Here is a 56,893-nt window from a genome sequence, read left to right on the forward strand (position 1 = left end):
TTTCAGTCCACATTTCAAGGTCAAATATCTCACTTTTTACTCCACTACTGATTTGACTATTTCATTTTATAGTAAATTCATTTTGGCTAGTTTATGTTTATGAACAGAGACCTACAGATGCAATACAGTAAAGGAAAACTCATTTGTGAATCTGTGTTTAAAGTTTTTATTAAATTTAAAGTAATTTTTATTTAAATTAAGTTGCAAATAAATCTTAAACCACAAATTTGCTTGTTTGCAAAAAAGTTATTTCATAACCACGTGGTTTTACCTAATGGAAACTGTTTGCCTTCAGTGTTTGTGTTGATGATAATTTTAATTAATAATACTATAATAATACTAATTAATGACATTCTATTAAAAGACTGGTTTACCAAGAGTGACACTGGAGTATTTTCACCTAAAATGAGTCAATGAAGCAGGACATTAGAGCCATAATTAATCGTTTAGTACTTTTACTTTGATACTTAAGTACATTTGAAGGCAAATACTTTAGTACTTTTACTCAAGTGGAGGTCTAAAGGGAGACTTCTACTTTTACTGGAGTAATATTTTACCTTGGTTATCTCTACTTTAACTCAAGTACATGGTTTGTGTACTTCGTCCACCACTGCCCTTAACGCGGTCCGTTTAAAAGGACCATTTTCAACTCTTCGTATTGGAACAACGCCACTAAACGTCCACTATATCTGTCCTTCCGTCAAAGTGCCCCACATAGGTCGCATGAGCGTCGTTTAGAACATAGCTAGAGCGAGTCGATTGATGGAAGTCAAAATCGACCAATCAGAAGAGAGAACCTGAAGCCAACTACCCAATCAAGGCGCTCCAACCGGCGGGAGAAAGTTAACAGAATGACCCGGATGTGTACACAACGAACAAAACTTTAGCGCGAAAACCGGAGCCGGGACAAATGACACGATATATAGAGACACTGTGGATTACTTTTATATAAACACACATTTTGAACCGCCGCAGAAGGACAACCACCGCCAAAATGGACGAATATGATGAAATGTACGGAATCGAGGACGATTTTGAGCAGCAGTTCGCGGACGAGCTGGAGGTGATGGCTGAAATGGACTGTAAGTCCGCTCGGTAGTCCTCCCTGTAGTCCGCTCTGTAGTCCGCCTTGTAGTCCGCCCGCTAGTCCGATGGGGCTGGAGTCGGCTTCTTGTTCGAATTTGCCCGTTCCACCTTAAATGGAGCAGCGATTACATTCTGGCGCCTGAGGCGAATAAAAAGCTGACTTTAGCTTCTTTGTAGTTTCCTGACGGCCGAGAAAGCCACGGCAGTGCAATATAAACACATCAAAACATTTTATTCTGTATGTTAAACGAGTCTCAGTGACCTCAGTATGTGAGGGACAGCGAGCTGTTCTGTTGAGCTCTGTGGGAGTAGAGGTTATGTTAAAGGGAAACTCCACCAAATTTTTAAAATTTCTTTAGAATCCAGTGGTTGAGACGTAAACATAGTCATTCGGAGGGGTTTGATGTGAAGTGCGCTGTTCTAGAGAAACCTAGCTAACTACCTGCTCAGATACAGTACAAAGCTCCTATCCCATCCCATCATTGAGGAGCAGGTGACTCTCTGGAGTGATGGAGCTCCATCCATTACCTTTGGGATGAGTTGGATTGATCCAGAACTGACCATCCAACATCAGTACCTGACCTCACTAATGCAAGCTGTGCTGTATTCTTCTCTGTTTCCTGTAAGCAGTTGAGCCGCCTTACCATGGAAAGGTGTCAGAGTTCCGCAACAAGAAGTCTGCGCCACAGACGTTTGAAGACGCTCTTACATCCGGGGACTTGCCGTTAAGGAACCCAGCTGCAGACACATCGGCCTTAGACACAGCAGCAGCACCGCCATGTGATGGAGAGGAGTCACTGAGTGAGTTGACTGAGATGTATACTGAGTTTCCAGCGTATTATGTATTCACTTGATAACGTAGAGGTGGCCAGTATGACAGTATTGAATGACCAAAATTGTCCTGATTAGTTGGATTTATTGTAGCGCAGAATGTAAAATGCTGAACGTAAAATCTTTGCATTCATAGTGTTTGGTAGTAATTAATTTGGTGAACCATGATGTTCAACACACACAGTAACGTTATTGTGGACACTTTGAATTATCATCCACTCAGTTTAGTTGAACAAGTTGCAGTTTTACCAGAGATGCAGTTCAGCTCTGCTTTCAGAAGCTCTCACTGTGCTGTCAACAGCCACAGCACAGCAGAAGGAGGAGCAGACAGAGGACCTTTTCCACCGTTGTTGGCCTGATGCAGCATGTAATGGAAACTAGAAGGAATTAGCATTATTGTCATGGATGTTTTTGATCAACAGAAGCTACTGATAAAGTAAAAGTTTCCACATTTATTACTGATGGATGACGTGGCGTGTATGTGATGATTTTATGATACAGTGCGGTATATACCAGTTTTATGTTGGAGCAGTATGGGTACTAGTAGTTCCTTCCTTGCTGTATTTTATGTTGGAGCTGCTTGGTAAAGATCTTGGTAAAGACCTCAGCGCTGTATGGCAGGGTTCCCAATTCCAGCCCTAACTGCAAATAGCCCTGAATGATAGTTATACACACTGTCCTTATGTGGGCAGTTAGTCTTTTTTTTTTTTCCCCCAATTCTCTCCCCAATTTAGTTGTATCTAGTTCCACCCACTAGTTAGGACTCCCCCAATCACACAATACCACCAGAGTTAGGAGGGCGAAGGCCAACACAAGCTTCCTCCAAGACGTCAGAAATTCAGAACATGTGACGCTAAAAAAAATGTAATTTTTAAGAAATGCAATATTTTGATAAAAGGTTAGGTAATTACTGTGATTTATTTTTTAACAATAATTCTAAAACCTCAGGAAAAAAGTAATGTACACATGCATATCATGTCTCTTAAAAATGTATTCATGTATTATTGCCCACTCCTACCTACATTCGTTGGCCATTTTCTCAGCTGTCAGTTGTACTCTGTAGGTCTACAATGCCAGATTCTAGAGGTCTAGAGATCCTTTAGCCTTCAGAGCTCTAGATGTTCTACACCAAGACTGGCTGGCACGCTGCTTATATTGACAGAAAGATATGGGTGTAAGTATGTCTAAAACATTTGTCTCTCTTCAGCCCCGAAAGCAAAGAGGCGCAAGCAGGACGTTGCTAAAAAGCTCCAGTTTGATGCCACGCAGGATGATGGCATCACTCCTCCTTCCTCCCCTGAGGTGTATGAGAAGTCAGACAGGAGCAGGTAAAAATCTGTTCATGTACAGCCTCACAGTGCATAGTGTATAGAAATGTCAACACTGTTCACTGTTAATCACTGATGTGTGTATTAGTGATTAATGAAACACAGTGATGGGATCAGATGTAATATGAGTGTATTTTGTTACAGTGCGGTGTTTCTGTATCCTTGGCTGCTTTGCTTGATCAATTCTAAATACTTTAACAGAAACAAGTCTACTGTTTATCTACTAACTATTCTACCTGTTTACATCAGTAACATCATGCAGTCATACTGTTAAACAGGTTACTACTTAATCCAAGTCACTTTATTCCACAATTGCAATGTCTGTGTAACTATTTGATGTTATAACTTTCTGTGAGGGATCTTCTGGAGGCACTAAACTCTTTAGATGTCTGGTTCCTGTCACCACCACTGTGAACAGTTCTAGAGTTTCTCCAGAGCGGAGAATTTTACATCAAACCACTCTGAATGACTTTGTTTATAACTTAACCATTTAATTAGCAAAATTTTTGAAAAATGAGTGGAATTCCTCTTTAATATAGTTTTTCCAATAACTACAGCGCTCCATTCCTCTCTGTAAGAAAATATTACAGCTCTGTTTGAGCGATATGTATTTTTCAGAGCCACCAAATGATGCTTTGGGAATGTTTTGAGAGTTTATAGGCCTAATTGTGGTTGGCGTAGTGTAGTGGGTAACACCTTCTACGCTGTAGACTGGGGTTCAGTCCTCCGCCTGGGTAAGCGCCCTACACTATACCAATAAGAGTCCTTGGGCGTCTGCCCAATGCCATAAATGTACATGTAAATTTGGCAGCTGCACTAAAAACCTGCATTTTATAGTTTGGCCACACGGTGGTGTTGAACAGTTTCCTTACAGTAAAGCATACTTGAAACCTTACAAAACAATCTCAGTTTCAGTTAATCTCATCATTGCTTCGTCACTGTTTTTGTTCAGTCTCTCACATTAGTGCTTGGTGCAATAATAATAAAATAAAAGTAAATAAAATAAAAATAATATTAATCACCTTCCCAGCATATCATCCAGACAAACCACAAAGCTAGCCCAGAGACCCTCCCTGCTACCGCATTTCATTCAGAATTAAGTCACGATGCAGACTTTTTTATGGATTCTTCCATTGATGTGAACATCATTTCATAGCAAAATGAAGCATTTTAAAATCTGTTATTCTGCCTTTGTTGTGAAAAATTCCCTCTGAAGTTGTGGTATAGAAGGAAAACGCACTGACCTTTTAAAGACATTGGTTTCCTGTCTGATCTCTTCGCAGGCCTGCGTTTGCGCTGTCTCTCTCTCCTGATAGGCCACAGGTTGCAATGACGGCCAGCATGTTGGACATCAGTGGCCTGGCAGCGCTACAGGAATCGCCTAAGAGGGTGACCACGACAGCTCGTCATGCACAGAAACGTCCCCCGGCAATGGGGGATTACATCACTGTCACAGACTCGATGGGCAACAGAGTTTATCTTAGCAAGAAAGAGGAGGAGGATGACAAGGTGCTTATTTCCACTGGAATAAATTAACATTGATATATGTAACCCTACAATTAACAACAAACATAGACCCAAAAATGAATGTTTTATTGCTTTTAGTTTTTCAAAAATGCATGTGTCAGTTAGCATGTTTGTAACTTGGCGTAACGTAGCATGCTGGCAGTTTGCACATACTATTTTAACAAACCTTAATGATAAAAAGAAAGCCTCTAACTAGGGCTGAATAATTTGGGGAAAATATCTAATTGCGATTTTCGGACATATTGAAATTGTATTTTAAATGCATTATTTTCTGAAAAATTAAGCTGCACGCCTTTTTTTTCAACAAGAAGACCAGCATAAACTTTTGGATTCATAATTTGAATGCTGAATGTAATGTGCCAGACTGCTGACTCTTACGGTTGAATTTCATCAATTAAAACTTCTTAAGACATTGTTAAATAAGGCAGAACTTAATTGCAGCTCTTGTGGTTTAAAAATAACATTTTTTCAAATTGCGATTTCAATAAAAAAAAAATCGTTATTCAGCTCTACCGCTAACTGCATACGCTAGTGTTGCAAAGTTTGGAGTCAGTATTTTTCAATGAAATGAAACTTTGACATGTCAAATGACATTTTGTTGATTTTCTAAGTGAAAAAGTTAAAACATCCTCTACAGAGAACACAGTCCTGCTCATCTGAGTGTATAATTACTGTTTATTTGTTAATTGTTATTTGTCTTGTGTCAAAAACACATAAAATATGGTTGTTCCAAAGTCATGGCACATTTTATATTTTCACTTTTATTTCTTTCTCAAAATGTTAAACTCTAATTTTATATAGAGTTATATAGATATATGTGTGTGTGTGTGTGTGTGTGTGTGTATAATTTAAAAATGCCTGTTGCCCTTTACATTGGTTGTAAATTTCATGATGAATGGACTAGAACAAACGACCCAAAATTACTTCTGGTTCCATTGACTTACATGTAATTACATTACATTACTTTTTAAGGAAGGTTTTTTTTCCTTCTCCTGTGAAGTTATAATTTTGGCGATACGAGGTTTTCTTCCGAAAACAGCGATATGTAATGCACATTTTTTTCTTTGCATAAACATATACACTAATACGTGATATATATGTTTTATATTTTTAAGGTACCAGATCCACGTTTTTTTCGGAATTCCCAGAGTGCACTGGGACTCCTGGCTGTACCCATAGAGGTCCTCAAAGAGCAAGTGGCTGAAAAGGTAAGACAGACACACATGTATACACCAGTACTTCTACCCAGACAGTGTGTATTCTAACGGCTGTGCTTTGTCTGCAGCGTCACCGGCAGTTGGTGGAGGAATCCCAAAGGCTAACGGAACTTTTGAACAGGTAAGTGTAGCTCAAGTAAACACATCTTTTCTTGGTTAGAAATCATCTCAGAATGTGTTGGGATTACTCTTGGATCAGCGCAGTCACTGCTCCTTTTGGAATCCTCCCGCAGTCTGTTAGGCGTGACTTCGTAGCATGAGGTAGAAACCTTCTGCCCCTCCTTCCCAGTGGATTACAGAAATCTTCACTTTGCTAAACTGCTGAAAAATAGGAGCTTGGGTTGCAAACCTTAAGGTATTTTCTTGATTGATTGTCATTAACGTTGACAGACAGCTATCGATTAATCAGTGGCAAATGTTAAACAAGCGAGGCCAATCCATGATTTTCCTGAAAACTCAATGGGGGTTCCGTTTGCCGGTTTTCTGTTTTCAGTCCCGCTAGAATTCCTGTAGCAATAAAATTGTTGGAGAGCGTCCTCCTGTATATTTAGCTCTAAAATAAAAAGGAAGGGATCATATTGTATATTGACAGTATATGTAGTTGCGGGTTTTATGCTCCAGTGTGTCAGTTTTTTGTCTCTCCACTGTTTTTAGTGGTATAGATCCAGAGCTTCTAGCAGAAGAGGATACAGAAGATCCTGGAGAGAATGATGATGGTGCTGTGGACGAAGGCTCCTCCTCTCGTTTATGGGTGGATCGCTTTGCACCGCAGCATTATATGGAGCTACTGAGCGATGATGTGAGTGTTAAAACTTACATTTAGTCAAATTAAATTGAGGGCAATACAGCAGCAGAAATCAGATAAGCAGGTCTCTTTTAGATACTCATACAGCTCAACATGTTTTGAGGCCAGTGTGTGATGATTAAGGCATGCATTTGCACAATGCTAAGCTTGTCGGCTGCCACGGGTGGATGATCAAGTTTGGTCCTAATTGGAATTAGACGATTTTCCTTCCTAACAAGAGATCAGCATTTGGGCGATTTGGACAGTAGATATACAGGAATGTTGCAGCTTGGTACTGCTTTGCTTTCTTCTATTCTGTATTTGTTTTAAAATGGTTGAATAGGTATGTGCGCTTAAATTTTTGCTCAGCAGTTGCTGTCAGCTGAAATGTGTCAAGTTCAAACACCTCTGTTGATGCGCAAATGTGTTTAAAGCTGTGTGTCTTTGTGTCTCCACAGTTCACCAATCGTTGCCTGTTGAAATGGCTGAAGCTTTGGGACACAGTTGTTTTCGGCAGGGAGAGGAAGCAACGACCGGCTGCTCCAGAGGTCAGGTCGAATATTCCCAACGCACAAAACCAAAATCAAGCTCAGCGCTTCAAAACTAAAAGCCAGATCACTGAAGAGATACTGGAGGCAGAGCTAGACCAGTACAAAAGGCCCAAATATAAGGTAAGAAACACAAAAAGCCAATTGATTTTTTATTTATTTATTTATTTATTTATTTATTTTGTGCTTTTTTTTTTTAGTTACTTTTTTGGCATTAACTTAGTTTTTCTGTGGCTTTGCTGAGCTGTTCTTCTCTCTGTTTAGGTAGCACTCTTGTCTGGCCCTCCTGGTTTGGGAAAGACCACGTTAGCGCACATCATTGCCAGACATGCAGGATACAATGTTGTTGAAATCAATGCTAGGTAACAGATACACACACACATGCATCAAACTACACCACTGAACTCCTTTCTCACTGTGTCCAACAGGCTCCCATATACTAATGTTTACATGTGAATCCCACACCTTGAGGCAGTCTAGTGCTGTTTATTGAAATAAAATGATTTTATTCAGGTATGATGTGGGTCTTTTACTATTAAAAAATATGTGCAACCAATAAATCATGATTTGCTATGTTGGTTTTAGAGATGAGTCGGAAAGTTAGAATTTTCATACAGCTGTAAAAGTTAAAAAAAAAAATTAATAGTGAAAAGGGTTTTAGCTTCCTCTCTTTAGCTGTTCTCTAATGTAATATTATATTAATTATATTAATATTAGTTAATATCACATTTAAGAACCATGAGAGGTCTAAACTCTATACACCACAGGAGGGCAGTAAAGAACTCATGTCATACATTCTAGTCCGAATTTTGTTATCTGTTGAGTCCAGTGGTTCTCAAACTGGTCCTTAGCGAACCCCCAACAGTCCATGTTTTTGCTCCATCTGTATGTGTTGCAAGTTATAATAATATTATTATTATTATTATTATTATTATTAAGTGCCGTCAAGCCATTTCCGACTCCTGGTGACCGTATGGATAGTGTGTCTTTAGAATATACTGTGTTCTGTTTGAGTCTTAAGGCTTTTCACTGGCTGGTTCATGATTCCTCTGCTTGTGTCCATCCACCTTATAGCTGATCGTCCTCTTCCTCTTTTACTTTTGGCTCTTCCAAGCGTAATTTTTCAGGTGAATTAGTTCTTTACAGAATATGTCCAAAGTAATATGGCTTCAGTTTGGTTATCTGGGCTTCGAGTGAAAGGTTATGCTTAATTTGGTCTAGGATCCATTCATTTGTTTTCTTTGCCATCCAAAGTGCGTTGCAAGTTAGGTTGGACCGTCTGGGTGCGATTTGAGAACCACTGGTTTAATCAAGTGAAGGAAACATAGACAGACTGCTGTGTTGGTTTGAAATGTACCTCACAGAAGTGCCGCGCCATACAGCAGAAAGTACATAGCGCAGCTGTAGCACGTAGGAAACGCCACAGAAAAGTTGCACATAAACATCAGTCTGAAGCCCATTTCTAACTGTACTTGTGTAGATTTAGTGAAATAAAACCTTCAACATTAGAGAATTTAGTAACACTTTAGAGCTAAAAGGTACAAAGTAAATTAATAATGAGCTCTACAAAGTTTAGCATGGTTATTATTTGATATTTACAGATTGAGGAGGTTTCTAGTTAAAGCGTCTAGTGATTGTAATATTGTTCCCTTTCGTTTTGTGTTTCAGGTAAAATTTACCTTTTAAACAAATTGGCAGTAATTTGTTGGCAGTTTAAACGATGATGCATATTTTGAAATCTCTTACTGGACTCTCTTAAAAGAATGGTCTGGCAAAAATTCAGATGTACACAATTTTCCACTTTTCCCCAGATGTACTCGATCGGCCAAGTCCAGTTTTGCTTTTTTGGTTTAGGACTGGAGCGGTGAAGCTAACATTCCTAGCAAAGGCTAGAACTCAGTCACCCAGATAGCCTAAATTGTTTCTGGTAAAATACACCCCCAAAACCTCTTTTAATTTCCTCCAACTGCATCCAGGGTTTCATTAGGGTTGTGCAGACTTGTTGGTGTGGATTAGAAGCAGTATGACGTACTGTAAGCTGAAAAAATGATCAAAACTCTACCTTGTAACCACTTTAGGCAACAGGGAGCAGGAGTGCTGTAGTGCCAATCTAGATCAAGTGCAACTTTTTCAAACTTTCTCCATAATTAATTTCTAGAGAAACACACTGACTCAGATTGTGGTTATAGGAACCAGACATCTGTTTAACGCCTCTTAAAATCCATTATTTTTAAATGCATTCATGGCAGAGGCAAAAGTGTTGTGAGGCAATATAGACTCCAATGAAAACCCATGTTTTCAGATTTATAAATATTTTATCACCATCATTACATGTTTAAACTTTGAAGACACATGTAAGTCATTTTGGGTAGCACAGAAAATGATCATATTTACACTGTCAACATAACGACTTCTGGTTCCTAGCACCACATCGCAGTGGTTGAATGCATAGAAATTTTGAAAAAATAGTGGAGTTACCCTTTAACACTGTGTTTAAAACAATGTTTTTTGTTTTTGTTTTTGTTTTCTTTGTCCAGTGATGACCGCAGTGCAGAGCTCTTTCAGAAACGCATTGACACCGCCACACAGATGAAGTCAGTGCTGGGAGCGAATGAGAAGCCAAACTGCCTTGTGATTGATGAAATCGATGGGGCTCCCTCTGTAAGACCCACCTTCTGCCTCAGAATGCTGCCTGAAGCTGCTTGTGTTGTTACCTGTTTATTATCTCTCACTGTCTGCTACTCTGTCTGATTGGCTCAGGCTGCCATCAACATCCTGCTGGCGACTCTGAATAGGAAGGACAGTCGGGAAGGAGAGGAGTCGAGCTCGAATCCCTTAAAGAAAAAGAAGAAGAAAGAGTCTGTATTGCTTCGGCCAATTATCTGCATCTGCAATGATCTGTAAGCTCCTCCTATCCATCACCTCTAGGTGTCAGCTAAGAGTTCGTAAAATCAGGTCAAGATTTAGGTTGAAATTTGATTGGCTGTCTGTCTTAACAGTTATGCTCCTGCTCTGAGGCCCCTGAGGCAGCAGGCGTTCCTTTTAACTTTCCCCCCGACGCAGCCCTCCCGCCTTGCGCAAAGACTGACAGAGGTAATGCTCATATACTACAAACCCAGTTCCAAAGATGTTGGGACAGTAAATAAAATGCAAATTAAAACAGATAGTGGTGACGTGTAAACTGTCGTTTACAGGTATTTAGTTGAAAACAGCGCAAAGAAGAGATATTTAATATGTTAGCATATCAACTTTATTGATTTTTCCAAATTTGATGCCTGCAGCACATTCCAAAAAAAGTTGGGACAGGGATATTTGTGAAATGAGACTGTGGAATGAACCTGTTTTGGAACTTACCACAGGTATGCAGGTGAACAGGTACCAGGTGATGCAAATTATTTTTGGGAAAATGTTGCAGGCATCAAATTTAGAATGAGCTTATATACGTGTATATTTTATCTTTGTTCTATTTCCAAGTGAAAACAGGACAAGAAGGATTTGCACATCATTGTTGTCTCTTTTATGTACGTTTTACCTAATGTCCCAACTTTTTTCTGCTTCTGTTATTGTAAATGCAACCTATCTTTTGTGTAGATCGCACGGCGACAGGGAATGAAAGCAGACACAGGCACTCTGATGGCTTTGTGTGAGAAAACAGACAACGACATTCGCTCCTGCATCAACACGTTACAGGTAACGTGTTTGCAAATGTGTGTGTTTTGGTAAATCAATAGTTTGGCCAAAAACAAATTCAGTCAGTCAGCCAAAGCATGTGTGGTGAAACTTCTAATTTTGCACGGGAGCTATAAGTATTAAAACCTTATACCTCACCAGTGAGCACTGAAATCATCACACACGTGCCTAAAATTGTCTGATTCTTGCTTATGTGGTTTTGACACTATTTGACGTACTGCTACTTCTGTTTTGTCTACTTCTGTTTTGACTATTTATCTGTGGTGTTTTTAATGGTAGCAGTAAATTGTACAATGTCAGAAACCAGATTAAGGTGTTGTTAAAACCTTTAAAAATATTGTAATATAGTTTTAATGAAAACATTGTGCTATAATTTGTATTGTTTACCATAAATGGAATGTGTTCTTTATGTGTGCATGTAGTTTTTACATGGCCGTGGCCAAAAGCAGTTGGATCAGCGTGTTGTGAGTTCTATGTGCGTTGGGTTAAAGGACCAGAACAAGGGACTTTTCTCGTTGTGGCAAGAAATCTTCCAACTTCCTCGATTGAAAAGGTACACATTAATTTGTACATGACATTTCATGATAGAAATATGATGATATGTGAGATTTCTTACATTTTTATTTTACTGTTGTCTAATTAACTGGAGTGAATCGAGTTTTCTGACTCATCTATTTTTGCTGGTCTATTAGGAAACGGATTGGTGGAGATGTATTTGGAGGCCTTGAGGAGGTGGGGCTTAAAGATGGAACTCAAAGACTTCAGCACATCCTTCACCTGGCCTCGTCCAATGGAGAGCATGAGAAACTTACACAGGTACATATTGTCGCTGTCCAAAGAAAAACATTTATCTTTTTTTTTATTTTTTTATTTTTACTTTTCAACATCGTATAAACAGACCATATCAAACACATACAAATATATCTAAATATATATGTATTTACTGGTTGAAATTTGTCCCCAGGAGTTTTATTATAGCCCTTATACAAGTATAGCACAAAAAAACGTAAACCAACCTTACGTTACTTTAACCCATGTAGCTGAGTGGCCAATCAGGGATGTTTCAGTCACGTTTTAAATGAAAATGCAGCACCATTGATCACCTCCTGCTGCCTAGTCTTTTACATCTGAAGTAGTCCATTTTGTTTCCAAGGCAGTGGACATAAAGGAACAGCTGGTCCTTTGGGTTACACCTTAGCTTAAAATAGGCCAATTTTTAACCTTTCATTCAAATGCCACAGCTTAGTGCTCCTCCCAGCAAAACACTACACATGAGTTTCCTGGACAAAAAGTTCTGCATACAATTGTGGCAAGTTTTCAAATCTGTGAATTGGGTCAAAATGATCTGCTAAATACCAGTTTTTCATTATTTAAAATTAAAAAGTATTTTGCAGTTATATATCGCTGTTTTTGGAACACAACCACATATCTCCAAAATGACTTTACATGAGAAGGAAAACTGGTCTCAACTTTAAATGCGAGTTAAAAGAACTAGATTTTTTTCAAGTAATTTTAGAGCTTTTCTGTTGGTCAACTGATCATGAAAGAGCTGCTGGCATTTTCAACTTCTTTAAAAAAAATGAAAAAAAGCACATAACGATAAAAGTGGAGATACATATCCATATGTCTCCTTTTTTGCGAGTGTAACACCGACCATCACTACTGCCATCATTAATATTACTGCTATTGTTATCTAATAATAACTATTAACTCTGTATTATTACTGCTGTGAAGAATCCTGTGGGCTTAGTGAATATAGTTCCTGTGATTTATATGCTTGCTTGCTAATAAAGTATCGATCACAAAAAATGGAGATACAAGGTTTTGTTCCAACGGCAGAGAAATTCGGTTTATCTAGGACAGTTTCAGTTTGGGCCAGAGGGGGGCGACAAATGTTCCTTCACGCATTAAATGGTACATCAGAGGTGCCAAAATATAACTGCTGCACCATTTAAAGTTAACTAACTAGCCTACGTGGATAAGGTCAGCCCAGTAAAAGTAACGTTAGGCTACATGCTGTGGAACAGAACGCCTTATGAAAGAGACAGATAGTTCAGTATAGTAAAATTAATGCAGGAATGAAATGAAAGCAACAAAATGGTAAGGATTCAGTCCAGTCGCCTCTAGTTAGTTGTGAATTTGACAGTAAATTTGCTTGCTTTAACATCTAAAATCTTCATACCTGTTATAACCATCATAATGTTTAATGAAGAAACCTTTACCCAGTGGTGTTTCAGATGTCACTCAGGCACTTAAGACCCATAAATGGTGACAAAACCTGGGAAATAGATCAATTATTAGAAGTGAATTCGAATGTAGGCAACATCAAAGGCGATACATTGAAAAAAGTTAAATAAAAAGAAGCAGTAAGTAATAGAGACTTAATAATATTCATAAAAGCTTTATTAAAAGCTTCCTTTTTTTGGATTTATTACAAAAATTTAAATATATTTTACATCAGTAGAGAAGAGTTCTTTTCAGTATATACCAGGACATTCTTCCAACATGGCTGATCTCCCTTTTCATCACCTGCTGAAAAGCATGCAAAAGTTAAATCTGTTCATGCAAATGAATGGAAATCATTCCCTCATTCCCTCTCTGACCTACATGCATTCTCATTCTCATTCTCTCTCTCTCTCTCTCTCTCTCTCTCTCTCTCTCTCTCTCTCTCTCTCTCTCTCTCTCTCTGTGTCAGGGCCTCTATGATAATTTCCTCAGTATGAAGCTGAAAGACCCCGGGCTGTTGGGGGTGTGCGCCGGCCTGGACTGGCTCTGTTTTTCAGACCTCATGAATGAGTGCATTTTACACGGACAGAACTACTCGCTCATGCGCTACCTTCCCTTCTTGCCTGCTGCTTTCCATTATTTATTTGCGGCCAACTCTGTGCCGCGCATCAGCTACCCCAACAGCCACTACGAGGTAAGACTTTATTGACCTATCCATGCTCTGCCCACAAATATATTCTTCCATAACTACTGTTGTGTCCACACTGTCTGGCCAAAAGAATGTGGTCACCTGACCATCACACCTATATGAGCTACATCCCATTCCAAAACCAAGGGTCCCTCTTTGCAGCTATAACAGCCTCCACTCTTCTTGAAAGCTTTCCACAAGATTTTGGAGTGTGTCTGTGGGACTTTGGACCCATTCAGCCAAAAGAGCATTTTTGACCAAGTTGAACAAGACGACCTGGCTCGCACTCGACATTCCAGTTCGTCTCAAAGGTGTTCAGTGGGGTTGAGGTCAGGGCTCTGTGCAGGCCTCAGTTCCTCCACACCAACCTCATCAAACCATGTCTTTATGGAGCTCGCTTTGTGCACAGGGGCAGTCATGCTGGACCAGGAAAGGGCTTTCACTAAACTGTCGCCACAAAGTTGTCTAAATATACAAACATTAACATTACTCTTCACTGGAACTGAAGGGCCCAAACCCTGAAAAACAGCCCCAGCCCATTATCCCTCCTCCACCAAACGTTGCTCTTAGTGAGTAAAGTTTAAGAGGTCAAGGAGACCATCTACAGTACATAGAGTACTTAGAACAGGGCTGTCAAACTCACCCACTAAAGGGGCCATATTAAAAATATCCCAACCAGTCTATGTGCCAGAGAAATTTTTTTTTTTATTTCATTTTTAATTATTGTTGTAATGGCCAACTGGCCATTGTTTCATCAAAATACGCAAACACTTCAGCAGTAAAATATAGACACTTGCAGTAGACCTTGAAATATTACATGGGCACTTGAAATATACAAAATCTAAATGTCCCCTGGAGCTCGGTCTTTTAAACCTACCTTTTTGCTTGAACTAGGCACTTGGCATCTTTTCTTTGCTGCAAGTTCATTAATAATTGGGCTCAATCTCTGAGCTAACGTTAGGTGTTTATATTGGCTGAACTGCAGTTAGTGTGTTTGGTGATATGACTGATGTGGAACTTTGTGGAATTGAGGTGTAACTGCTGTCCCATAGATTATTGTTGGGGTAGGAGAGTCTGAGAGCACATTATGTTGCAGTGCATGCTGGGGACTGAAGTGCAGTGCATTGTGGAACAAGCTAATATTAATAGAAAATTAAAATCCTTTTCTGGGCCAGATAGGATTGTGTAGTGGGCCTGGTGTTTGACACATGAGATTTGGAAAATAAAGCATTTATTTCTTCTGACCAGTCAAAGTCCAGAACTTTCTTGTTTATCAAATAAACATCCTAATTTGTAAACTGCATAAGACACTGTGTCAGGTGAACACTTGCTACAAAAGAAATGTAACTATAAATGGCTATAAACCCTGCAGTAGCCTCTAGCAAAACACATAATTTACACAAGATATTGAGGTATGCTATTGATTTTATTTTATTGTACCACCAAACTAAACTGTCTGTTGTTCTAAACACCTATCAATCCACTTCTTCCAGCCAAACACTGCACAGCTGAGATATATAAGTTGATGAAATGTTGCATGTGGGATTGTAAAGCTGTCGGGTAACTTTTACACTTGAACATTTTCTAGGCTCTTACAAAAACTCAGCACACCAAGAATGCTGTCATTTCCATGTTGGCTGAGATCCCTCCTGGAATACGGAGTCGAATTTGCCAGAGCACGCTCTGCTTGGACTTCCTCAGCCTTTTGCTGGAACTCATCTGCCCCAGACTACGACCGGTAACTGACTGTCTGAGCGAGTGCGTGTCTGTATGAGTGTTTTTAGGTAGTAAAGATGTGGTGAAGATGATATAACAAGCAACATAAAGAATTACATCTGGCCTTCGTTACTTCTCTGCTACTTTTACTGTGTATCTTCCTTGGTCTTTTATTGCATTTTATGATATTTTAGCATAACATTATATTGATATATAACGTAAAGGTCTTTTTTGTGCGTTTGTTTGGTCTTTCAGGTAAATCCTCAGCTGTACAGCGCCAGGGAGAAACAGCAGCTTTGTGAGCTCATAGATACCATGATCAACTATAATCTGACCTACAGACAGGATCGGACACCTGAGGGCCAGTATACTTATGTACTTGAGCCGTAAGTAAAAACACAGTCTTATGTAGATCTATGCATTATGTACTACAAGCAATCCTGTGCATTGAATTGCCATTTCATGCAGGTAGTCACTGTCATATTACGTCAAATTACTCAAATTAAGTTAAACTCCAATTATACTGCCAAAGTCCTTTAACTAGGGATGCAAGGATACATTTTTTTTCCCCTTCTGATACCAATACCAATACATATACCTCATGATTAAGTTTCGGCCAATACCGAGTACCGATACCAGTACTAGCTCTGTCTAACCTAACTATCTAAAAAGTGCTGATACTTATACAAGACCACTTTCTAAATATTTAAATATTTAATTTTGGTAAAAGCCGTTTTCTGCATTTAAAATAAAGCATACCAAGGAAGGAAATAAAGGTACATTGGTGAAACTTTAGAATGGCAGCTTTAGAATTTTTGTTTATCACAGGGCCCTTAATTTTTCCCATAGAGAAAAACAGTGCCGTAAATTCACGTTGCTTGTTTAATCCGTCTTATTAAAAATTTCTGGTTACTTGAATAAACGTCAAAATAATTGTTTAATATAATCGATAGTCACATTCAAAGTGCAATGCTATTTGCTCTTTTCAATGGAAGGAAACCACACCAAATTAGATGAGTGGCTGATGGGATGCTTTCTATGCTAGAGGTGTTCAAGATGCACCCTGTGTGATTGTAGTGTCCAGACTGTGCTGATCTTTAAATTGTGTTAAGGATAAGAGAGAGGAGTGGAGTCCTATAGTCAGAGTGCATTTCTGTGCTTTAAGCTTGATCTAATTGATTCACTTCCTGGTGGTACTTTGACTTAGAACCTAATCCTGATCTTAATCCTATGCCTAAATTTAATTCTGCTGTATTTTTAGTGTTTGGAAGAGGCTCACTTGGTAGTGCAAGAGTCATCTATGGACCACTTGTTAAATACCCATCATATTTCTGATTATGGGTGCCACGTTAACACCCTGTTTCCAAAAATAGCAGCTGTGTTATTTTCTTTACATTAAGGGAAATTGCGGTTATTTTTCAAAATCCCTGCATATTTCACTCATTAAAAAAGTAAACAAAGTCATTCAGAGTGGTTTGATGGGAAATGGTTTATTGTAGAGAAACTTACTGACCCTTTACAGCAGTGGGGAACCAGAGGTCGAAGTATCAACAATTAAAATATAGCCATTTTATTTACTATCCAAAACCACCAGTGAACCAACATCTATACCAAGGGTTTTTATATGTGACGTTGATTGTGGCAAAATAGTGGTAAACCTTTAGGAGTTTTATTAATTTTGTATAGAACACCCAGTATGTACCTCTCCACCATGAGTGGATTTAAATACATGCATCTCAAAACTATTATAAAGGTAAAACAATTTCTCTTTTTTTTCTCATCAAGAAATCCAGCAATTCTATGTTTTGGAGCTTAAAACACTGAATGTATTGTGCCCCAGTGCCAATTCACAAGCTCTGTGTCATTAGGTTCAGTTTCCCCAAATAAAACATAAGACAATGTTAAAAAATATAGGACACAATTAAAATTATAGTTCTTGCAATTTGAAAATTGCACACAATCGTTTAACCCCTATGTGTCAAACACAAGGCCCGCGGGCTAAGTCAGGCTCGTGACACAGTCCTATTCGGCCCACAAATTTATTTTAATTTTTTATTATTATTAGCCCGTTTCACCCTGAGATGCACTGCAGTCCCCAGCATGCACTGCAACGTAGTGTGTGTTCTGACCCCCCTTCCCCCCACAACAACCTATGGGCCAGCAGTTACACAAAAAGAAAAGATGCCTGGTGTCCAGTTCAAGCAAATGAGTAGTTTTTAAAAAACTACCTAAAACAATACATTTTATTTAGGATTATTTTTGAATAAGTATTAAGTGTCTATTTTGCTGTTGCAGTTTTGGCGTATTTTGATTAAACAATGGCCCGTTCGAGTCATGGCAAAATGTTAAGCAAAAATGGAATAAAAACACAGCTGACCCACGGATCTGCTGAGATTTTTCAATATGAGCCTCACTTTATTTGGATAGTCCACTATAGTCCCCTATAGATTATCTACAGATGTTCAAATTGTTAACAAACTAGCTGTTGAAACTCAGTTGATTCTAAACAGTGCTGGGATTAGGGTTAGGATTTGGAACAGGGTTAGGGCTAGGACCAGGGTGAGGGTTGGGTCTAGGTTTTGGGTTGAGGTTAAGGTTAGGGTTAGGATTAGAGCCAGGTTTAGAGTTGAAGAAAATTATGGTCAATTTAGCAGATATTAAGTTGAATGTAACTTGAAAGTAAATGAAGTATCTACAAAGCATCTAAAGTGGACTATCCTAATAAAGTGTTACCTTAATATGGCCCTTATAGTGGTTGACTTTGACACCACTGGTCTAACCTTATGTCCCAGGCTTTAGGCAGCATATATGTATGTTTTGTGTAACATATTCCTGTGCTAGTACAGTGCAAAAGTTTTAGGTACCTTAGCATGTTGTTTAAAACCATTTATCTGGACAATAAATGTGTTTTTGCCAATAAAAAAACTTTATTTCATTAAAATAAAAGCATAAATACAGCAACAAGTGTATCATTAGAATAAATAAACATAAATACAGTAAAAAGTAACAAGAAGTGTTTATTTTGAAAAAAAGTAATATAATAAAGTTTGAATTAAGAATTTATTCAATCCCTTGAGCAGAACACTTGATTTAACATAATGAAGTATTTATTACAAAAAACACATTGAGATACATAAAATCACTACTTATTGTGCTAATAATATTTGTATTTATTCTATATTAGTGTATTTTTAGCTTTAAACCTAATTGCACATCTAATTGTACTGTAGCTTTTTAGAGGCATTAAAGTCTTTGGCTGTCTGGTTCTTATCACCACCACTGTGAACAACTGAGTTGGTGAGTTAGTCCAGAATGGCGCATTTCACAAATGACTTTGTTGTCTTAACCATTTATTTACGTAGAAATGAAATTGGTGGAATTCCCCTTCTAATTTGTTTGAGGGGCTTTGGTTTAGCAGGTAATCCATTTTGAACAGAAATAACAAATTCTTTCACAGAAAAGATGACTTCATCCCAAGGTCATGCCTGATTTCTTTGAATGTTTGGCTCCATCGCTTTTGAGCTTTGCTTTTCCAAATCCTGTCCTTTTGCTCAAACAAGACCTGACCTGACTGTAATACAACACATCTAAGAAAAAACATCCATATGCAGAAATTGTGATGCAGTCCTGCTTTGGTAATAGCTGTTTGTGGATGAGCTGGTAGATTACGTGAACGTTTGCTGCACACCAGCACATGCATGACCACGTTTTGGTTCAAAACAATTCACCTGTGCTGTACGGTGAGAGAGAGATTATGTTGTAGTTCCAGATTAGAGTGCTTTCCTCTCTCTCTCTTACCCCGTTTTCATTGATTCTGTCACGTGGGATGCAGGAACTTCTCATTCTTCCAATGCCGCTAGACGCTTGGTTTCCGAGGACGAGTTCTTACAGCTGTTGTTGGGAAACACGCAGATGTCTGGAGATGTTCTTTCTTGAAGATGTACCGCTGCACTCCTGGACTTTTTGTGTAAAGGAGCCAAAGGAAGAAAGCTGTGAAAGGAACACAAACAGATGGAAGGATAAATGAGAAGAAAGCCAGAGCTTGAATAGGAGAGCTGGTCCCTAAAGTGGAATGGAGGATCCAAACTCGTACGCCCTGTTTGCATCGTGCCTAGATGGTGTTTGTGTTGGTTAACTTGTGGGTGTCTCAGTGTGTTCTGGTTTGGTGCTGATGTGTATACATTTTGCAGCATGTCCAATATATTCCTATGCAGAATTAGGATTTGTATCAATATTGGTACTAAGAATACCACTAAAAAGGTTTTTGAGTGGTTTAAAATTAGTTTATTAATTGTTATTAGTCCAGGACATAGATACCTTGAAAACCATTAAAACGCATAAAAACCTATTGCTTGCCAAATAGTGAGGCCACACTCATCTATACTGTTAAACCTCAGATCTTGCTGGTGACTTATAGTCTTATTTTGTCTTCTATCAGTCAGCGTCATCAGATATTCATATTTATCAGATATACTGTCACTGCTGCCCTTGTTTATTTATGTGTTACAAATAATAAGGATTTTAAAATGGTTTTTGACTAATAATTTTGATTTTGGGCTGCACAGATGGGGTAGGCCATATGACAATATTTTTTGTTATCTGTTGTGCTTTTCAGAATTTTTGTGTTTCATGTACATTGATCAGCTGCAGGTTTCATTTCAAGCAGCTTAAATGAGTCCTGTTGAATTTGATTTAGGGCAGGATTTATGTTAAACATTAAAGAAAAATTGTTGCACTTGTAGTTCTTGATTATGTTAAATGGTCTCTATCAGAATATTGTGATATATTTTTGCCATATCGGCCACTCCTATGCACCAGTGTGGCATTTCTGGGCTGATTTTTAGCTTCATTGCATTTCACTCTAGAGGTGAGCAATATGACAAAAATGTAATAACACAACACAATATTTTTTCATGATACGCTGTCTTTATTGTAATATTTCTATAATCTATATTGTAATTTGCACTTTTTGTAGGCCAGGGGTCAGCGACATGCAGCTCCTGACATGAAGCTCACTTTTACTGCCCTGTTGCGGCTCCACAGCAGAATTAGATTTGTAGGTAAAGGTAAAATAATCCTCTTTTACAGTAAAATAAAGCTCTTTTACAGTAAAATAAATGGTCTTAAACACTGGAGTTAATGTATAAATGCTAATTCACCCTTTAACCCTGAAGATCAGCGCACAGACTTCTAGTTAGCATAGCAATGCAGATGACAGTCTTGCTTAGCTAGTGGCTAACGAAAAGGCACAGAGAAACATATCAGACGAACATTGATGATTTGGAGACGAATGGACTTGTTTGCATTTATGATCACTCCGGCTGGTTTCCTGATAATTTTCATCTGCAACAAGAAACTGTTAAACACTACAAAGTCGTGAAGCTGAAGTCAGCTTTTTGTTCGAATCATCCCGTTCCACCTTAAATGGTGCAGCAGTTACATTCTATATCCATTTAAGGTGGAACGGTAAAATTTGAATGAGAATCGGGCGATTGAGAACCGACTTCAGCCTCATGAAAAGTCAAACGTTGAGAGACATTTTATAAGAAACTATTCTACTTTTGAAGAAAGGTTTCCTGCCAGAGATGCGAGAATTTTTTTTAAATTGTCTATTAGTATGCAGCAGTTATGCTCTCGTGTTATTGACATGCACTCTCAGTTGTTGGGATTTGAGCTAGCAATCTTCAGACAATGGGGCAAAACATTGGATGACCCTGTTAAATTTCTTTTTGATGAAATGTGCATCTTTAATATGCCTACAAAAGCTTATTTTGATGATAATATTGTCATATTCCCACCTCTAGTTCGCACTATGACGAATATGTGAAGTGCAGTGTGTACTGCATATATAAAATGCAGTGGCAGGACAGGTTAGCACTTATTGTGTAGGCGTTAGCAAAACAGGCTGTTTATACTTTATCTATAGTTTGTGAATGTGTTCTCTCTGATTTTCTGTATGTAGTAGAACCATGCAGCATTCCTTCCTGCAGGCCCGTTGTGAGCAAACGCTGGTAACATCCGATTGGGGAGTTCCGCTGCTCATTGCTCTGTTGCTCCTCCTGCTTGTTTATGCTTTCCTCTATCTGCCTGCCCTCTCGCATCGAGCGCAGCTTCAGGAAGCTCTCATCAATCACACGGATGCTTTTACTATGACGACTGACAAGCTTGACTGAAACGTGACTCACAAACGTTCTACCGACCATCACTTAGTCGGGTCAACCTACAAATTTAGTACTGTTTCAGTTCACAGTATCAGCTCCCATATGCTGCGTTCATGAAGAACACAGTTTCATCAGTTCCTCCAACAAAGCAAGTCTCAGTTTTACAAATACACCACTGTGATTGCCTCAATAACCCTGTACAAGCGGGATACAGAAAGGACTATTTAAAGCCACCCTTAAATACCTTTTTAGCTTATTTTTTTAATTTTGTTTGAAAGCCCAAGCAAGAACCCTGCGTTTTTACAGCAGCCCTGCTGACTTTCTTCCTTCCAAGGGTAACGACGTGCAAGCATCTTTCCTGGACTTTTAAGGAAGGACAAGACTTTATGGGTTTACAGTGGAGATCCTAGTAAATTTGCATTACCTGGAGAACTTCCCTTCGGAAGAATCATTTTTATTCGTTTGATCAGCTCTTCTGATGGATATCACAAGGTGAAAACACTTTTCCATAGCAGAGTCTCAGCCCTCATTACTGATCGCTTATTTTGCTTGTGTTTTCAGAATTCCCACTATCATTTCTTGCAAATTTCCAAGTATTACCATGCAGTTTTCTCTGTTTGTTTGTTTGTCTCATAGGATGACTTGTTTATTTTTTCCACACACTGGTCGTCTGCTGAGTTACGTAAGCGGGTTTAGTGAATTCAGCTGCCGTCTGCGGGTGTGCAATAGGGATCATGGACTTAAATGTTTTGCCCTATAATAGGCCTGTGCCCAGTGATAGTTACCAGTTAATTTAAACATGTTGAATGAATTGATATTGCTCATGTTGGGTTCAGTTTTAGGAATCATCTGAAAATTATCAGCCAAAAAAGTGTAGTTGTTTTATTTATTATTTTGTAACATGGTTGTTTCTGTTATTGTTATAAATATTATTAGGCATGTAAAATAACCTCTGTGGGAAGTACATGGATAAGAGGACTCTTGTTAGCGGTTCAGACCTACCCTGTACCCTGTACTCTGTGCGTGGTTTTGGTCTGATGGTTAATGGTGTGTGTATGTGTGTTTGTGCAGACATGTGGAGGATGTGGTGCGTTTTCCTGGTCTGCCCCCGCGGAAGCAGCTGACCTATCAGGTGAAGCAGCTGATAGCCAGGGAGACGGAGATGGAGAAGATGAGAAGGGTCGAGCAAGCCCACCAGAAACGCAACCCTCAGAGGGTAAGACACTTTTGGCACACAGTATCCTGAATTCCAACAGATTTGCATGAGAAACATTTATTGTTTATTGATTATCAATTAGAAAATGGATAAATCTGGTTCTAAAATCTTAAAATCTAAAAAGTTTGGGAAACCCATATTTAAAATCATTGGCTACCTGTTACTATTAGAGCTAGGCCTTCAATGTGGACAGCATAGAACACACAAACTCCACAGGCTTAAATAAATAAAACACTTCCTTACTTTCCTTTCTTAGACAGAGGCAGTTGAAGGGGAACAACAGGTGAAGAAGTCAGAAACAAAGAAGCAGACGAACAGGAACCACCAGCAACGACTGGAGAACATAGTCAAACAAACTGTGGTGGAGAGCAAGGTGAGTGATCTGCACCATACTGGATTACAAACCACAGCAGCCATGCTGCACTGATTGCATATTCATTCTGCCACAAATCTACAAACTTGCAACCTCATTGTTCTTTCAGACTTAATTGTTTTGGCCATCGGTTCTGAATATGCTGCCAAGGCTTTTCATTCTTGCCAAAGCAAGGGATATCCTTGTATGTTAATTGCGTTAGCTGTTGTTAGCTAGTGTTTTGGCATAAACGAAATGCATCGCAATCCTTCTAAAAAATCCCATTAAAGCACCTGAAATCCTTTGCACACTGCTGCTTTAAATTATTACCCACTACAAATCCTCACCCCTTGACCATAAATACACGTAAGCTAGCCTGAAGGTCTAAACCTGGGATTAATTGGGTTAATAGAGGATCAGTGTAGAAGCATCAACTGGATGTTTTGATGTGGGGTTATGTTGATGTACATGACAGTTTTTGTTTTTCCCATGTTTTTACAGCCTGAATTGGATTTCTTTGGACGAGCCATTGTTCCAAAAGAGAAGCCTGCGGTCACCACAGCAACAGGTTGGCTAGCACTCTCCCTCGTGTACTTACGTGTTTTCCAGCACATTTACTTTGTATAAACATAAATATGACAAAATGTTTTTATAGGGCTGTCAAACAGTTAAAATAATTCATCGCTTTGTTTTGTTTAGTCACTAATTGGTCTTACTTGCTCAAATTTGAGCCTAAGGAAAGATGTTTTCCCATTTAAGTGCATTAGAGCTGGGCGATACAGCAAAAATGTAACGTCCCAATTTAATGCTTTCTTTGTATTCAAACATGCAGTTGAGACGTGTTTTTAAGTACTTATGTCCAGCACATTGAGACATATTGTGATGTAATTTATCACAATAACGATAAATATTGTCATATTGCTCAGATCTACAGTGTGTTTTTATTATAGGGTTCTAAGTAAACAAATTAAGCTTTTCAGAATGTATTTATTACTTTCAATAATTCAATAACAATAACGTTATCATGTGGAGGTTTACATGAACGTGAACATGAAAAATCAGATGATTTCCATTTGGGTGAATGCAGTGTCCAGGTTTCACCACTGACATTCAGTGAGGGCAACAGAGGTTGCACGTTACAACTAATGAGTGTATATATCATATATACAGTCAATAGTTTCAACTTCTTCATGACTGGATTTTTTTCTAGTGGAGGCTCTTGAGGGGAACTATAGCTTTCCACTTTTGTTAGTTATAATAGTCTCCCATAACCTCCCACAGGCACAGTCCAGTGTAGTCTGATGAAGGCATTGGTTCAAAAGACGTTTTAAAAGCTGTATTTGAAGAAGAGGGCTATGGATTCTATCAAAGCAACATACAGTGTGTAGCTGGGCATCAGTGTACATTATAACAATGGTTATAGAAGGATATATTAATATATACGGAGGATAAATTGCATTAACAGCATTAAAAACAATTAGCAATGTTAATAATGTAACACGTTATTAATGTGTTAACGTTGTCGGCTCAATGTTTTCTTATTATCACTTACTCATTGTTTATTTTTTCCTCCGTAACTCTGTATTTGACTCATCTTTCATTTCTCTTACTTGTCTTGTCTAGGTGAAGACGGTAAAGTGAACGGGACCTTGCAGATTGGTAAAGCTGTGGGAAACAGCGATGTGTGGTTTAGGTTTAATGAGGGTGTGTCCAATGCAGTGCGTCGGAATGTGTACATTAGGGAGTTACTCTGAGCATTCTAACTAATATATGAGGAAAAACAGACCTTGTCGGAACATGACCCAAGCTGATAAATGTTTGATATTTGTACATGTAACTATAATCTTGAGTAATAAACTGTATTGTTTCATAAAAATCTCCAGCAAAATCTGTGAATAAATATTCGTTAAGCTTTATTATTCATTCTACTGTTTGCGATTTGTTCGTCTGGTTTGCTAAAAAACATTTTACACTGTAATTTTGCAATCCAAAAACAATTAAATGTTGAATTTACTTAAACATTTTAGCAATGTGCTAAGTGAATGTACTAAATTAATTCGAATAAATCACACAAACGTGATTTAAGTGCTAATGATAAAACCCCAGTGCCCACCCCAGTGATCCAGCCAGTTAAGGTCTTCTGAAGATGTTAAGTAGCTGGATCAGGTGTGGCAGATTCTGGTTGGAACTAGAATCTGCATGAAGGTAGATATTCAGGACCAGGGCAGGTGACCATAGTACTTGCACCTTCACATTAACACGGTTCAACTAATGAAAGCAGAGGCAGCAACACAAATCATGGGTTTAATTAAGACAATTTAAATTACTGTACTACCCAACCATTGTAATAACACACTCAGCAGAAAAGTACATGGTAACCCACCCTTACAGGCAACCACAACAAGGCTACGGGGGCATAAGAATGACACACACATAACGGAAGGCATGCCAAGGGAAAGAGGGTGAGTAAAACGGGTAAAACACTATGCAAATTGATGATGCCAGGAGCCAATGGGAAAGATGTTGAGTTTTACTCAACAAGGTTTCATTGAGCAAACAAGTCACTGTATTTCACTGAAGCAGCACAACTCACTCAGTTACGGGCATTTAAGTAACAAACTAACAGCAAAGCAGTTTTTTTAAATGTACAGTGGGAACATCTTTGCATAAAAATACCACATGATAGAAAGATGTGACAAACTATTTCACCTGTTTATATTAATGATTAAATATTGACTAAAACACTTTGCCTGCAGTGTTGATAAATAAATAAATAAAGCAAATAAATGCAAATATGTTCAGTAAAGGGTGGAGCCACTGCTGTAGTCCTTGTGGTCAGTGGCTGGCTGTTACTACAGCAGGACACACTTCCCTGACTCCACCCATGGGTTGTCCCGCATTATCTCAGCGTTCAGAAAAGGATCCTCAGCCATTTTCTCTTCAATCCATTTAACAAGCCTGAAAGAGAAGGCATAATATTGATTAACCTACAGTGCTTTTGTTCAGATTTGACTGAAATGTAAGTCACTTTTTTACACCCCCACTTTATGCCATATGAAAACACCATGTACATTTTTACACTGTGTGAACAGTGATAAGTAGACCCAAGGCTAACAGTCCCAAATTGCGTAGAATTAAAACTTGTTTTTAATGCACAATAAAGGTCATTTTTACCTAATCCCATAAACTTACTGTTTTTAACACGATATGGGTATTCACCCTTTATGGCTTATAGCACATATCTAAATATGTGTTTACCACTCACTCAGGGATGGTTACAGAGGATTTCTCTCTCGTGATCTGCAGCTGAAGTTTCAGACTGTCCACCTCATTCTTCAGCTGAGTCTCATCCAACTCATCCATCTGTAGACACATTTAAATACAAAAATCCATATTATACATCATGCCATATCACTACTGCATTATAGTAATTATAAAATAGCAATGAGATGAAATACTCTTTAGTTAGACGCTATCTTTTGCTTTTTAGCTTAGTAAAAAAGGATGAACTTTCACATTTTTGGGGTATTTTAGTATTTTAGGCTAACCACTAGTACTACCACATAGGGTGATGTAATCTGATATCGTCGATAATGGATAAGTAATACAATGGCGATCAATGAAAATGCCACTGTAATGATGGAAAACTCCTCTTTTTAATGTGGACAGCTTGTGGATGTGGCTTTGGAGATGATTTGCAGTTTGAAGTTTCTCCCGCAGGGAGTGCTATTAGCATGTAAGTTGCCACAAATCTGCGACAGAAGAAGTTTATGAACGCATGTGTTTGCAGTAACGTTTATTATAAAGTCTCAAAGCTGGTAGTTCTCAAAGGATGTTGGGTTACTCAGTATCATATTATTTAACATCACTTTTATAAAAGATTTTCATTAAAACAGTTAATATTTAAAAAAGCATATAAGACTAAAAAAGAATAGAAAGTAGAGCATATCTATCGTGGACCACGTTTTGTTTTTTTTTTGGGTGGGGAGGCCATATCAGTAATCTATAAATGATTTTTTAACTAGAAAATATTGTGCTTTTTTTGGGTATCACAAAGGCCTAACACCACATAGAAAACACTTCTAAAATATTTTTAGGCACTTGGCTCCTTTGCATGCTACATAAACATAAAAATCAATTCAGTAACACGCTAACTCTCTCTCACCTTTTTAATGTATGTATTGATATATTAAATCTATGTAAACTCATACTTCTCCTATCACTACTATTCTGTTTAAAACTATACTATGTCAGTTTTGTGTATTTGGAAACCTTCCCCTTGTCCAAGTGGATGAATCTGATGATTGCGAGTGCGTTGAAAGACAATTCAAAGACAACTTTTGTAGAATTTGTTGACAACAAAGAACGAGTCTTCACACACGAGTGAATTATCTACTGTCATCATATCTTAATCAGTATAATGCTGATTCTGTATTTGAGGCCGTACCTCCAGCCGGGCCTTCTTTTTGAGCCTGTGCGTGTGACGTTAATACTTAAAGAAGTGTGACGTGTTCTGAAAAACTGCAGATTCCAACCTGAATTTCAAATGATTATTTCAGGCTTTACAGACCAGCTACTTCGTTTAATTTTAGCAAAAAGTCTTACATAGTGCAGCTTTGGTCTTTCAGCTTGAAATTGTACTTGCTTGGATATCAGCACTTCACAACACTTAAATAAGTCTGTGAAGTATTTAAAGATGGCTAAATTAACTGATCAGCTTTGTTAAAGGAGGATAATGATGGTGTTTGGTGATGTTATGATGTTTTGAGAAGTTGAGTCCTCTCAATCGGCCTTCAAAAGCTAGAAAGTAGACTTTCACCCCTTTTTTTTTCATACTGAAAGGAGAATTCCACCCATTCTTCCAAAAACGATGTAAACCAAGTTATTCAGAGTGGTGAAGTCTGAAGTCTGAGAGAAACTTACTGAATCAGGAACCAGACGTCTACAGTTAAATGAAATGGTTATTAAAACGTTGCCTGATGTCTAGGATAGTTTTGAGAGAAGTTTTGGCCTAAATTCTATTTTTAAAGTCCTTTAATGGATTCGAGAAGTTGTGATACATAACTGCTTGTTTTTGAAGATTTATATCTGTTTTTACCATCAGCATAACATTACAAATTCACAGTATGTTTCGATTTACTGGTGGGTTTGGACAGTACAGAATATCACTACATTGGAGTTGTAGGCATCATGTAAGCTCTAGTTCCTGTCACCACCAGTAAAGTAGGTGCATTTCTCTACAATGAACCATTTCACATTAAAGCAATCTGAGCGACTTTAAATACATCTCAACCACTGAACTGCGAAATTCCCCTTTAACTCAATCTCATAAACCGCTAAAAAACAATTCAGTTCACTGTGTTTACACTTAGAAGTGCAGCACTCTATTTGAAATGGTGGATAAAATGTATACCATTGACTTTAATATGAAAGGCCTAAAATAGCAAGAGCAGCAGGCTTTAAATGCTGCCGTTCTTATAAACAACAAAACTGTAATTGCAGCAGCTTATCAGGCAAACATTTTGACACAGAGCAAAACAAATCTCGCATTGGCAGTTTCATTAGTGGCGTCTGCTTGTCACTAAATGCAATAACTAAATATGTAAATACAAAAAATGATCTGAATATGGCAAATTGTAGAGCAATAGACAAATGATCAGAAGTCATTAAATAAAAAAGGGCAAAACCCACCTTACTAGTATTTATGTGGCACAATTATCCAAGATGCGAAGTAGAATGAGATCCAAAAGTAAAAGTAGAGATCCAAAGAGTGGCTTGACTGATGTTGCTATGCTCTCCAAGAAAAGAATCTTTAAGCCCAGGTGTATGTACCTAACAAATGGCCTGTCACAGTAGCAGGAGACTCAAACTTGTTTGTTACTCAAATTATAGGGCTCATCTCTTTATGAACTGGAATGGAAAAGGGGTGTTGCCCTGATTTGACTGTGCATTCCCAATGTAAAAGACATGTAAACGATTTTGAGTTCACTCTCTGTAACCCTGAAGCAGATTTTCCAAACCTTGCAATGCAAAAACTCTTAACCTACTTACAATTTGTGAAGAATTCCTTTGCCTTTGTCCAAACTCAAGAAAAATGCAGTTACTTTGGTAAAGTAATGACTAGAAGTTCAATTAAAAGCAGAGTCGGAATTGGTGGTCTCCCACATCTTCCATAAGAGAGGCAAAATTGAACTTTGGTGGGTGGCCTTCTTTTGAAGTTTTTTTCATGTTCAACATAAGATTCCTCTCCCCTGGATTAACTAAAAGCATAAACAGGATGTAGAAAGAATCTAAACAGTTTTTAGTGTCAAAATAATTTGATGTAAAATGATTTTATTCCAAGTGATTGTGAAGCGTTTCTGTTGACCAATTCATCATTAAATATCCACACAAACTAAAGGACAGCTGCTGTGTTCAAATTAAGTAGAAAAATAGAAATTGACAAAAATTAATATGATTTTTCTTTGACAGCGATGATATATATGTGCTGTTACTTTTAAAATTACTCAAAAAACACACCTCAAGCTTTTTATAACTGAGCAACTGGCAAGACGGCACATCAGCAAATCTTTCCTTCAATTCATTAATTAAAATGTATACTTTTAGGTTTTGGAAAAATAGTTGAGGCAGAAGAACCAAATTATGCCATTGACCCTAACCATAAAGAAGTGTTAGTCTCAGTATAAATAGGTACATGGCGCTGTGGATAGTCCTGGTAGAAACAAATGGACATGTCACAAATATTGTGTACTTAAAACCATTTAAAAAGAGACTTAATGTGACATAAAAACTGCACTAATATAATGGAGGATTAGGCTTGATTCTGTGGTAACATGTTCAAGCACATGGGGCTCCATGTGTGACTTAGCCGTCTGCTAATAAGATCAGAGGATGCTACAAGCAGGCAACTTAGTAGAGCGTTAAGCCTCCTTCAGCAGCTACAGAGGTGATTCAAAGGCTAAATCAAAGGTTAAATCAAAGCAAAAGCCACATTAAAGATGCATATAAATAGTTTTACTTAAATATTTTATTTAGAGCTTGATTTGTTCTTAAATTAGGTGCAATTATTATAACATGGAGATCTGACAGACACATTCAAGGAAAAGGTATAGGCATTGACACATGGCATGCTGAACACCTCAATTCCATATATAGACAATCCAATTTCTTATCGCAAAATCTTCAGACATTTCTAATTTCCCTTTCAGCAGCACATTTGAACATTTACAGAGGTTTCATTTCAAGTAGCCTAACTAAGGCCTTGTTTAGAATGCATAGAATAGGCATTTTTTTAGCAGCTCACAGCCACTGTACTAGATAGTCTTCTGGTTGCTCTTCACCACTTTACCAAGTGTCGAAACCTCAGAAGCCTTTTCGACTCCACGTAGCCACTCTGTGCATTTCAGCAGCACACTCTGGTCAACGCCCTGCTCCACCACTTCTTCGTACTCCACATCGTCATACTGATGGTGGTCATTCAAGAGGGAGATTTTTACAAGCGGGATGTTGGATCGAGGACCAGATTTGGCTGAGAGCTCCCTCTGCCGAAGGGCTGCTTTGCTTGAGGTACTGCGTGCCACACGGAGCTGCTTTTCGTGGCTACGTCTTTGCAGAATCACGACAGCCTCAGGCGTCAAGCTCAGAGAGAAGCTCATGGCCTCACCGTTCTTGTCTGCGAGACTCGAATCCGAGCTGCCTGAAGAGGCTCGAGGGCTACTTGCCGAGGTGCTTGTTGCTGACCCGCTGTTTGGTGACGTGCCTTTGCTAGATCTTGTAGCTGAGACGCCTCTACCAGAGGTGGTGCCCAAGGAACTGGTCCTTGAGGCGTTTGTTGAAGAACTTGAACAGCCATCAAGTTGTGGGCTTGTGATCCAAGCACTCTTGCCTTCCAGTCGCAGCATGGAGGTAGCATGGCTGGTGGGGAGTTTACTCTTATACTGTGTCGCCTTCTTGCCCAGCTGCTTCAATCTGTAATCAATAGAACTCTTTTTGTCCGTAGCCCTAACAGGAAGCACCTGTGATGGACACAGCAACTTCTCTGTAACTTCTCTCGACAGGCTTTTTGGCCGGCTTGCTGGAGGGAACGGCATCTTCACCAGAAACAACAGGACATAAGACAGGAACTCTGTCTTCGAAGCAAACTGAGGAAAAAACAGGACACGATCAGATACGGTTCTTGCATGGTCAGCCAAGGGTGAAGTTGAGATCCGATCCAAAACTCCCCACATGCACCTGCCTATCCCAGCAGAGATTCACAAGGGAAACTGCACACAGTGTTAGCTTGGCTATTAATAAGGTTCTATAGAAGAGGTGTGGCATGGGCATGGCATGTGACTTGGAGCAGGTTACCTTGCACGTGCAGATTAGAAAGCAACGGTTACGTAACAAGCCAAGCAGGCTGAACCTTCATCATTGACTCTGATGCTTCTAGTCACGCTCCCCAGTGAAGGATAAAGTTTATCCATGAGAAAGAAAAATCTATGGCCTAGGAAAACATAGAGAAGTGCATTGTTGTGGAATGGCATTTCTGCTAGCTGCTTAGAACTGCCTCCATGGTCACAATTCTGAGTTTGTACACAAAGTGCACGTGTCAAATCAGCAAATAACTGATATATTTGCATTGGTGGACATGGGTGCACCAAGCACTAGACCTTTGAAATGTGTGTTGTCCAGTTCCTTTAGAGAGTTCCCTCCTCACACCATTAAGGGTTTCCCCGTTAAGGGATTTACGGGTATTACTGGAGCTAATCTCTGCAAGAGAGAGCGTTTAATCCCTAAAGTCAAACTCAGCAGCCAGCATATCAGTGTTATTCTGTAACAGGTAGGAAGATGGACCAACTGGTAATAAAGGACCAACAGAGGAAAGTGAGCATCAAGATTGGTAGTATCCATGGTAGTTGCTCAGAAGTTGGATATATATATCTTTAAAACGTTTCACAAAGAAAAGTTCCTGACCATGATTCAATAAACATTTGACAACTGCTGTTAAAGGCCAAGCATAACACAAATGTGCATTTGTAATGCCCAATTTTTCTTACCTAGAGACAATGTCATTTTGGTATTATGTAATTTCAATAGTGAAAGAACTGAACACCTTTTATTTAATTGGATTTATACTTGTATTTTCTGGAATGCTACACATGACTGATTCTCCTCAAAGAATGCTAAGTTAGACAATTTGGTATTAGTCAAGAGGAATGACTTTTTGGTAAACAATATCATTATCTTAATGTTAAATGTAAATGTATTATGAAAAATCTAATACAAAATTTACAAATCAAAACTGAAGTTGCTGGTGTTCTCAGAACTGGACTGTCCACCCCAGACTTCAACATCACAGAATGATTCACATGTATGAGGTCCTGGGTTCAATCCCCAGCATCTCCGAAGAGGCACAGTGATGTGGTTGGTGTAGTGTAGTGGGTAACACCTCTGCATTCTACACTGTAGACTGGGGTTCACTACACCTATAAGAGTCCTTGGACAAGACTCCTAACGCTACCTTCGCCTACCTGTGTAAAATGATCAAATTGTAAGTCGCTCTGGATAAGAGCGTCTGCCAAATGCCATAAAATGTAAATGAACCCAACTTCTAAGACTGAACTTTGGAGGTGTGGAAAAATATCCCTGCAGATTTCTTTGAAAAACTGGAAGCTGTAATAAAGGCAAAGAATAGTACATTTGAAAGAAAGAAAAAACTATATATATATATATATATATATATATATATATATATATATATATATATATATATATATAGTTATTGAGTTTTCTGTAGCCCTCTGAAGCCCTTCAGGATGGTAGATCTCCAGGACTGGGCCCCTTTGTTTGAGATTTTCTGCATGTAAAAAATGGCCAAAATTCATAAAGTTACATATAGCATAGATCTAACACTGCTCATACCTTAAGAAACAGTAGTGTGGGACATTAGGGTGTCTGAGATAGTTGAGAAGGGAAAGGGTAGGGATTGAGTTGGTGCAGGGACACAGCACATCTGAAAAAGGGGCATCTGAGTGCCCCTTTATTAATTGTCCAGTGATTGGGTAAGACCCAACAGATCATTATTTTCAATTCATTGAGGTCTTCTCATTTCTTCTGAATTTGAATGAGCATTGCAGCATTAAAGTAATGTTGAGTCATATTATGTAGCATTCTGTTGCACAGTAGTGTCTCTCTCAACTTCGGCATTTTGTGAATTCACGATTTTGTATTGTTGTTTTTTTTTCACTCATTACATCAAACCATTGGGAATCCCTACCACAACTGACCAATACTGGCCTAGAGTGAGGGTCCAATTTTAGATGCTGAAGGCCACAGTCATCCTCTGTACTCAGTAGAATTACAGGTCCTAGGAATGCCTGTACAAGTATGGCCTCAATGGTTCCACCTTGTGGCCTGTTGAGTTAAGAAATGACCAATTTACAGCACAAAGATTAAGACAAATGTATTTGCCCAGTCAGTACATTATATTATATTATATTACATTCATGAAGTATTTTGATCCAGAAATGGTTAAGAGAATTGAACAGTTTTTGAAACAGTCCTGAAAGCCTGTTAAACTGCTTGGGTTGTATTTGCAGCAGACCAAATAAAGATGAAGAGTGTGGACTAAATTGATGATAGGTTCAGTTAACTAACACATTTTTCTAAAATACAGATATAAAATATAGATAGATGCAAATTCTCTGGTTCCGTCGAATATATTGTCTGGGCCTCTTCGACTACAAATTATCTGATTACTTTTATTATTATTCAGTGCATGGCTTTATAGTATCCACTTTATTTTTCACATCAACACTGTATCTTGAGATTATGGTGAAAATATACAGGTGGAAAGCAGAAGTGTCATTCATTACTGTTTTAGCTCAGTCAAGTAATGACTCCTTATTTGTTAAATTGTCATTTTATGACTCATTAAATGTCTCTGAGGAGTTTCTGGGACAACATGCAGTTTGCAGCTGCCACTGAAGCTGAGTGAAGATTAAAGTATGGTAATAACATTAATGTTATGATTTTATGACTGTAAAATTATCCCTGGAACTAAGAGGCCAAAACCCTGAAAAACAGCCCCAGACCATTATCCCTCCTCCACCAAACTTCACTGTCAGTACTATGCATTCTGGTATGTAACATTCTCCTGGCATCTGCCAAATGCAGATTCACCCATCAGACTGCCAGATAGAGAAGTGTGATTAATCACTCCAGAGAATACGTTTCCACTGCTCCAAAGTCGGCATGCTTTACACCACTCCAACTGACGCTTGGCATTGACGCTTAGGCTTTTGTGCAGCTGCTCAGCCACCTGCTGACCTGTTAGCAATGAGTGTGACTGAAACACCTGAACTCAATAACTTGGATGCGTGTCCACATACTTTTGGCCATACCATGTGCATTTTAGTCAGACCTGTTGAGGAGAGGCCGTTGCCCCAGCCATCTGTACCGTCCACAATCGATGTCAGCAGTTAATGTACCCAGTTTATTACTGAAGTAATGGATGTGCAGATGTTCCCTTGGCTTTGTACTGACTGTACATAGTTCTGCAATAGTAGGAAGTGGAAACGACCTGTGACCTATTTGGCACAGGCAATTAAGTATAAAAGTTTTACAAATGTGTACGAGGAATAGTTGTGCTTACAATACATTATTGCTGTTCATTTGGCTTTCAGTTTGCATGGGATCTTGGGTCTTATCATATACAACATTTAAAAAATGCTCTCAAAACACTGATGAGCTCTGCAAGTTATGGAAATAAGATACAATCAAGATGAAATCAAATCATTTAATCATTTTATTAAAATTGTTTATAGTTTTTGTCCAGGTTTCTTAGATGTTTGGCAGGGATACTAAAAATGACACAAAGCTTTTGGTTCTTCACAGCAGTTTATAACTGCATCAGTTTAAAAGGCCGACAGTGCCACCTAGTGACTTCTTACAAACTAAGCTGCGTATTTTTGAGGGCAATACATCAGCAATCGCTTATTATTGCCTTTGAAAGTTTAAAAGCTGTATTTGTTTGTCAAAATACAGCTTGTATTTCATATTGTTGTTAACATGACCATACTGTTTTCTAATGTGTCCTTTTTTTGGGCAGATTTTCATGTATTTTGTGAAAATATATAAAATGTATTTGTAAAAAATAAATAGTACAAAATAAATGAAGTACAGTTTCAGGGTACATTGCCAAAGTAGCAGTTTGGATTAAGATCTTTTTTAATTCAGTCAAATAACAGTTTGTTGGGTAGTATATGCGTAATATATTAAACAAGACTTCTTTTAGTTCCTAGAAATTTTCTTTAGTTACCAGTTTGAGTCTTTATTTTCTATTTTCCAATTCAGATCTTTCACAAATTTATTCCAATAAAATATGACTCAAGGAACTGTAATAATATCTCTTTGAAATAGCTCACAAATGCCTCTGTTGTTATTTTTTTACGAACACCTGAACTTTCTAGCACCTACCGTTCATGTACAAGTCCACTGAGAATGACAGGAAATGCAGTGTTACAGTTTAGCCCATGGCTGGGTTCACTATAATAGACAGTAATAGATGGTCAGATGTAACATTTGTAAGAAAAGTCTGATGAATTAGATTTTCTTGGAACATTCCAGCTCCGTCCCTTTATTATCCTCAAACCTGCCGCTAGTTGTGTTAGTTTGTCTGTGGTTAGTTATTCATGTAGTACTCCATAGCCATAGCGTTTCCAAGTGTTCTTCAGGAGATATTTCAAAGCTGCCCTTATTTGAACTAGCCTTTCTTAATTTAGCCAAACAGTTCACTCCAGGCCCAGTGGGCTCCATTAACAAAACCCAGGTATGTTCTTTTCTGTATAATTCTTTTGTTTCTTATGGAGAGGAATTGATGCCAAAGTGAAATGCAGTCACTGTTCTTCTTGTTGGATTGTGGTTAATTATAAACTCCTATATCGCTGTTGTCAGAAGAAAACCTTGTATCTCCATTTTTAAATTTTTTTAGTTTTTGATGTAACTTGAAAATGCCTGTTACCCTTTACATTGTATGTAAATTTCATGATAAATAAAAATAAATGGATTAACGGAAATGACCCAAAATGACTTGGGGGAAAAAAGTCTGGTTCCATTGATTACATTAAAAGTAAAGTAGGTTTTTTCCTTCTCCTGTAAAGCTACCATTTTGGAGATACGAGGTTTTCTTCCGACAACAGCGATATGCTTATTCTGTCTGGTTTTAGAATAGTCATTCTGTCATTTTGTTTAGAGTGTTCTGTGCTTTTCCTGTGCCTCTCTATCATGGGTACATAACCTTGAGACTCAGAGCAGGAAGACATCTCTGTATGAAGACATCTTGAAATTAACCTAGCCTTCTCCTCAAAAGTGCACGACTCACTTGAGTTTATTCCCAATAACTTCTACAACCGCTCCACAAGTCAACAGTTTCTAAGTGTGCCTCACTAGTTCTTTGGATTTTTGCTTTTTTTCCTACTTGTCTTTGATTTTTGTCCTGCGTTCGTTTGTTCATGACTGGTTGATGGTTTGCCTGCATTCTTTGACCCTTACATACGACCTGTCCAGGGTGTATCCTGCCTTTCGCCTAATGACTGCTGGGATAGGCTCCAGCTCCCCCCACAACCCAGAAGGATAAGCGGCTTAGAAGAGGATATATATATGTCCTGACTCTCCTGATCGTCCTGGTGATATATATTCAGAATTTGTAAATGATGTTCAACAGAGACCCTGTAATGTTTAGCAGTACTAATTATTCCCCAGATAACTCAGCAGAGTCTAGGACTACCAAGGAGAAGCAGATAAAATTGAGGCTTTATTCCTGCCACCAGTGGATCAAGATTACTAATGTGTTTTTAAAAAATGTGTGTTTTAATAATTTATGCACAATTATTTCAGGGAGTGAATCATGTGATCTTTAAAAGATCTTTCTACTGTTCAAACTACAGTATTGACATTTTATACAATGAGGATGACACATACTCTTTGTAGTTAGATTAAGAGATGTTGCAAATTGTTAAACCTGGAATTTAAGTGATTAAGAGCAGGTTCTGAAGAGGGTATATGCAGAAAATCACAGCTAACTCTGCACAGTAGGCCAGAAAACACAAACACACACAAGAGCAAACACTACAGTTACATCTACATAGGGAATAGTACCAAATAATATTTTTACCCTGTACTGATTTAAATCACCTTTATGCAGTTAAAGACTTTTTTCATATCTTTTCCATATTAGTTTACTTTTTCATACCAATGATGAATGATAATTAAACTGCCTAAAAACATTTAAAATACAGCTACTTATTCTAAGTTAAAAACATTCTTGTTTTATATTTGGCTTTTTAATTGTGTGCTAACTTATTATATCCCTAACGTCAGATCTCATTAAGCCCCACAGTATATTCATAATAAAATATTAACTATAGTATGTTCTGTATGCAGCAGTATGTTGGATAGTACAGAAGGAGAACATTGTTCTAGGGTAGTGTTTAAATCTGGTGAGCCTATGATGTCACACGGCTTGTCCAGTAGAATTGTTCAAGCTACGCTAAGCCTCCTCTTTAGCCTGGTTTGAAGCCGGTTTGTCCAAAAGCATATGTTGCCATGGTAACTCAGCAGGGCTTAAGATCAGCTTCTTTCGTATAACCAAAATTTACCAAAATTATTGAAATAAGCCTGATTTATTTAGTTAGCTCGCTTTGTGGAACTTGTTCATAACTAGCATGAGGACGCTGAGCAGTGACTGGTTCTTATTTGACCTGAGAACATCTGTGGTTTCGCCACAGACCGAACTGGCCACTGTATTTATCTCTCACTACACTACCCAGAGCAACCTTGAATTCTTGAGATTTTCAGGCATGCAGCACACACACTACACCCTCAGAAAAAAACAAACTGTACAAACTGTCACTAAGGCAGTACCCCTCTTGTCACTGGGGTGGTACCTTCAAGGATACATCTCAGTGCCTTTAGTCAGGGAACATAATTGTAGCATAATCCATTGAAATTATATTTTCTAAGTTGTATTGACTCCACACACCCTGTCTCGTCTCCAGGCTTTTTATTTTATTGTTCTGTTTTAAAGCATTAGATTATGAAAAGGTACAAATATATTTTTTTTACCTGGAAAAAAAACTAATTTAACCCTTCTGTGGTGCTCATATACACACATATACAAACACATACACACACAGACACACACACTAACAGCAGGCCATGTAGGAGGAGAACAGAGTGAAGGACACAGCACCTTAACACTTTTATTCCCTGTGAGTTCACCCCAACACCACATGTGTAATATAAATGTGTAGGGGGTAAACAGTGTGAAGTCACTGAAAATGTATTATTTTATATGTTATACACAGAAAATTGGCAAAGGCCAAGGAATCTGGGGTTAAAATAATAATAAATCACATAATTTTTTCTTTTGGTAAACATTGAAAATGAACACCACACAAGGGTTAAGGTATCTACTTGGACTACTTGGAGAAAATTCACTGTGAATGAATTGTTAGTGTCTTCAGCCTTTTTGCATGCCTTCATAGATGCTAACTGTTTACAGATCATCATACCTGTTTGCCATCATAACAAACTCAACAAACACAACTGTGGGGCTACACTGATTTACAAATTGTGTAGCCCATTTTGTTCCAACCAGTTTAGAAACATTACGCTGTGGTTAAAACGCAAGAACAGAAATGTTAAAATATGGTTTCTGCTCAGAGCAAATCAATTCATTTGCTACCCTGCTTGCACTAGCAAGAATGTTAACTATGGTCACATAGCACTAGCCTAGCTAGCAGGCTAACAGTTCCAAAAGCATGTTTTTGTCATGTTTAACATATTTGGACTTTAAATTTTAGTCTTCAAAATACAAGAAATTTTCCCTGAGTTTCTTCTTTTGATAACCTGTTTACTCATTTTCAAAGCTGTTAACAACTGTTCTTCCTGCAAAAAACATGCATCAATACAGCACTCATACACATACTCACAGGATTCTTAAACACTGAGCGTCTGAGCGTCACTGGTAACTGACTTACCCCATTTTCTAGGGTTCAGAGAAACTATGGTCCTAATTTACCTAATCCATCCATCCATCCATCCATCATCTAAACCGCTTATCCTTCTGGGTCGCGGTGGGGTGCTGGAGCCTATCCCAGCTGTCATTGGGCGGAAGGCAGGATACACCCTGGACAGGTCGCCAGTCCATCGCAGGGCAGACAGACAGACATACACAGTCACACACACTCACACCTAGGGGCAATTTAGCATGTCCAATCAGCCTGACTGCATGTTTTTGGACTGTGGGAGGAAACCGGAGTACCCGGAGGAAACCCACGCAGACACAAGGAGAACAGGCAAACTCCACACAGAAATGACCCTAGTCGCCTGGCCGGGAATCGAACCCAGGCCATTCTTGCGCTACCCACTGCGCCACCGTGCTGCCACTTACCTAATCCAAAACAAATTAAATCTTATCTAGCCTACAGAGGTGTACCAGGCTTGGGGCAACATTAAATGCTAAACTTCCTAACACTTGATCTTTTTGCTCAGACCAAGAGTCAGAAATGCATATCTTTTCCAGAGATTTAGATCTCCACCCAGGACTGCCTCCAAAAATTAGAAAGAAAATATAAGAAATAAGTGTTCCGATGGAAGGACTGATGAATAACCCAGCTGGAACACTCTAACTAACCAGACTTTACTGTTTAAACAGTGAGTGCATTTGCAAGCACTCAATAATCAGATTTCTGCAGTTATCTGATTATTCAAATAGTCGTGTAAGAAATCCAATAAAATAATGTGAACTCTTACTCTGATTTCTTTCAGATTTCTCAGTCTGCGCATGTGCAAAAACAGACCGAGTTATCGGAAATCAGGAAGCAGTGTTGCCATGAGATGGCAGCAAGACACTTTTGGAGCGGTGCTGAAACCAACTACATATTTGACGAAATGAAGGAAATGTGAATATTCTTCATCTTCTAGATGATGTACACCGATCTGGCATAACATTATGACCACATCCTTGTTTCTACGCTCATTGTCCATTTTATCAGCTCCTCTTACTATATAGCTGCACTTTGTAGTTCTACAATTACAGACTGTAGTCCATCTGTTTCTCTGCATACTTTGTTAGCCCCCTTTTACCCTATTCTTCAGTGGTCAGGATCCAGGTCGCAGGTACACGACTGACTTTACATCTACAAGGTGGACTGACAAGGTAGGAGTGTCTAATAGAGTGGACGGTGAGTGGACACAGTGTTTAAAAACTCCAGCAGCACTGCTGTGTCTGATCCACTCGTACCAGCACAACACACACTAACACACCACCACCACGTCAGTGTTACTGCAGTGCTGAGAATGATCCACCACCCAAATAGTACCTGCTCTGTGAGGGTCCATGGGGGTCCTGACCACTGAAGAACAGGGTAAAAGTTAGCACAAAGTATGCAGAGAAACAGATGGACTACAGTCTGTAACTGTAGAACTACAAAGTGCACCTATATAGTAAGTGGAGCTGATAAAATGGGCAATGAGTGTAGAAACAAGGGAGTAGTCATAATGTTATGCCTGATCAGTGTATATTTATATTTTCAGGTAAAATGGTGCAATTTTTATTTTTTTTTTTAAAAGCTGCTGCATGAAGTTTGAGTTTTACATTACGTTTACGTCATGTATTCTTCTATGAGTTTATTGGCTGGTTGCAAAGCAGAAATCTGATCATTGTCTGACTAATGTAGACCCGGAGTTTTCCCATTATCTGATTACTCAAGAGCACGTAAATGCATTGATCGGATTACTGACAAAATCCGATTTTTTCTGCAGTTATAGGGTTATCGAACGCATTTAAAGGCACTCAGTGATTACACAAGATAATTACCCACATACTCTTAAAAAAGGAGGGGGTTATAGAACTTTAATGGAAAAATATTTCAGATGAGCAAACATTTATATTACAGACAGCTTGTTAAACACTGCAATATAAAAAATTATGAAAAAGTTAATTTGGAAAGACTAAATTTTAAAAAGAATCAAGAGATAAAAATCTTATGTAAAAACATAAGCTATAGAAGAAAAACATAGAGAACAGAGCATATTTATTACCAGGGGTAAAAACATAGTAAGTGTCAAAAGCATTAAGCTGCTTTTGTGGCATCTTGTCCTCCCTTAAAAAACAAAAGCTATTCAAAAAGTGTATTTGTTTATAACACCATTTCTAAAAAAGTTGGAACGCTACAGAAAATGTAAATAAAAACAAAATAAATGATGTGCAAATCATTTAAACCCTATATTCCTTCGAAAATGCTTCAAAGACAACATATCATATGTTGAAACTGAGAAATTGTATTGTTTTTTTAAAAACATATGCCCATTTTGAATTTGATGCCAGCAACACATTCCAAAAAAGTTGGGACGGGGGCAACAAAAGGCTGGCAAAGTTGTGTAATGCTTAAAAAACACCTGGTGGTTGTTTGGCAACAAGTCAGTAACATGATTTGGTGTAAAATGAGCATCCCACAGGGGCTGGATCTTTCAGAAATAAAGATAAGGAGAGGTTCACCACTCTGTGAAAGACTGCATGATCAAATATTGTAACAATTCAAGAATAATGTTTCTCAACATAAAATAGCAAAGAACATTTGCTTTTCATCATCTACAGTACATCATAACATTAAAAGATTCAGAGAATCTGGAGAAATCTCTGTATTCAAGGGACAAGGCCAAAAAATAGTTTTGCTGGCCATGATCTTTGGGCCCTCAGGCAGCACTGCATTAAAAACAGACATGATTCTGTAGTGGAAATCACTGCATGGGCTCAGAAACACTTCTGAAAAACACTGTCTGTGAAAACAGTTCAGCGCTGCATCCACAAATGCTAAAACTCTTAAATGCAAAGAAGAAACCACATATAAACAGGATCCAGGAATGCTGCCACCTTCTCTGGGCCTGAGCTCATTCAAAATGGACTGAGGGGAAGTGGAAAGGTGTCTTGAGGTCCAACAAATCAACAATTGAAATTCTTTTTGGAAATCATGGACACTGTGTCCTCCGGGCTAAAGACCACTTAGCTTGTTATCAGTGCACAGTTTAAAAGCCAGTATTCATGATGGTATAAGGGGTGCTTTAGTGCACATGGCATGAGTGACTGGCTCATCTGTGAAGGCACCATTAATGCTGAATGATATATACAATTTTTGACAACATATGCTGCCATCCAGATGATGTCTTTTTCAGGGAAGGCCTTGCTTTTTTCAGCAAGACGATGTCAAACCACATTTTGCATGTATTACAACAGCATGGCTCTATATTAAAAGAGTCTGGGCACTAAACTGGCCTGCCTCCAGTCCAGACCTGTCACCACAGAAAACATTTGGAGGGTTATGAAATGAAAAATACAACAAAGGAGACCCTGAACTGTTGAGCAGCTGAAATCCTGTATCAAACAAGAATGGGAAAACATATCACTTTCAAAACTCTCGTCAGTTCCCAAACGCTTGCAGAGTGTTGTTAAATGAAGAGGTGATGAAACACAGTGGTAAACACGCCCCCATCCCAACTTTTTTGGAACATGCTGTTAGTATCAATTTCAAAATGGGCATATATTTTTCAAAAAACAATACAATTTCTCAGTTTCAACATTTAATTTGTTATCTTTGTACTATTGTCAATGAAATATAGGGTTTACATGATTTGCACTTCATTGAATTTTGTTTTTATTTACATTTTGCCCAGCATCCCAACTTTTTTGGAAATGAGGTTGTACATGGTCAACAAATTAGCCAGTGCACTGCATGATTTTCAAGTCATCTTTTAATAAATCTCACACCATGGAGCTGGCTTAGTTAACACTAACTAAGCTAGCATGATAACAGCTCCCGCACCACTCTGCATACCACAGAACATGTTTAATTCTTGCTAAATAAAGCACAAAGAAAAGTTTAGATTGTAATGATGCAAATCTGAGGGAGTGAAGTCGAGCAACTGGCTAAGAAGAGATAGGAAGACCTGTTCCGTAGTGTTGGGACCAGACCCAAACTGTGCCACATACCAAAGTACAGGTTTAATTCTGACTAACTGCTGCTCTGCTGAAAGTGTAGATGATAAACATCTGCAAGAGCAAAATCAGTGACAGGTGAGTGTCAGAAAGCCAAAATTTAACCTGTTCTGTGGTGTTTGAGACTGTAGCGTTTGGTAGGTAGCTAACAATAGTTTAGTCAGCAGTCAAATGTGCCACGCACCACAGCTTGGTTCATGTTACAATGACACTTGACTAAATTGTATCTGAGACTGCAATGTTGAATGACTGGTGTGAGTATGAAACCCGAAATTGAATGTATTCTGTGGTGTGTGCATCCATTAGCTGTTGCTGGGCTACTATGCTTTGCTTTTCTTTTTTTTTTTCCTGGCTCACATTTTCTCCTCTTTTTATCAGCGCCACTATAGAACAGAAATTGTGCATGTAATTTTGTCATCATTAATTTGGCTTAAAAAAGCCAACTTACTGTTCTTTGTTATTTTCTTTTCCTACTTCTTATTAAGTTGGCTTGATAACTTACTGGACTTTTGTGATAATCTTATTATCATTCTACACTCAAAAAATAAAAATATTTCTCATCCTGCAGTTTTCAAGTGATGTCACAATGCACATCTCTCACACAGACACACAGACTCATATGCTTACAGCCTAATGCACAGCAATTAAAGGTGGCTTTAGTTTTAAGATAGCACTAAATTTAAGACATCAGTAAATTTAAGGTATCACTGAATGTAAGGTGGCAGTAGAGTTAGGGCAGCAGTGAATTTAAGATGAAAGTAGATTTAAGATAGCAGTAAATTTAAGGCATCAATAAGTTAAGGGTGGCAGTGTATTTAAGGAATTAGTAAATTTAAGGTGGCAGTGAATTTAATGTCACAGAATATTTAAGGTATCATTAAATTAAAGGTGGCAGAGTACCTAAAGTGGAAGAGAAATTTAAGATGGCAGTGAATTTAACGTGACAGAATATTTAAGGTATCAGTAAATTTAAGGTGGCCCTGAATTTAAGGTGGAGATGCATTTGAGGTAGGAATGAATTTAAGCAGGCATTGGATTTAATGTATCAGTGGCATTTAAGATAGCAGTGTATTTAAAGTACCAATGAATTCAAGGTAGTGATTTTAAGATATCAGTAAATATAAGATGGCAGTAAATTTAAGGTAGCACTGAATTTAATGTGGTAGTAAATTTAAGGTGGCAGTGCATTTAAGGTGATAGTGTATTTAAGGTTCAAGTTAATTTAAGGTATCCGTAAAATTAAGGTGGTAGTGAATTAAGGTGACACTGAATTGAAGGTGGAGATGCATTTGAGGCAGCATTGAATTTAAGCAGGCATTGGATTTAATGTATCAGTGGCATTAAGGGAGCAGTGGTTTTAAGATAGCAGTGTATTTAAAGTAGCAAAGAATTCAAGGTAGTGATTTTAAGATATCAGTAAATATAAGATGGCAGTAAATTTAAGGTAGCACTGAATTTAATGTGGTGGTAAATTTAAGGTGGAAGTGAATTTAAGGTGGCAGTGAATTTAAGTTATCAGTAAATTTAAGGTGGCATTGTAATTAAGATTTTAGAAAATTTAAGATGGCAGTGAATTTAAAGTGGCAGTGTAGTAAAGGAATCAGTAAACTTAAAAATGCAGTAAGTTTAAGGTGGCTCTGAATTTAAGGTGACACTGAATTGAAGGTGGAGATGCATGTAAGGTAACAATGAATTTAAGCATGCATTAGATTTAATATATCAGGTGCATAAAGGGAACAGTGGTTTGAACATAGCAGTGTATTTACAATAGCAATGAATTTAAGCTAGGGATTTTAAGGTATCAGTAAACTTAAGGTGGCAGTAAATTTTATGGTAGCAATAAATTGAAGATGGTAGTGAATTCAGTGAAACAGAACATTTAAAGTAGCACTGAATATAAGGCAGCAGAGCATTTAAGGTAGCACTGAATTTAAGGTGGCAGAGTATTTAAGGTAGCAACAAATTTGAGGAGGCACTGGATTTAAGGTAGCACTGAATTTAAGGTGACAGTGCATTTAAGGTGGCAGTAAATTTTAGGTGGCATTGTATCTAAGGTATCAGTAAATTTAAAGTGGCAATAAATTTAAGGTGGCAGTGAATTTATGGTGGAAGTGAATTTAAAATGCACAGTATTTAAGATATTAGTACATTTTTGGTGGCAGTGAATTTCAGGTATCCATAAATTTAAGTTGGCAGTGAACTTAAGGTAGCAGTCAATTTAAGGTATCGGTAACTTTAAGGTGGTAAGGAATTTAAGGTGACAGTGAATTAAAGGGTATCTTGAAATGTACGATGGAAGTAAATTTAAAATTGCAGTAAATTTAAAGTGGCAGTGCATTTAAGGTGATAGTGTGTTTAAGGTTCAAGTTAATTTAAAGTATCCATAAATTTAAGGTGACAGTGAATTAAGGTGGCATTGCATTTAAGGTACCAGTAAATTTAAGAAGCAGTGTATTTACGATGTCAGTAAATTTAAGGTGGCAGTGTATTCATGGTATTAATACATTTAAGGTAACAGTAAATTTAAAGGGAACTCCACTGGTTTTGCAAAATTACTGACTTATTCTGTGGTTTAGATGTAAACAAAATTATTCAGAGTTGTTCAGCGTGAAGTGTGCCTTTCTGGAGAAATTTACAGAGTCAAAATTGATCACCATTGTAGTATTAGGTACCAGACGTCATTATGTCTACACTACAAATATCACAATTTTATCTGCTATCCAAAATGACCAGTGAACTTACATGTGTTTTATAAATCATTATACACCAGTTAGTTCCGGCCATGCAAGCCGATTGGTTGAGAAGCGTTCTCGCCATAACATCACAGGTTTTTCACAAACAATGTATCACTCCGCTGAGATGCCGTTGCTAAGCAACGACTTTTACAGCTGTAGGAGACGCTTAAGCAATTTGAGCATTTTTACTTCTTACTTTGTGTACAAACAGAAAATGGGTACTTTTAAGATCACATTTGACCAACAACTGATTTGGTCCCTAACTGTCAGTTAGTCTGTGTAAGGAGCTGGAGAACGAACTGCTGGCTGTGCAGCAAATGAGCGGAGTTCGTTACTCTTACATAGCAGCAAGCTGCTTGATAAGGAGCTATAATTTTGCAGAAGGAACTGCTAACATTAAAACATATTAAATGACATGTTCACGGCCCAATTTATTTATTTCTTACTTTATTTATTTAACTGTTGTAACTTTCCACCTTGCACACATTTTGTGTTGTTTGGATTGGTGGTGGCAGTGAAATAAGGTGACATGGTATGTAAGTTATCAGTAAATTTAAGGAGGCATTGAATTTAAGGTGCAAATAAATGTAAGGTATTAGTGAATTTAAGTTGGCTCTGCTTTTGAGATGGCACTGAATTAAAGGTGGCAGTGCATTTAAAGTAGCACTGAATTTAAAGTGGCAATAAATTTATGGTATCAGTAAAATGAAGGTGGCAGTGGATTGTAGGTAGCACTGAATTTAAGGTATCAGTAAATTAAAGGTCGCAATGGATTGAATGTATCGAGCCTAAGGTAACAGTAAATTAAAGGTGGCAGTGGGTTTAAGGGTGCAGTGCATTTAAGATTCCTGTGTATTTAACAGCATAGGAACCACTTAGCAACAACTTATCAACAACCTACAACACCATAACAAGCACCTAGCAACACCTTACCAACCAGCTTGGATACCGTAGCAAACTCACAGAAACATGCAAGCAACAGTTTAGAAACCATAAGCAATCTTCCACCATTTTAACATGTTAAAGTAATTAGCAGTCTTTTTCAAGCCAAGTTAAAGTTTGTTCACAAACTTTCTCTTTCTAGTCATTTTTAATAACTTGGCTTGCAAAAGCCAACTTGCTGTTCTTTGTAATCTTCTTTTTCATATTCTACACCCAAAAAAATTAACATGTTTCTCATCCCGCAGTTTTTGAGCTAGAACCACAAAACTTTGCAGGATTACAGGATATAATTTACCCGATTAGGTTGTTTTTGCTTTTCTTTTTTCTTGTGCGATCAGATGTATGGTTTTTGTAAAATTCATCATTCATTCAAAGAAGATATTATTTCCTATAGGAAATGAATAGCGGAATGTGCTACAAGTGATGTCACAATGCACATGTCTCACACACAGACTCACATGCTTACAGCCTAATGCAAAGCAATAACAGCACAGACAATAGATTTAAGGTGGCACTGCATTTAAGGTAGCACTAAATTTAAGGTGGCAGTGAATTTAAGATATCAGTAAATTTAAGCTAGCAGTAAATTTATGGTGGCATTGTATTTAAGATATCCAAAAAAATATGATGGTAGTGAATTTAAGGTGGCAGTGTATTAAAGGAATCAGTGAACTTAAAATTGCAGTAAGTTTTAGGGTTGCTCTGAATTTAAGGTTACACTGAATTGGAGATGCATTTAAAGTAGCAATGAATTTAAGTAGGCTTTGGATTTAATGTATCAGTGGCATTGAGGGAGCAGTGGTTTGAAGACAGGAGTTTATTTAAAATAGCAATGAATTAAAGGTAGGAATTTTACGCTATCAGTAAATTTAAGGTGGCAGTAAATTTGAGGTAGCAATAAATTTAAGGTGAATTAAAGGTCTCCGTAAATTAAATGTGGTTGTGGATTGAAGGTAGCAACAAGCTTAAGGTATCAGTAAATTAAAGGTGGCAGTGGATTTAAAAAAGCAGTGGATTTAAGATTACAGTGTATTTCATAGCATAGGAACCACCTAGCAACACCTTAGCAACTAGCCTGGATACCATAACAAACTCATAGCAACATCTAAGCAACAGTTCAGCAACCATAAGCAGTTTTTCACCATTTTGACATTTGAAAGTAATAAGCAGGCTTTTTCACGCCAAGTTAAAGTTTGTTCACAAGCTTTGTTTCTAGTTATTGTTATAAAGTTGGTTTGGAAAAGCTTCATAATCTTATTTTTATTATTCTATGCCCAAAAAAAAAGATGTTTCTTGTCCCGCAGTTTTCAAGCTAGAACTACAAAACTTTGCAGGATCATTATATCTATACCCGATCGGGTTGCTTGTGCTTTTCTTTGTTCTTGTGCGATTGGATGTATGATTTTCATAAAGTTCTCATTCAAAGAAGATGTTATTTTCTATGGGAAATGAATGGCGGAATGTGCTACAAGTGGTGTCACAATGTACATCTCTCACACAGACACTCAGACACAGTACACACAGACTCATGCTTACATTGCATTGCATTTAAGGTGGCACTGAATTTAAGGTGGCACTGGATTTAAGGTAGCACTGAATTTAAGGTGGAAGTGAATTTAAGGTATCAGTCAATTTAAGATATCAGTGAATTTACAGTGAAAGTGTATTTAAGTTATCAGTAAATTTAAGGTGGCAGTAAATTTTAGGTTGCATTGTATTTAAGATATCAGTAAATGTAAGGTGGCAGTGAATTAAAAGTGTTAAAAGAATTTAAAGTGGCCCGGTATTTAAGTTGGCAGTGAACTTTAAGGTGGTAAGGAATCTAAGGTAACTGAATTTAAGTGCAACTTTAAGTGTACAGTGGAAGTAAATTTGAAATGGCAGTAAATTTGATGTGGCAGTGCATTTAAGGTATGAGGAAATTGAAGGTGGAATTGAATTTAAGGTGGCAGTGTGTTTAAGGTGGAAGTTAAGTTAGCAATAAATTTAAGGTGGTAATAAATTTAAAATGCCATTGTATTTAAGGTACAAGTAAATTTGAGGTGGCAGTGTTTTAAAGGTATTAGTACATTTAAGGTGGCAGTGAATTTAAAGGGAAACACTGATTTTGCAAAATTACTGACTTATTCTGTGGTTTAGATGTAAACAAAATTATTCAGAGTTGTTCAGCATGAAGTGTGCCTTTCTAGAGAAATTTACTGAGTCAAAATTGATCACCATTGTAGTACTAGGTACCAGATGTCATTATGTCTACACTACATGTCTACACTATTTTTTCTGCTATCCAAAATGAACAGAACTTAAGATGGCATTTTATTTAAGGTATCAGTCAATTTTCAGTGGTAGGGAATTTAACATGGAAGTGAATTTCAGGTATCCATAAATTTAAGTTGGCAGTGAACTTAAGGTAGCAGTGAATTTAAGGTATTGGTAACTTTAAGGTGGTAAGGAATTTAAGCAGTGAATTTAAGGGTATCTTTAAATTTATTGTGGTAGTCAATTTAAAATGGCAGTAAATTTAATGTGGCAGTGCATTTAAGGCAGGAGTAAATTTAAGTTGGCATTGAATTTAAGGTGGCAGTGTATTTAAAGTATCAGTAAGTATTAGATGGCAGTGGATGTAAGTTGGTAGTAAATTTAATTTATTAGTAAATTTAAGGTGGTAGTGTATTTAAGGTGGCAATGGATTCAGGGTATCAGTAAACTTAAGGAGGGAGTGTATTTAAGATAGTGGTACATTTAAGGTGTCAGTGGCAATGTTTTTAAGGCATTTATAAATTTAAGGTGACAGTAAATTTAAATGTGAACTCCACCAATTTTGCAAAATTACTGAATTATTCAATGGTTTAGGCGTAAACAAAATCATTCAGAATGGTTCAGTGTGAAGTGCGCCTTTCTACAGAAATTTACCAATTTAAAATTCTTCACCATTGTAGTACTAAGAACCAGATGTCATTATGTCTACACTACAAATATCAAATATTTCATTTTCTATCTAAAATGACCATTGAACTTAAATGTCATGCTAATAATGGATAAATAGTTCTGCACGTACCTCTCCACACCGCGTGATTTGTAATATCTTAATGGGATGTAGAGCCTTTGAATGATTCAGTAATTTTGCAAAATCGGTGGAGCTCCCCTTTAAGGTGCCAGTGTATTTAAGATATCAGTAAATTTATGGTAGCAGTATGTTTAAGGCAACAGTGTATTTAAGGTATCAGTAAATTTAAGATGGCAGTGAATTTAAGGTGTCAGTGAAATTAAGGAGGCATTGAATTTAAGTTATGATTACATTTGAGGTGGTATTGAATGTAAGATGGCAGTAGATTTAAGTTAGCACTGAATTTAGGGTAACAGTAGATTTAATGTAGTGCTAAATTGAAGATGGCAGTGTATTTACATTATCAGTAAAGCATTTAAGGTATCTGTGAATTTAAGGTGGCAGTGATTTTAAGATGTCAGTTAATTTAAGGTGTCAGTAAATTTAAGGTATCAGCAAATTTAAGGTAGCAGTGTATTTAAGGTGTAAGTAAATTTAAGGAGGCAAAGTATGTAAGATATCAGTAAAGTTAATGTAGCAGTGAGCTTACAGTATCATTAAATTAAAGGTGGTAGTGAATTCAAGGTGGCAGTGTATTTTAAGTGGCAGAGGAATTAAGGAATCAGTCAATTTAAAGTGGCAGTAAAATTAACATATCAGTATATTTAAGGTTGCAATGAATTTAAGGTAACAGTAAATATGAGGTGGCTCTGAATTTAAGGTATCAATAAATTGAAGGTGACAGTGAATTAAAGTTATCAGTAAATTTAAGGTGACAGTGAATTAAAGTTGGCAGAGTATTTAAGGTATCAGTAAATTTAAAGTTGAAGTGTATTTAAGGTATCAGTAAATTTTTGGTCGCAGTGTATTTCAGGCATCAGTACATTTAAGGTGGCAGTGTGTTTAAGGCATCAGTAAATTTAAAGTGGTAATAAATTTAAAATGGCAGTGAATTGAATGTGGCAGTGCATTTAAGGTATAAGCAAATTTAAGGTAGCAGTGAATTTAAAGGCATCAGGAAATAGTGAATTTTAAATTGCAGTGAATTTAATATGGCAGTGCATTTAAAGAAGGAGGAAATTTAAGGTGGAATTGTATTTAATGTGGTACTGAATTTAAGGTGATAGTGACTTTAAATGGAGCATTGTTTGAAGGTAGCAGTAAATTTAACATGTCAGTGAATTTATTGTGGCAGTGCATTTAAGGTATAAGCAAATTTGAGGTGGCAGTGAATTTAATGTGGCAGTGCATTTAAGGTATATGCAAATTTGAGGTGGCAGTGTATTTAAGATAGCAGTGAATTAAAGGCATCAGGAAATGTAAAGGAGTAGTAAATTTTAAATTGCAGTGAATTTAATGCAGCAGTGCATTTAAAGTATGAGGAAATTTAAGTTGGCATTGTATTTAATGTGGTACTGAATTTAAGGTGATAGTGACTTTAAATGGGGCATTGTTTAAAGGTAGCATTAAATTTAAGATGTCAGTGAATTTATTGTGGCAGTGCATTTAAGGTATAAGCTAATTTGAGGTGGCAGTGCATTTAAGATAGCAGTGAATTTAAGGGCATCAGGAAATTTATGGGGTAGTAAATTTTAAATTGCAGTGAATTTAATATGGCAGTGCATTTAAAGTATGAGGAAATTTAAGGAGGCAATGTATTTAATGTGGTACTGAATTTAAGGTAATAGTGACTTTGAATGGGGCACTGTTTAAAAGTAGCAGTATTTTTAAGATGTCAGTGAATTTAAAGTGGCAGTGTATTTAAGGCATCAGTAAACCTAAGGTGGTAGTGAGTTTATGGTTGTGATAAATTTATTGTATTAGTAAATTTAAGATGGCAGTGAATTTAAGGTGGCAGTGTATTTATGGTTTCAGTAAATTTTTGGTGGTAGTAAATTTAAGTTAAATTTAAAGTGCCAGTGTCTTTGAGATATCAGTAAACTTATGGTGGCACTGAATTTAAGGTGGCAGTATATTTAAGATATCTGAAAATTTAAGATGGCAGTGAAATAAAGGAGGCACTAAGTTTCATGTATGATTATGTTTAAAGTGGCATTGAATTTAAGGTGGCAGTAAATTTAAGGTAACAGTTTAAGGCAGCACCTAGCAACACCTTACTATCCACTTTGGATACTGTAGCAACTGCCTAGGAATATTGAAGCAACACTTTAATAATCATCAATAGTCTTCTACCATATTTTAACATAATTAGCTGACTTTTTCAAGCTCGTTCATTCACAAACTTTCCCCTTTCAGTTATTATTCAATGCTCAAAAACTAAAATGCTTCTCATCCTACAGTTTTCAAGCTTGAACAACAAAATTGCATGATTGTAGAACCTATAACAGATTAGGTTGTGATTTTCTAACATATGGTTTTCGTAAAATGATCGTTCAAAGATGATGTTTTTCCCATAGAATACAAATGACAGAATGTTCGGGACAATCAAGGCTAACTGCTATAAGTCATGTCACAATGCACATCTCTCACACAGACACTCACACACTTACAGACTAATTCACAGCAATACCAGCACAAATAATGGATTTAAGTTGCACTGCATTTAAGACAGCACTGAATTTAAAGTGGCAAGTAATTTAAGGTGGCAGAGAATTTAAGGCATTAGTAAATTTAAGGTGGCAATGAATTTAAGGTATCAGTAAATTTAAAATGGCAGTAAATTTAAGCTGGCAGTGAATTTTGGGTAGCAACATATTGAAGGTGGGAGTAAATTTAAGGTAGCACTGAATTGAAGGTGGCAACAGACTTAAGGTAGCACTCAGTTTAAAGTGGCATTAAATTTGAAGTGAATGTGAATTTAAAGTGGCAGTAGATTTAAGGTTGCACCGAATTTGAGGTGGCAGTGAATTTAAAGCATCAGTAAATTTAAGGTGGCAGTGAATTGAAGGTGGCAGTGAACTGATGGTGGCAGTAAATTGAAGGTGGCATGGAATTTAAGGCATCAGTAAATTTAAGGTAGCACTGAATTTAAGATAACAGAAGATTTAAGGTAAGTGAATGTAAGGTGGCAGTAGTAGTAAAGTCGCTCTGAAATTAAGGTATCAGTGAATTTAATTTATCACTAAAATTAAAGGGGCAGTGCAATTTAAGGAGGCATTGGATTTAAAGTATTGGTGGCTTTAAGGTAGCAAAGAATTAAAGGTAGAAGGAGATTTAATGTGGCAGTGAATTTAAGGTATCAGTAAATTTAGAGTATCACTAAATTTAAGATGGCCGTGGATTTAAGATGGCAGTGAATTCAAGGTGACACTAAATTTAAAGTGGTAGTGCATTTAGGGTAGCAACGAATTTAAGGAGGCATTGGATTTAAGGTATCAGTGGCATTAAGAGAGCAGTGGTTTTAAGGTAGCAGTGTATTTAAGGTATCAGTAAATTTAAGGAGGCAGTGATTTCAACGTTGCAGTAAATTTAAGGTATTAGTAAATTTAAGGTGGCAATGTTTTTAAGATATCAGTTAATTTAAGGATGCCGTCAATTTATGGTGGCAGTGAATTATGATTACATTTAAGGTAGTATTGAATTAAAGGTGGCAGTGGATTTAATTTAGCAGTTTATGGTAGCACCTAGCAAAACATTACCACCTATTATACTGCAGCAACTGCCTAGCAACATCTAAGCAACACTTTAGCAACCATCAACAGTCTTCCACCATTTTAACATCTTAAAGTAATTAGCTGGCTTTGTCAAGCCAACTTAAAGATAGTTCATAAGCTTTCTAGTTTTCAAATACTAGCCACAGTATTTAAAAACTTTAAATACCACAGTATACTATTACCATTACACCAGTCCTATTGTATGCATAATCTGCCTGTTTTAACATCTTACTCTTGACAGACACTCATCTCATTTCTGCAAATAATGGCAAATAAGCAATAAAATAAAAGCAATGCAATTTGATATTGGCACATAGCACGTTGTAACGTGTTGCATCAGCAACCTGACTGATTGGTTTGTCAGTTTGAATGTTGTAATCAGAAAGAAGTAATTTATTTTATTGTTTTGATTTTGATATGCATAGATGTTAGGTGTTTTATTTTCATGCAAAGTACTTTTTTGGCTTAAATGGTGACAAATGTGAAAGTGCTTTAACCTCGTAAATTTTCTGAGCAATAAACAAGCATAAACAAAAATCTGTTGTACTTTAGCCATTGAGTGTAAAACCGAAAGCATGTTGGGCCTCCTACTACCCTGAGCCCGTCTAATTAAATCCCTAACAATTGCTATACGCTTACTTACACACACACACACACACACACACATTTTTTTCAAACGGCCATCCTTCTGGGTCGTGGGGGCGGTGCTGGAGCCTGTTCCAGCAGTCATTGGGTGGAAGGCAGGATGCTATACACTTACACTTGCAATTATTCTAAGTTTAAATTGTCAAAAAGAATCAAACAAAATAAAACGACTTCAAATGCTGAGTTGGTGGAGAGAGGAAGAGGCCTTTTTTCAAGCATAGCACAGAGCATTTGCACGGCAGCGGTCTCCAAACAACCAAAGTACAGACATCATTCAAAATACAGCTAAAGTCCCCTTTTTCTGGGGGGATGAGGTAAGGCCTTTACCTTGTTTAGCTATGTGTCCAAAAGTATTACCATTTTCGGTTCCTCCTAGGTGCAAATGCATGCTAAATCAGTTTTTTTCAAAGGAGCCTAATCCAATAGCTTCCCCTTTTAAAGACATCCCATACCATATGCTTATATAACTCTTACTCAGCACTCAGATTTCAGAGGGTTCAGAAGTTCAATTCAGAAGCACACAGCTTAATCCTATATGACCTCCTTTAAAAGAGAGCATCCAATATTTCTCTTTTTAATCAATACCAAATCTGCTGATTAATAAGATATTTATTCAAATCAGCCAACAAGAACCAAATGAAAAAGACAAAACATCACAAAAACACAAACTCAGGTGTGGACTTTAACAAACAAGCTAGGTGTGAAAACAGTTTTAGCATCCATTTTTCTAAATTAAAATCATCTTGTGGACCATAATTGATTGCGAAATGATGAAGGTCCTCAACCAGTCACTGCTTAGCAACCTCAGAACAAACATGGTTTAAATGTAAATCAGGCAAAATTATTAGCTTCAGAGAGCTAAAAAAGAGGTTGCTGAGAAATGCTATTGTGGTCATCTGGAAGGAGCAGCAGTAGTGATGAAACTATTAACAAGCAGCTCTAAGGTATGCTTACTGCATTTGCTAGCATGTGTTTTGTTAAAATGATGTCGAACAGTAAATTAAATTGCAGAACAATGTGAAGATCAGTAAGCTAGCTACATTAGCTCTTCTTAGCTTAGCTACTGACAGCTTAATAAATTTGTCAGATAAAACTAGACTCTATGGTGCTCGTATTCACGTTTAAAATGTTCCGTTTCCATGTCTCTCAGAAAAACACATAGACAATAGAGAAGATGGTTTGATTATGACAGTGGTGGGACATTAAGCCAGAATAGTTTCTTTTAGTTGTGGCTGGATTAAAGATTTGCATTAATTATGCAAAAACATTATCAGCAAGGTCACAAGTAGTTACTCTCTTTATAATTTCAAGTCAGCAGCAAGTTCGTAGTAAAATATTTCTCCAGGTATGACATGATTTATAAAGAAAAACAATCTGTTCTTAATCCTGAGTATGTCTTGTGAATGTTTACATGTGTAATCCACAGATGGTATTAGTCTACTTAAAGTGTGGTTAAAGGTATGTTTAAAGCATAAAAAAAATACCTAAATAGAAACCTAATGGCTTAAAGTGTGAAAATAATATATAAATAATAAACTATAAGTGTGACTTGTGTCAAGTTCACTTAAAGAAATTTATTATACTGCTTGATAAAAACTGTCAAGATAGTATTTTACTGAGAGTATACTAAAAAGGGGACTTTTAACTAAACTAAACTAAAAAGGTGCTAGGTGCTCCTCTCCCTGATCAAGGACAGCTGAGGCCAATCAGGGGAGGAGCATGGACACTTTAAAAGACCAGCATGGAGAGAAAAAAGAGTTTCATGGCTCGAGAGACGCTGGGGGTATTCTATCAAGTATGCTAACTCAATAAGCCAGGCTTTTTTTTTTTGTCACTTTTTATTCCATCAAAGAAGCTAATTTTATGCCCCATCCTCTTAAAAAAGATGGGCCTTCAAGATTTTTTTTTAGGAAAAAAAAAATGGTGCTAAATAAAACCATTAACACTGAAAGAACCCTCTGCATGTTTAAAAAAGTCTTTGCTTCATGAAAGTGTTCTTCAGATTGATTGAGAATGTGCAGTAGATGGTTCTATATAGCTCCAAAAAGTGTTCCACTATTGTTACAAACCAAAGCACTATATTTTTGGTATTATATAGAACTGTTTTTGCTAAGAGTGTAGTCAGTTACCATAACATATGCTTTTGGACAAAGCTGAGGCTTAGCATAGCAGGCTATCAATGCTATTGGACAAGCCGCTATTGGACAGGCTCACTGGGTTAAACCACTAGAACAACGTTCCATTTCAAAAATTAATATATTGTGGCACATGAGACTTGACATTAGGGATATAATTAAAAGTAGCATATGATTAAAAGAAATTTTAAACAAGTATTGTGATCGTGGCTCTACCTCAGACATTTACACTGGCCGAAAGAAAGCCAGTGGTATTTCAAAGAAGCCCACTCACCCTGGACGTAACCTCCCCCCCGCAAACCCCCCCCCACCCCCCGCTTTTGGGAAAGAGATTCAGATCAATCGGAGCAAAAACAGATTAAAAACTGTTT

At 37.5% G+C, this 56,893-nt stretch overlaps 3 protein-coding genes across 4 annotated transcripts; 1 reads left to right on the forward strand and 2 right to left on the reverse strand.

Annotated features, from left to right (window-relative positions):
• Positions 1–861: 861 nt before the first annotated feature.
• chtf18 (CTF18, chromosome transmission fidelity factor 18 homolog (S. cerevisiae)) lies at positions 862–25,255 on the forward strand. Of its 2 annotated transcripts, none has more exons than XM_036562628.1 (22): positions 862–1,082; positions 1,714–1,887; positions 3,125–3,245; positions 4,529–4,754; positions 5,888–5,980; positions 6,058–6,110; positions 6,644–6,788; positions 7,232–7,444; positions 7,586–7,683; positions 9,859–9,982; positions 10,082–10,221; positions 10,321–10,414; positions 10,913–11,011; positions 11,434–11,564; positions 11,704–11,827; positions 13,707–13,931; positions 15,514–15,663; positions 15,897–16,027; positions 22,874–23,018; positions 23,275–23,391; positions 23,872–23,938; positions 24,994–25,255. In XM_036562628.1, the coding sequence occupies exons 1-22, from the start codon at positions 995–997 to the stop codon at positions 25,122–25,124; spliced, it is 2,889 nt and encodes a 962-aa protein (XP_036418521.1). In that variant the 5' UTR covers positions 862–994; the 3' UTR covers positions 25,125–25,255. The 2 variants fall into 2 exon arrangements, with proteins under 2 accessions (XP_036418521.1, XP_036418522.1); XM_036562629.1 differs by having other exon boundaries at positions 1,717–1,887.
• A 73-nt stretch (positions 25,256–25,328) lies between these two features.
• On the reverse strand, positions 25,329–29,234 carry gng13a (guanine nucleotide binding protein (G protein), gamma 13a). Its single transcript, XM_036562636.1, has 3 exons — positions 29,062–29,234; positions 26,636–26,733; positions 25,329–26,328 (listed from the first exon to the last, which is right to left on the reverse strand). The coding sequence occupies exons 2-3, from the start codon at positions 26,731–26,733 to the stop codon at positions 26,223–26,225; spliced, it is 204 nt and encodes a 67-aa protein (XP_036418529.1). The 5' UTR covers positions 29,062–29,234; the 3' UTR covers positions 25,329–26,222.
• A 1,449-nt stretch (positions 29,235–30,683) lies between these two features.
• On the reverse strand, positions 30,684–31,460 carry LOC118802157 (proline-rich protein 18). Its single transcript, XM_036562633.1, has one exon. The coding sequence runs from the start codon at positions 31,458–31,460 to the stop codon at positions 30,684–30,686; it is 777 nt and encodes a 258-aa protein (XP_036418526.1).
• Between the last annotated feature and the right edge of the window lie 25,433 nt (positions 31,461–56,893).

Source organism: Colossoma macropomum, unplaced genomic scaffold (assembly GCF_904425465.1).
Source record: "Colossoma macropomum unplaced genomic scaffold, Colossoma_macropomum, whole genome shotgun sequence".
Lineage (NCBI taxonomy): Eukaryota > Metazoa > Chordata > Actinopteri > Characiformes > Serrasalmidae > Colossoma > Colossoma macropomum.

Bases quoted from the DNA above. Each gene is read 5' to 3' on its own strand.
- chtf18 (XM_036562628.1), top strand. From the start codon at position 995: ATGGACGAATATGATGAAATGTACGGAATCGAGGACGATTTTGAGCAG. The intron at 7,684-9,858 runs GTAACAGATACA...TTCTTTGTCCAG, and splicing joins GTTGTTGAAATCAATGCTAG to TGATGACCGCAGTGCAGAGC. The intron at 23,019-23,274 runs GTAAGACACTTT...TTCCTTTCTTAG, and splicing joins AGAAACGCAACCCTCAGAGG to ACAGAGGCAGTTGAAGGGGA.
- gng13a (XM_036562636.1), bottom strand. From the start codon at position 26,733: ATGGATGAGTTGGATGAGACTCAGCTGAAGAATGAGGTGGACAGTCTG. The intron at 26,329-26,635 runs GTGAGTGGTAAA...CTTCTCTTTCAG, and splicing joins TCCTCTGTAACCATCCCTGA to GCTTGTTAAATGGATTGAAG.
- LOC118802157 (XM_036562633.1), bottom strand. From the start codon at position 31,460: ATGCCGTTCCCTCCAGCAAGCCGGCCAAAAAGCCTGTCGAGAGAAGTT.